At 37.7% G+C, this 67,362-nt stretch overlaps 2 protein-coding genes across 3 annotated transcripts; one reads left to right on the top strand and one right to left on the bottom strand.

The window, feature by feature from the left end:
- The first annotated feature begins 25,008 nt into the window (after nt 1–25,008).
- Nucleotides 25,009–27,203, top strand: LOC110641624 (cationic peroxidase 1-like). Its single transcript, XM_021793410.2, has 4 exons — nt 25,009–25,271; nt 25,984–26,178; nt 26,315–26,480; nt 26,575–27,203. Exons 1-4 carry the CDS (start codon nt 25,065–25,067, stop codon nt 26,958–26,960), a joined length of 954 nt encoding a protein of 317 aa, XP_021649102.2. The 5' UTR covers nt 25,009–25,064; the 3' UTR covers nt 26,961–27,203.
- LOC110641623 (biogenesis of lysosome-related organelles complex 1 subunit 1) lies at nt 26,517–28,595 on the bottom strand. Of its 2 annotated transcripts, XM_021793409.2 has the most exons (4): nt 28,286–28,577; nt 28,005–28,210; nt 27,828–27,930; nt 26,517–26,956 (listed from the first exon to the last, which is right to left on the bottom strand). In XM_021793409.2, exons 1-3 carry the CDS (start codon nt 28,437–28,439, stop codon nt 27,844–27,846), a joined length of 447 nt encoding a protein of 148 aa, XP_021649101.2. In that variant the 5' UTR covers nt 28,440–28,577; the 3' UTR covers nt 26,517–26,956; nt 27,828–27,843. The 2 variants fall into 2 exon arrangements, with proteins under 2 accessions (XP_021649101.2, XP_021649100.2); XM_021793408.2 differs by lacking the exon at nt 26,517–26,956 and having other exon boundaries at nt 27,620–27,930; nt 28,286–28,595.
- Between the last annotated feature and the right edge of the window lie 38,767 nt (nt 28,596–67,362).

Here is a 67,362-nt window from a genome sequence, read left to right as displayed (position 1 = left end):
TCATGAGTTTCAAAAAGGATCCTCCTTGCCTCTTTTGCATCCACGCACCTCAATAATTTTCCATTGGAGTTCCTTTTGTACAAAATTTCACCACTAGGGAAGTAGCCTAGTGCTAATCTCCTGATCGTTCTTCTTTCATTTCTGCTTGCCCCAGGAGGGTATTCCCTGGTTTTGATATAGACCTGGATGTCATGATACTAGGGTTTACTATCTGTTTCTTCTTCGATCATGAAGCAGTATGCCAACTCACTTCTTGCTTTGATTTGTAACACCTGTGTTATCTGTCCCTCTTTCATCTGAGTCATGACAGCTAGAGTGGCTAAGGAATCAGTGAATTGGTTCTTGTCACGGTTGAGGTGAGTGAAGGAAATCTCTTCAAATTTCTTGATCAATTCTAGGAGATACTTTTGATAGGGGATCAGTTTCGGGTCTTTAGTTTGCCATTCCCCTTTGGCTTGGTAAATGATCAAGGCCGAATCTTCGTACACCTCTAATTTCTTGATCTTCATTTCGATGGCAGCTTGTAAACCCATCACACAGGCTTCATACTCTGCAACGTTGTGGGTGCAGTCGAACCTTAACTTGATAGCTATTGGGAAGTGTTTTCCATTTGGGGATATCAAAATTGCCCCAATCCCATTACCGGACAAATTGACTGCTCCGTCGAAATACATTTCCCATACGTCATTTTGTTCTTTGTTATCACTGCTGACATTTGGCATACGTCATTCGAAATACATTTCCCATACGTCATTCGAAATCTAGGGCTTCATAATCCTGGATTGGGTTTTCTGCTAGGAGATCAGCAATCACGCTTCTTTTCACTGCCTTTCTGGTTATATAGACAATGTCATATTGAGAAAGTATGACCTGCCATTTTGCTATCCTCCCTGGCACGAACGGGCTTTCAAATACATACTTGATTGGGTCCATTCTGGAGATGAGCCACGTTTTATGATTCAACATGTAGTGCTTGAGTCGATTTACTATCCATGCCAATGCGCAACAAGTTTTCTCTAGGAATGAGTATCTCGACTCGCATTCATTGAATTTTTTGCTTAAATAGTAAATGGCTCTTTCCTTTCTCCTCGTGTCATCGTGCTGTCCCAGAACACAACCCATCGAGCTCTGTTGAACTACCATGTACAAAATCAACGACCTTCCTGTCACTGGAGGAACTAATATTGGTGGATTTGATAGGTACTATTTAATCTTTTCAAAAGCCTCTTGACAAACTTCATCCCATTGGGCGGTGTTATTCTTCTTGAGTAGTTTAAAAATGGGCTCAGCTTTAGTAGTGAGATTAGAGATGAATCTCGAAATTTAGTTCAGTTTTCCTAGGAAACTACGTCCTCCCTTTTTGTCTTTGGGGATGGCATTTCTTGAATGGCTCGAACTTTGTCTGGATCCACTTCTATTCCCTTCTCGCTTACTATGAATCCTAATAGCTTACCAGACCTAGCCCCAAAAACACACTTAGTCGGGTTCAGCTTCAGTTGATACTTCCTGAGCCTTTCGAACACCTTTCTCAACACATGTACATGACTTTCTGCCCCTCTGGATTTGATGATCATATCATCTACATATACTTCTACTTCCTTATGCATCATGTCGTGGAATAATGTGACCATGGCGCATTGGTAGGTAGCTCCTGCATTCTTTAATCCAAAAGGCATCACTCGATAGCAAAATACCCTCCACTGGGTAATAAAAGCAATTTTGTCTTTGTCCTCCTCATCCATGGGGATTTGGTTATACCTCGATGCCCCGTCAATACATGAATATCTTCCCAGCCCTGCAGCATTGTCTACCAGCACATCTATGCGTGGGAGAGGAAAATCATCCTTCAAGCTTGCCTTATTAAGATCCCTGTAATCAACACATACCCTTACTCTTCCATCCTTCTTCATTACAGGGACAACATTAGCTATCCACTGGGGGTATTTCACCACTTCTAGGAATTCAGCATCATACTGCTTTTTGACTTCATCCCTAACTTTGAGCAGTGTGTCAGGGTTCATTCTTTTCAACTTCTGTTTCACTGGAATCATCCAACACATACCCTTACTTTTCCATCCTTCTTCATTACAGGGACAACATTAGCTATCCACTGGGGGTATTTCACCACTTCTAGGAATTCAGCATCATACTGCTTTTTGACTTCATCCCTAACTTTGAGTAGTGTGTCGGGGTTCATTCTTCTCAACTTCTATTTCACTGGAATCATCCTAGGAATCAGAGGGATTTTATGAGTTACTATCTGAGGATCCAATCCTGTCATGTCATCATAGCTCCACGAGAATACATCAATGAATTTCTTGAGCAAATTGACCATACTCTCTAATTCTCCATTATTCACGACCTTAAGTTCCCTCTTCATTTCCTCAGTCTCTAGATTTATGGTGTGCATTTCATCCCTACAAGGCACCAGGGAAGGTTCATCTCTTTCGCCCTGCTCTTCTACAGACTCTTCTTCGAAAACACTCGAACCAATGGCAGTTATGGGAGTTTCAAAGTTAACATATGGAATTTCAGAGTCAATTGAATTATTAGGTCTAGATTGGTCAATGGTCCTGGAGAAATGAAAGTGGGGTATATTAAAAAAAATGGATTTTAATGGTGAAGGAAAAGAGAATTGGACACAAAATGCGCTACTAATTTATTAATACTTCTATCATAAAAAAGGGTCCATTTACAGCATTAAACTTGTCACTATGGACAGAATGATCAAGTGTTGATAACAAAATGTACTTTACTTGAGATTAAGCACAGGGATATCTTCTGCTTCCCAATTATCAAGCTCTTGCCCTTCAGCGATTGGTGAAATCAGCGCCTCGGACATAGAGTCTAGCTGTATGACATCAATGGATGGTTCTAAAGGAGACTCTTCAATTTCTTCTGGATTCTCGATAATTGGTTTGGTGAAAACATTTGTGATTTTCGGGACAACTTTCACTTTCCCAAATGTTCTGTCAAACCTTTGATTCTGGAGCATATTCCTCATCCAGAATCTTCCATCCACTAAAGCATCTTCTTCATATCCCAAGCCGAAGTGATCGATCTTCTGAATAGTTGGTACATGTTTGATAATCCCCTGTAACGCGGCGCCCAATCCCTTACCTTTTTCATAGCCACTCTTCAACATCACCTTTGCAACCATTACCACAGCTCCTTCATCCTTCGGAGTAGTTCCTTGTAACTCCAGTGCTTGGAAAGAACTTTCCAAGGATCTTTCAGTTGTTTCTACATAAGGAATCGATGTAGGCTTAGTGACTAGCATGGCTTCCTCCCCTCTTACTGTGATGATTTTGCCACTCATGATGTTTTTGATCCCCTGATGCAAAGTTGAAGGTACCACATTTGCCAAATGGATCCAGGGTCTCCCCAACAACATGGTGTGTGCTGGCTTAATATCCATTACTTGGAACATGATGTTAAAAGTGCATGCCCAGATCTGAAGTGGCAAATCGATGTCCCCTAGCACATCTCTCTTTGTATTGTCAAAGGCTCTTACTACCATGGCACTTTGGCGTACGGCTGATGGATCAATAGGTAGTTTGACTAAGGTGGCATTAGGTAAGACATTGAGGGCAGATCCATTATCAATCAGAACTTTAGCAACTATGCATCCCTTACACTTGACTGTCACATGCAGAGCTTTGGTATGCTTCAAGCCAGCTGGGTCTACTTCATCTTCTGAGAAAGTGACAAAATAGATGCTTGAATTTGCCCAACTATTTTCTCAAATTGCCTGGTGTGATATCGGGGGTCACAAAGGCCTGGTCCAGAACTTTTTGTAAGGCATGGAGATGCACTTCCGAGCTTAAAATCAATGACAGCAAGGAAATTCAAGCAGGTGTCTTTCTTAATTGCTCGATGATGTCATATTCACTTTGTTTCATGATCTGTAGTAGCAGTTCCTCTCTTCTTTCTTTTCACTACGTTCCCCTTTTTGAACCTTTACAGCCCCTTCCTCCATATTTTCTTATGGCTCTCCCATTTTTACTTTCCCCTTTTTTTTTTTTTTTTTTTTTTTTTCTGCTTCATCATTTTCGTAAAATCTCCCACTCCTAGTTATAAATTCTATTTCCTGATCTTGTAGGAGCGAGTTACTGGTTGTAATAGGTTTTGGGTTTGGTTGGGGAGTAGTATTGTTGGAGGGTCCTATATAGGTCATCTTGAAATGTTCGTATGGGGCGAAGCATGGCTTAGGAGAGGTGATGGGTTGAGTGTAGGTACAGTTGAGGGTAGGAATTAAAGTGCTGCTGGATGCGCTCTGAGTAAATACTTGGAGGTTGTAATTCCAAGGTACTGCATGGGTATTAGTGACTGAGAGTTGAGGCGAAGTTCGGATGATCGTTATTAATGGTACTGGTGGTGTTGGTGTGTTGAGAGCAGAAAAGACTATTCTTGGATTGGGAGTAGAGGCATCTCGGCCAAAACTAGCTGTGTTCACTTCATCCTCTATCCTCGACCTCTGCTAACATCTCAAAATTCTGAGTGATAGCATTTTCTGAACTTCCTGCCTAAATTCATCACAGTTGTGCAACTCATGATCGGTTGCTCCTCTGTGGTAGGGGCATCCTAAATTATACTGATCACTTCCCGACTCGGATCCCTGAGGGCATAGATATCCCTCTCTTACTGCAATTGCAAAAATCTCCTTGAAATGTTAAATCAGCTGATTTACCTCCAAGATTGATCTTTCATCTCAAGGTTCTATCACATTCACACCATTGCCTGTACCATGATTAGGTAATGGGTTTGAAGAGACGTTGGGAAGAGAGCCATTTTCCTCAATTTTTAACCATCTATTTCTAATCAGAGCCTGTACTTTACCTCGAAGAGCTCCACAAGTATCGGTTGAATGCCCCACTGCCCCACCATGATATACGCATCGGGCATTAGCATCATACCACTTAGGATATGGTGGCTAAACTAGGTCAAGGGGGATGGGCACTATCTAATTTATACCTAATAGGTATTGGTAAATTTCACTGAGTGGAAGGGGAAGAGGCGGATCAGGATTTCTTGGTGGTCTTGGGTTGGTTTGAGGAGCAGGTGGTCTTAACTGAATAGGTTGAGCAAGCGGTTTGGGGTGGTAAGCAGCTTAAGGTGGATATTATGGGCGAGGGTGAGGATAATTTGGAAAAGGTGGCAGAACATTTGCTATTATTGGACCCTAAATTGGAGGGTATGGTTGAAAGTTATTTTGAGGGAGTGGTGGTTGAGCTTGTCCAGTGATAGAGTGTACATCACCTTCCTTCTTTTTCTTGAAAGTAGCAGTTTTCTTTGCAGAGTTTTCTCTAGTTAACTCCGACAACCTTCCTAACCTGAGGTTAGCTTCAATTCTTTCACTGGCCTGGATAATGTCGGAAAAGCTATTGGACGTATTTTCGATCATTAAATTGAAATACAGGGCCTTCAGGGTTTTGATGAATAGAAAGCAAAGCTCATTATCAGTAATTGGAGGATATACCTCAGCTGCCTTCTCTCTTCGTCTCTGTGCATATTCCTTAAAACTCTCTTTCTCCTTCTGCACCATATTTTGAAGGTCTCTTCCTGTCGGGGTGACAACGCAATTGAATTTGCACTACTTGAGGAAAGCATCAACCAAATCTTTCCAGGAGTATAGTTTACTCCTATCCAGCTGTATGCACCATCGCAAGGCTGCCCCGGAGAGGCTTTCATGAAAGAAATGTACTAGAAGTCTGTCATTTTCCATGAGGGCGGACATTTTGGCTATGTAAGTGGCCAAATGGATGCAGGGATCTGAATTTCCAGTATGCTTGTCAAAATTTGAGACTTTAAACTTAGGTGGTACCACTACATCCGGTACCAATCTAGTGAAGATACATCAACTGAGCCATACATGTTCAGACCTTCTATAGCTCTTAGTTTTTCCTCTAGAGTAGACAACTTCTCATTTTCTTTTTCTTTATTTTCACCCCCTGCTACATAAGCCATGCCTTTGGTTGGGAAATTAGTTACAGGGTAAATTGAAGGGATTGGTATAGAAGGGTGAAATTTGGCATTTGAGACAGTCGGATGATAAGAAATGGGTAAGTCATTATTTGGGAATGTTGGATTGACAGTGATTGTCGGATCGGGAATAGGAGGATGGAAGGTGAAAGAGGTTGAAGCTTGATGGGAATCAACTATTGTTGCGAGTGGGGGAAGTACTGGTAGACTTGGTTCTGGTGTTGGTCGAATGGTTTCTTTACTCTGGGACATTTCCTTCATCAGTTTCATCAACTCTGAGACTTGGTCTCTTAATTTCGAAACTTGTACTTATAGGTTCTGCACTTGTTCCTGGTCTTCCATTATCTTCTTTGCTCGGGACCTTATTAAGTACACTCTTTTTGGTTGAACTGCTTGCTCGATCGGGTTTACTTTGTTTGGAGTAATGTTGATTCCCTGTGAAAAGCTTTTTATTAGTTTTAAATTCTATTAGAGTTAAAGATCCTAACTAGACAAAGGATTAGGTGGCAGATGACCACCAAAATAGAGTCTGCAGAAGGCAAATTGTGTCAATTTTATCATGGCATCACTTGATAGTCCAACAGTGAATGATGGGATCATATGCGTGTCTATGATACTTGTCCATATGATGCATTCGTCTTTTTGTATAACCCTAACGAGGATAGTTCCCACAGGAGTTACACTATTCATTCATATTTTGCTAAACATGGTTCAAACAATTCATGAACAATTTGTTCATACATAGCATTCTTTGCTATTGCCTAGGTTCAGGAAGACTCTTTAAAATACAATGACATCTTTTGAGGTACTCATAGACTCTTTCTTCTTGTCTGGAAGGATTGAATGTCTTCAAGGCGTACTCAGATTCTGGCAGCAGTTTTTGTTTCCCTTGTGCTATCATTCTTTCTAACTGGTCAACATTTTCTCTCAGCTCTTGATGAAGGGTTGCTTGCCTTTCTTTGGCACATTCTTTCAAAATGTCATTAATAAGTTGTGCCTGCTCCTTCAATTCAAGCTTCTTCTTTTTGCTTTCCTATTTATATTCTTCCATAAGTATTTCCTGATATTCCAGTTTCTCCTGTAATTTGCCATTCTAGACTCTTGCCTCTCTTACTGCACTTTGAAGCAAGGTCTTTTCTTTCTCCCATTGTATTTCCTGTCCCTCAAATTTTGCTTTTCCTGCTATCACTTCTTCTTTGAGCCTTTTTACCACCTTTTTTAGAATTTACTGTTGGTCTTTTAACTGTCTCATACGTTCTTGCAATTGCTGGTTCTCGGCGCTCAAATTCTGTAGAGAGCTAACCAACTTAGCACTAACTTCTTCTGAAAGAACTTCTCGATGAGGCATGCTTCCCTTAGGCTCTACTAGTTCAGAAACTTGATATCCCTGGTCTCTACTTGTTCTCCATCTGAGATAATCTTCCATGGTGCTTGGCCCTTTAGGTGACTGTTCAATCATGGTGACCTTTTCCAAGGATTTGAGAAATGCTTTCAGTTCTTCCTCTCTGTCGGGTTCATGATAGAAATGAGCTTGATGAAACCCTTCAACATTGGGCGTGAACTGGATTGAACCGAATTGCATTATTACTAAAGCTGGGATGTAACTTGTGCACCCGGTCAGTCCTATCAAAAGTACCAAGTGATTATCCCCTGTACTGAACAAAATGGGCTGGCCCATAGTCCATAACTTCCTCTAGCAATAGTTGTGACTGTTGAAGCTTAGAATCTGCTCTCACCATTGTAGTTTATTCTTTGGAATTATTGCCAATTTAGCCATCTTTTCGATGAGAGGCTGGTCGGGATACCAGGTTAATCCCTTAGTTTCCAAAGGACAGATGTGGCTGAGGATCCAAAGATGTAGCAATTGGGAACAACACTTGATGGTTCCCTTATCCTGTCATCGGTAATACGTTAGAGTTAAAAAGGTCTCCATAAGGATGGCAGGTATTGGGTTGACATTTTGCTTCTCTACCGCCCAAAACATTTCCGTGACACTGTAAGTTATAACTCTCAAAGGCCCGGGAAACAAGATCAGGCCATAAATTCCCAAAGCTAGTGCCAACGAAGCCTGTTCCCATTGCTTGCTTTGAATATGCAGATCCAAATGTTTTTTGATGTAAGTCCAATACCACCTATGTGTGCTTCCCTTAACGGTTTCCTTTGCCTTTGCTTCTTCTGCAGAGATTCCAAGTATATGCGCGAACCGTTTCTAGGTTTGCTTATGCTCGAGGTGTAGATAAATCCGATTCTGCTCCACATAAGAAATTTCTAGTAGTGCCTGATATTCCTTTATAGTGGGAATTGTATCAATATCGTTAAAGGAGAACACCCTATACCTGGGATTCTAAGTTGATAGCATGGCTTTTAATGCAGGAACTTATACTTTGACCCGTATCAAAGTTGCAATTGTCCCATACTTTTTCTCAAACTTTACTTTGACATAATCGGGAAGTTATTTCCAACTGCTGGATAAATCCTCAAGACCAGTCATTCTAACCTCAACCTTACTTGGATCCAATGGAGGTAATGGGCCAATGTTTGCCCCTATGTCATCAATTTGTAGGGACTTTGAATAATGAATTAGTTTGGACCATTGTTTAGAATTCTGTTCTTGCCTTGAAACTCCTTCAATTGACTGACTCAAGGATGCCATTTTAAAGTTTATGTTTACCCTTTACAGACTCCAGTTTACAATACCTGTAGAAAGTAGGTCAGTAGAATAAATTTAGGTAATTTTGAATTAAGGTGATGATATCTTTACACCTATCAAGGTAGGAAGGTGTACAGATTATCTTATCAACATAATTCAAAGTTATCTTTAAATTACATAAGAAAATTAAAAAGTAAATGAGGGAGTAGAGTAAGAGCAATTATGTCCCTTTTGTCCTACAAATAGGGAGAGTCCTAATACTGGGTAAGTATTATCTAATTGGATAGTTCTATCTTACGAGGTAGTTTGCTATGGCTTTCAGCTAATGTGATAGTTTAGCTTGAGTTCTAAAGGCTCAAAAGTTCCCAAATAGTCCCTACTATATACAGCAAGGCCTCATTCCTTCACCATGATACTAACGGGAGAATTCCACGGGTATCACAGTAGATGGAACAAGTTCCAATTTGAGCAGAAGCCTTCACAGATACTAACGGGGTAAAACCCACGGGTACCGCTACATAACTCCCTCCTATTTCCTAAAAGGGTAAGAAAGCCCGGGTATATGGCTGAAGTGTGTGGGGACATTGTGTAAGTAATCAGTGTGTGAAGGGACATATTTACCTCTTCCCTGTACGGGGGAAGTTTTAGACAGAGATTGCTGTAATAAATAAGATAATCAAAATAAGCAAAATGGTTAGAGAGAATAACAATAATCAATATATTAAGACTTTCGAATTTTGTAAGTTAAGCCCTCTAATTACGGTTTTACATGAACATAAAATTAAATATGCTTTTGGACCTCTAAACCAGGGTTAAAGTGATAAGTCCCCAGTGGATTCGCCAAGCTGTTGCAAGGCTTTTGCTGTCGCCAGACGAATTCTCACCAAAGTGGGAAAAGTGAGGAGTCGCCACTTTAATTTTGAGGGAAATTAAAGAAAATCATTTGTAAAAATTAAAATCCACTTTGAAAACAAAGATTCTAGGTTCGGGGTCCGTATACGGGTGGGGAAGGTGTTAGGCACCCCACCTCGTCCCTCAATGAGGGTAAGTAGATTTAATGTTGTGCTCTTTATAAATTGATAATTTAGGGGTTAGAATGATGATGTTAATCCTTTGTACGGATAAAAGGAATATTTGATATTTCACTATTTTGGGTTACCCAAGAATACGAGTAGATGAGATGACCCTTCAGTGAATAGGTGTTATGTAATAGATTTTTAGGGGGTTAATATGAATGCCAAAGTTGTGATATTCTTGGGGAAATTTTTGTCCTATAAATGTGAGTGCCTTAAGGAGGACTCTCCATCAGGCCTCAACCTAATATTCAGGATACTTTGGGAAGAACTCTCCCGCTGATCCCTTAGTGTATTAAGCATTTAATTCGAGAGCTCGGGTAAGAACTCTCCCCCAATCTCTTAGTATATTTTAGTTTGAATTTAAGCTAAGAGAATTCGGGTAAGAACTCTCTCCCGATCTCTTAATGTATTCTGTTAAAATTTAAGTGGAGGATTTCGGGTAAGAACTCTCGCCCGATCTCCATATATTTCATTAAGATTTTAGCCAAGAATTCGGGTAAGAACTCTCCTCCGATCTCTATATACTTTATTAAGATTTTGGCTGAGAATTCGGGTAAGGACTCTCCCCTGATCTCTTAATATATTGCGTTAAAAATTAAGCTGAGTTCGGGTAAAAACTCTCTCCCGATCTCTTAATATACTGCGTTAAAAAAAATTAGGCTGAGTTCGGGTAAGAACTCTCCCCCGATCTCTTAATATACTACATTAAAAAAAATTAGGCTGAGTTCGAGTAAGAACTCTCCCTCGATCTCTTAATATGTTGTGTTAAAAATTAGGCTGAGTTCGGGTAAGATCTCTCCCCCGATCTCTTAATATGTTGTGTTAAAACTTAGGCTGAGTTCGGGTAAGAACTCTCCCCCGATCTCTTAATATATTGCGTTAAAAAAATTAGGTTGAGTTCGGGTAAGAACTCTCCCCTGATCTTTTAATATATTGTGTTAAAAAATTAGGCTAAGTTCGGGTAAGAACTCTCCCCCGATCTTTTAATATATTACATTAAAAAAATTAGGCTAAGTTCGAGTAAGAACTCTCCCCTGATCTCTCTTAATATATTAATAAGAATGGTGTTTTATAAGAACTTCAAACTAGGGATTTAGGTAAAGGGTCTTTCTTGGTCCCCTTTATATGGGAATGAAGTATCGAAGACACAGGAAACCCCTGTGTAAAGCTTTTCCTAGCCCATGGGACCTTATAACTAGATGGCGGACGATAGGCCGAACTCCTTGTCGATCTTCCGCATGATCACTTTATCAGAACTCTTTGATTTGCGACATCCAATCTTTTTTTAGCCACTCACCCGAGATCCAAACTTGCCTTGATTCCCGATCTATTGTCTTATTGTCTGGGCTCATTCCAAGGCCCGATCTCATAACTTATTTGTTTGACCTAATCTTGTTTCCAACCTATTCGACCTTTGCTACACCTATCTTTCTTTATCATTTTTCATTTATTCAAGCCAAAAACTCTCATGTTAAAGTACTCCTGACTATATTCTTTAGAGTATTTATGAGTCACCAATGACTCAAACATCTAGTCTCTTAAGGAATGAAAACTAGGTGACGATAAATGGAGTTTACGAATGAATAAGAAAAAGACACAGGAAATAACTACGGGCCTAGATAACCTATTCTGAGATTTAGTGTGACTGGATATAAAGAAACTTTAAAAGAAAACTGGAGAAAACAAACCAAAGATATTCAACAAAATGATAGTTTAGATGCTTACCTGTGGAAAGTTGAGGAGACAGGCAAGCTGACTCCGGTATCCACAAATCTTGGAGAGGTGAAAGCTGATGGCCGAAGGACTTGAGCTTACCCGAGGTAATGGGAATAGATCAGAATGAAGTTGAGCTCCCAGGTTAATGCACAGATACTAGGGTGGTGGGAATGAGGCGGAGTGAAGATGGTTTCACAGGGTAGTGCACAGGTACTGAAAATGAAAATCTAAGGATTTAGAGCTCCTTTTGATGAAATACTTCAGAAAACTAGTTTTTAAAGTTTCTCAACACTTTGAAAGCTCCGAATGACTAGTAGTAAGACTGAATCAAAGTCTAGAGTCTTTCCATGATAATCACCACCTTCTTCCCTCTACAGTGTTGCATACAGGTATTTATAGGGAATGGGTATCCAAAATGAAGGGTCAAGATCTTATCAGGGGGAGACAGAAGGCTTAGATTCAAAAGGACATAATCTGATGTCTAAGAATTAAAGAGAATCAAATTGGAAGGTCGGGATTCCATTCAGAATATCTGTCCTTTCTTCCCTTAGTCCAACGATTAAGGGTCTCACCTTACGAAATGGGTCCAAAGGCTGGGAATAAAAGGTGCTAAATCTGTCATCTGCTTTTGATCTGAGGGCTCCAGATCCATCCTTATAATTATAATGAACAGTGTAGATCGGGATGTACAGGGCTGCTTTAACCGTTTTGGCGTCTGATGGCTAGGAAAGTGTCCTTGCGAATGAGATGTGTGGGAGGATCGAATCATGCCTGCAATGCTTTAACTAACTCGGATCTAACGATTGGAGAAGTTAATTAAAGGCCATGATTGGTCGTTGTTCAACTCCTTGAGTTCTCCGATCTTACGGGTCGTTCTTTGCTTTTTCGATCTTCCCATTATGACCGTCCCCTTTTAGGGTCATTATTCTGATCTCTATCTCTTGCACTGGGTCCCTTCTTATTTCCCGATCTCTCTCATTCCTGATCTTTCCTCTCTATCTAACTTGTATTGGTCAAAGTAATAAATTCTTCAGTTACCGATGCATCCGCTTTGGGTTCTGTATGCCATAAATGCCAGGGCCCTATATATATGCCAAGGGATTTTTCTTTGCATATTCACAACTTTCTCTGGTGAGCCTTCAATGTTTCACTCTTTAGTTCCTAGCTTTTCCGGCAAGAATACTTCCCATGACAACCACTTTAATCTTTTTCTGAATGCTTTCTTTGTTCATTTCCCGAAAATAAGCAACTCCGGTGATCAGAGGTTCATGAGGGTGTCATCCGATGATGGTGAGGGAACTGGACTAATAAACCAATCAAGGTCGAAACTAACAACCGCACTGATCTCGGGTCAGCCCATCAACATGGCTCGTAGACCGATCTCTGACAAGAGGACCACTAATTTCAATCTTAATATCGGTGACCGCCTCTTGAAGTTCACTTGGTTCCTTACCATCTCAAGGGTCCCGATTGCAGCTCAGTTCTGGTCGATGATATCAACAATGACGCTGCTCAATATCATGAGAGTCATAGTCACCCCACCTAAGCTGTACATCTGCCCAGTATTTATTGCTGGCTTTCTGATCAAACACATCCTTTGATTCAGCCATAAGACTAGGCTTTGACATAGGCTAGCATTCTGGGCTTTGGAGTAGTCTTAAGCTAGGTAGAATGTAGTACTAATTTTGAGAGATCGCCCAAATAATGTAATCTGATCTTTTGAGATCGCCCAACTAATGTAATCAGATCTTTTAAGATCGCCCAAATGATGTAATCTGATCTTTTGGAAATGAAATGAAATTTTTACTTGAATATTTTTGTTTTGTTATTGCATTGATTATTTTTCTGATCTCCGATAAGTGTACTCAATCTGATCCCTAGACGAATCGCCCTTCGCCTATCCGTGGGTTTGGAAATTTGTTCAATCCGATGACCTTAGTTGACCGATCTCATTTATTCAATTTTTTTACTATTTTTTTGGAACTTTTTTGTGACGTGTCAAGGATGCAGCCCGGTCCCGCCAACCGATGCGTCACTTGGGACTTCGTGAGCATTTAATACTCAGACGGGTATAAATAGGGGAAAGGTTAGTCATTTGTTTCCTTATGTCATTTTTAGACCTTTCCCTAGCGATTTCAACACTTCCTCTCGCTTTCTAAAGTTTTCAGGCACCGATTCACACTCTGGTAAGGATTTTGATCTTTTCTCAGTTAATTTTCCTTTTTATTTTGTGAAAATGAGTGGTACCGAGGGTCGGAGAGCTGCGAGCCTGCCTTCTGTCCATATTTCATGGACCTCGGAAGAAGGCGACGCGATTAGACCAAGCGGACTATCCAGCACAGCCATCATTCTGGTTACTGGTTCGGCTACCAAACTAAAGCGAGGAATGTCTTCAAGAAAGGAGAACCTGCCAGTTGATGAACTGCAGTCAGTCCTTAGAGAAACTGATCTCCAATCCATAAGTCAAGAATACAATCTGTGGATTGACTCTTTTAAACTGATCAGATGCCATGGCGATCTTCGGGCCAATCACTTCTTTAAAGAAGGTGATCTCATCATAGTGTACGAGAAGCAGCTGAAGTCCAGCCTCCGTTTTCTCTTGGATGGATTTTATAAGGCTGTCCTAAAATTCCACCATGTCTCGGAAGCTCAAGTGCATCCGAACTCCTGGTGGACTTTAGTAGCCTTCAGAGGTCTCTGCTGAGCCAAGAGACTAGAGCCCATGGTTAGGGTCTTTGCCGAGCTGCATAGGCTTGCCTGAAGAAAGGATGACGAATTCTGGTTCTTTCAAGGAAAGCCGAACTGCGGCCTTTTCACCGATCTCCCTTCTTCGCTGAAGAATTGGAAGGATCGGTTTTTCATCCTTAGGAGCAAAGATCGAAATGGCTTTGAGGGGATCCCACGTAATTGGAATTATTTAGTCCCCCAAGTCCCTAAGAAGCTTACTTTAAATAAAGACGAAGACGCCATGGTGAAAGAACTAAAAACTCAGGCGACCAACCATAAATATTCATGCTTAGATGCGGTCATGGCCAAACTGAAATGGTGGATGATGTGGCTGATCTCCCATGACGATTATGAGCTTCAGCTTTCTGACCTCAGTCCTGCTACCGGTATAATCCAGATCTCTAGTCTCTCAATCTTAGCGAACTCACTGACTTCTTCTTTGTGCAAGTATGGCGGGTGGTGACACTTCCAAAGAAAGCCGCAAGCGAAAGAGGGAGGTCTCTCGAAAGGTACGAGTGATGAAAGAGACTACTGCCACCGCTGCTCAGACACCTCGACGAGACTTGGTAGAAGTACTGAGCTCCCCTCTTCGACCTCAGGAACAGCCAGCCTAGAAGTAGAGGTCATCTTCTCTCCACCTCAGCATATTGAATGTCTACCTCCTCCGATCTCTTCCAATGTAGAAGGGGAGTCTTCTGGCCCTACTGTTAGAACGCTCTCCGGAGGAGCTCAACTCCTTATCCAATTGTTAGAAAGAAATCGCTCCACCCGAGGGAATCCTGGTTTAGCCAAGGTCATGGGCACTTCCTTTTGCTTCCAAGAAGATCGAAACCGGTTGGCTGAGGAGAGTATTAACGATATTCTAACTCAGACAATGAGTTTGGGCTTGGAGGCTATTGGAAACCAACACATGATCAGAGAAAAAGCCCACGTTTTAAGGAAGGAGATTTTTAAGGCGGTCCAGGATGCATCAACTACAAAGGCTCAGCTCTCCACTGCCAATGATTACATTGTCAAACTGGAAGATCAGGTGAAGTATTGCGAAGAGAGGATAACTAGAGTGGAGCGAGAACTTGAAGTCTCCCGGGCTGGTCAATCAGCCGATCTCGCTCGTTTTTTTGAGGTACTTCAGGCAAAGGAGGAGGAGCTCCAAGCAAACAAGGAGGAGAGCACTATAAAAGAGGCTGGGGCTTATGTGAACGCCCATAACGACCTCCTATCCGAACTAAAGAATCGTTATCCTAAGGAGGACTTTTCCTGGATGGATAAGCTCATCCCAACAGCCGAAAAGGACAGCAATGAGGAGCACGAGGGTGAGGAGGGAGAGAGGAATGTAACTAGGGCGCAGGGCGGAGAAGACCCCCCTTGCTAATTGACTTGTATATATTTTTTATTTTTTAAATGAATTGAAGTCTTTTATGTTCAATTTCTTGATGAGATCGGAAAGCATCCAAACCAAATTGTATAAGTACTTAATTGATTGAATGCAGTTGAACATTAAACCTGAGAGCGACTATTAATCAAAAGATATCAAATTACTCCAAGAGATCAAAAAAACGTTACACGCGAACATGAGATCAGACGGAGCCATGACCAAATATTGAATGGAAATTTAGAATATTAGAATTGCAAAGATTTGACACTGACTTGAACTTTTAAGGTCGGAACCATTATTAGATCGGATAAAAATCTTAACTTCATTTTGAGGAATATCTGGGCAATTCGAGCGAGAAGCCCGATCACAACATTAGTCAAATGGAAATGATATTTGTACATAGAGAGATCGGAGAACAACAGCAGGCTAGATTGGATGGTGCGGAGATCCAATAGTGACTCGAACTCATCTGATAAAGACCAAGGGATCGGAAAGCAATCTAACTTGAGCGTAAGATCGATTTGTTCCAGAGACGAGCCATTGGTGAGTTTGGAAAAGCTACCTATGATCGGGACATCGGTCGAGAACGGATAATAAAGTTTCGATTTTCAAAAAATCTTGTCTTCGAAGGTCGACCAAAATATGGTGTCTACAACTATTAAAAGATAAAGAAATTCTGTGAATGAAGTATAACATATTGAACATATATAATAAAATTAAACTTAAAAGATAATAATATCCTATAATTGGGTGTTACGATATATTTAATTTTGATTGAAATTTAAACTTAAAATGTTATAATTATAGAATGGACTTTGATATTAATAAAAAGCTATCTTTGAACTACTACAGTTATTGAGTTCAAATGATTGAAATGGAAAATTTCAATACGATACTCTATTTGCATGATAAAACTGTCAATTCAAATTCAATGATTACATGTCAGCATTACACTTCATCTGATATGGGTCGTCGAGCAGCATTCAATTGGACTTTTGGATAGTTGAGTGTGTGTATACATTAAATCAATTATTTTATTTAGTAGGTTAGGCTAAAAAGAGAAGTCATCTTTATAGCTTCTGCTTGTATAAACATATATTCTCTGTTAGATATATTTTATTTTATTTTTATTATATATATTTAAAAAAAAAATTAAAAGAATAGAGATTTAAACCTAAATCTACCAGATGAGAAAGTGCCTTCAGCCATTCAACCAAAGTATAGTTATATTTTTATATCTGGTTGAAAATTATATGAAACATATTATTCTATATTACTTTGGGATAAAATATTTATATTATATACAAGATTTGAGTAAACCTCCTCCTCTTATATTAGTTAATTTTTAGGGTTCAATTAGATCCAATCTATTTTCTATACATCATATCAGATCTTACATAAGCTTTTAATATTAAGCAAAATAACAATATTAAAAAAAACAGTGATTGATCTTGATAGACATTAATTAACTAGTTGAAACTATAATTACTGTACATTTATTGGGACAGTAAATTAGAATAGAATTCTCTGTGATTATATTTTATTCTTTTCATTCATAATGAAAATTTTCACTCGTATCTTCTCTGTCAAAGTAAACTTTAAACCCAAACCACATGTAAATTTTGTATCAAATTTTCTTTTTTCCTCTTTATACTATGATTGTGAATGTCTCTTTATGTATACAATACAAATTAATGATAAACTCAGCCATCTATATGATTGATAAAAATAAAAAAATAAGTCAATTTTTCCTGAAAAAACAATAATATTTTTATCCAAACCAATTTTGTATAATGACCAAATAATTTAATGGATAATCTGAATAAACTCACGATCTAAAATGATCTAACTCAATTTATCCAAATAAAAAATAAGCAATAATCTAAAATAACTCAAACTTTGAATTAATTGACTTAACCCAATTCATTTGCAACTTTGACTCCTTTAATTTCATTGTAGTTCTATTCCGAGCCTATTTGATATTATTGTTAAACTGCTGTTGAGAAAAATATATTTTTTAAATATATTAATTTGAGAGTATTAAAATTTAATTTAAAATTAAATTTAATAAGTTTTAATTATTAGAACATTAAAATAATAAAAAAAATAATTATTTTTTTCAATAATATCTAAAATAATATTTTTTTATCCCAAAAAAATAGTCTTAACCTTGAAACCTTAATCAAGCAAACACTAATTAAACTAACCCTTAAAGTCAACAATGAAATATATGATGGAATAAGTATTATAACATGGCATTTTCTTGTGGTGAACTTGGAGGCAAAGTCATATAAAAGAAAAAAAATGTTGAAATGGATCTTCAAAAAAGTTTATGATGATTCACACATCTTTTAACAAATTCTTCCATCCCACTAACTTAGAGTACTTGGAAATTTTGCTTTATAATCAAATTTCAACTCTTTTCCACTGATTTATAATTTATAAAAGGTCAACTACCAAGAGGTAGTGTTTTTGGTTTAGGGTTTTAACACGAGTCATAATCAGCCAAAATTACTTCAAAATAATAATTCAATGTCAACATAATCATTAAACGTGATAAATCCTAACCCATGATATGCTAATTTGACATGAATCCATTTAATTTAAAGCCATTTATTATTTTTTTTAATATACATAAAAATTAAAATAATTTGAATATATATTATATGTAAAATTGAATTAATTAGTATGACTCGATTCAAAACTGACTCGTTTGAATTGATCCTATTAATCAGAAAATGAAATGAAAAAATAAATTTTATGAAAATAAAATTAACACTTTGATTTGAAATGATTCACAATCAATAAGTTGGTCTGAATTTCTTTTGACCCAGTAAAATATGAACTATCCGATTCAACTAGTAACTCAAAATGACCCAATCTGACCATGCTTAACAATAGTGTAATCGATAAGATTCGCAAACCAAAACAATCAAACTCATCAGATCAGACCGATTTTTCACTTCCAAATAATAATTGAGCTATTTTGGCAACTATACACTTTGGGAAGAAAGCAAAGGAAACCATTGCGTTTATTTTGGAGTATGTGATAATAGCAAATGGATTAATTGCATTGACCAAGAAGGAAACCATTTGATGTCCTTGAAGAACCTGTGGGTACGTACACATTAATTGTTTTTGTTTATTTTTCACATGAAGATGGCTGCCAATACGAGTTTCTATATAAGTTGAATGAATATATACAAACGATTGGTATATAATATATACTTTGGTTAATTAAGTTATGTAGAAAAATAATATTAACCAATACGAATTTCTAAAAAAAAAAAAAAGCTCTAATATGAATTTCTTAAAAAATAAAATACTAATTAAATCAATGGTTGATTCTCTAGCCAAGCAACAATATTTTGATTTTTTGTAGTTTCAGTTGCAAGCTTTCATCTGTTATTTATGGATTTGTTGGCTTTTGCTTTGTTTTTGTTTCTGTAATTTTCATTTCATTGTCTGTACTTTATTTTTGTGCTTTTTTTTTTTTTAGGTTTTTTTATCAGCATTGCAAATTAGTTAATAGGTGGATGTCTGGGGTAGGATCTGTTGATCTTGGGCTCTGCTTTGCTGGTTTTTCCCCACCTGTTATCTTCTTCCATTTCCATTAATAAAATTTCTATGCTTATCAAAAAAATTAAATAGTTTTAGTATTTTATATTTAAATAATTATAATTATAAAAAATATTTAACATTTTTATAAAATATATGTTAGATTTATGATACAAAATATCAGTGAGATTTGGGGAGAGTTTCTTAATTTGAAAATAGAAATATTCCTCCAAATTATTGAGGATTATTTCCTATATTACGCAAAATTTTTATTTTAATATTATTTTTAAATTGAGTTAAATTTCTAATTAATTAGAATAAGATTGAGGGCAAACATTATGAATAGAAGTATCATAAAGAAGTTTTTTGTTTCTTAGTCAATTAAGAGTGGCTTTCCCCTATTATAGAGAGTGGCTTTCGCACATTGTAAAAAGGGACTCTTGCCTTGTGACGGTAACACATAAAGTATTCGTAAAAGTTATCCTATCGAAAGCCGAGTCTAATTAGTATCAACACTATCTGAACCCAATTAAATTTTATCATCAACTAATCGAATCCAACCCAAACTCGATTATTATTACCCGAATAATACCCAAACTCATCTAATTTTATATATTTTAATTAATAATTTATATTTTAAAAATTTAATAACTTTACAAAATATTTAAATTTTATTTATTTAAAATATAATTTATATTAAAATAGATAAATATTATTATAGAAGATATATTTTTATTTGGTTAATTATTTATAAAAATGGGTTAGGATAATGGGTATTAACATGCAAAATTTGAATCTGACTCGAACCCATCATGGTTATTATTTCTCAAACTCCAATATGTTCCAAATCCAATTATAGACTACTCAAACCTTCTTATTAGGGTTTGATCAGGTTAGATACCGGCAAATACCCGACTAGTTGCCATTCCTACTCTTGCCTATCATAGTTCCATGAAGGAAGGGGCAATGAGGCTTCAACTTATGGTGAAAAAGGGATATAAAATTCAACAGGAATGTACTCTTATCTATTGATGAGTGGGGGGCTATTGTTCATATAGTTGAAAAACACTCTTTGTAGTGTATAATATATTTAAAAAAGCAAATCTATTGAATTATGTCTAAAAGATAATGAGGAAAACTAACTAATATATATTTACGATGAGTATTTTGATATGAGAGTTCTCTTAAATATAATTAAGTTGCGGATAGATTGATTGAACGTGTAATATTTGATTATATTATTGATAATAGTGGAAGATAGAATGCTTGTGTACGTAACATTATGTTAAGATGATTAACCACATAAATATTATCATCGTGATTGTTTGCTTTATTTTTTTTTTTATAGCTTTACATTCCGCAATAGACAAAAATTTATAATTATTTAAATTTAAAATAAATAATTACTTAAAATAAAATTTAGATATAGATGTTGGTCATCTGGGGCTAGTAATCGATCTTTGAGTCCAATACCATATAAGGATGAGTAACTTATTGAGAAGCTATCGCTACAAAATATTTTGCTAATGAATAAAATTTCAGATGTTAAATTGTTTCAAATTAAAGGGATGTTAATGGAGTCTATTTAGACAATAAAAATTAAAGTGTTAATTGTTAGAAGAAAGAATACAAGTAATGAAGGAAAGGATTGTATATTTGTCTGTGTCTCATTTACAGAGATATTACATCTATTTATACATGAGAATATGAACTAATTTGGACAAGAATAATAATTACTATAATTATGCTACACAAATCTCCTATAATCATGCTAATTGCTGTAATTATGCTACACAAATCTCCTATAATCATGCTAATTGCTGTAATTATGCTAACACCCCCCCTCAAACTCAAGGTGGTAGCACAGGTGCCAACTTGAGTTTGCTTAAGAGATCCTGAAAGCGAGCGGGAGGATGCGTTTTGGTGAATATATCGGTTTGGTGACGGAGAGCGAGAATCAAACATATGGTGCCATGAGCAACATGATGACGTACAAAATGACAATCAATTTCGATGTGTTTGGTACGCTCATGAAATACATCATTATGAGAAATCTGTATGGCACTTCTATTATCGCAATGAAGCATTGTGGCAGAAGAGTGAGTGACACCCAAATCAGTTAATAACCACCGTAACCAAAGTAATTCAGATGTAGCATCAGCAAGAGCACGATATTCAGATTCTGTGCTAGAACGTGCAACAACAGTTTGCTTTTTGCTACGCCAAGAGATAAGAGAATTACCCAAGAAGAAACAATAACCAGTTGTAGAGCGACGATCTGTCAGATCACCAGCCCAATCAGCATCAGAGTAGCCAGATAATACTAGGGAGGAGGTAGCGGAAAAGTGCAAACCATGAAAAAGAGTGCCTTTGATATTTGATTCCAAATAGGTTGGACCTGAGCAAGAAAATCATTCACAGATTGACCTGCTTCTTGTTTCAGATTATGAAGAGTAGTCCACAACTGATAATAGTGGGCAAGTCCAGTGGTCTGATATCGATTAGCCAAAAAATCCCAGATTTCTTTTGCAGAGTCATAATTAGCAAACTGGATGTGGATGGACGAGACAGAGGTATTGCGAAACCAGGTGATGATCTGATGATTTTTACTATCCCAATCCTCAAGACGGTCAGCAAATTTTGCATCAGTTTCATCGTTCTCTCTTGTCGGCGTAGTGATATCTCCGGTAACAATACGCCAAAGCTTGCGACCTATCAAAAAACTTTTCATTCCTTGAACCCAAAGATTATAGTTGGAACCAAATCATGCAATAGGTTTTGAAATATCAGATTTCTCCATTGATAACAAGATGAGGAGAAAAAAAATGGTATAATAATAGGTATGAAAGAATGAACCAGAACAGGTTGTAGAGAGAGCAGAGAGACCCCCAAAAACTAAAAATAAAAGCTTTATGGCTCTGATACCACGTTAGAAGAAAGAATACAAGTAATGAAGGAAAGGATTGTGTATTTGTCTGTGTCTCATTTACAGAGATATTATATCTATTTATACATGAGAATATGAACTAATTTGGACAAGAATAATAATTGCTATAATTATGCTACACAAATCTCCTATAATCATGCTAATTGCTGTAATTATGCTACACAAATCTCCTATAATCATGCTAATTGCTGTAATTATGCTAACATTAATAAATTAAATCTTAAAGATTAAATGGCTTAAAAAAGAAGGACTGGCATATAATTAACCCTTATATTAAAAAGTTCTTTGCACTAAATAATTTGGAAGTTATTAATGTGCTAATAAGGTGAGAATTATGAGAGACTCAATCAATCTATCCAGACTCAATCAATCGTATATTCAAAATAAAAACATGTGATATCTATATATTTAATATGTTAATTTCACTATTCTTAAATACATGATAAATTGGATTTAGATAAAAAAAAGTATGTATCTTAAAATTTATTTAGCTTTTTTTTAAAGAAACTGAATCAGTCACATTGGATGAATTTGAAATTACTTATTAATTCAAACGAATCATTAAATCATTATAAAAAATTTATATCAATCTATGGTTACAATGTCGTTACAAATCAAAATATTAATGTTTTAAAAATATTAATATTATTCATTTAGTTTTCTTATCAAAATTTAGATTGATGAAATCAACTTAAATAGGTTCGATTTAGATTTTTAAAATTGAACTATTGGGTGATAAATGACTTTGTATCAAACAGGTTCTAAGTTAGAAATTACCAACTTTGAATAAGATATAGGCTTATACAATAGAAGAAACTCTCTCTCTCTCCTCCTCCTCCTACTATTATTATTATTATTATTATTATTATTATTATTATTATTATTATTATTATGGGGCGGAGAGAGAGGGGGACTGGGGGAGAAAAAATTAATTTATTTTAAACAAAATTATTTTATTTTAATTATTAGCCTCCCAAAAAAATAATTATATTATTTTATTAAGATATAAGTAAAGTATTTGAATTATTTATTTTTCATTATATATTTAAAAATTTTCTAAAGTATTAACACCACTAAAAAAATTTTATAACTTAATTATACTCTATTATGATATTTTGAATTTACAATATAAGCCCTTTCAAAATATACAGTGAATAAGAAATATATAAAGAATAAATGTAATTAAATAATGTATTAAATCGATAATGTTAGCCTTTTCGAAAATAATTTTCTGACTCCATCCCTGATTATTATTATTATTATTAGAAAGCACTATACAAAACTGGTGTTATAATTATATTTTACAAAATTTAAAAGTGTTAGAAAATAGTCCACTTCTCCACGTTTGTCCAAGTTCAATCTAACGGAGGTAATATGAAGCTTTAAGACTTAATTAGGTCATTCTTCATTAATCCAAACACCTATAATTTTTTTTTTAAATTAAACAAAGATAAATGTATAGATAAACTTATCATAAATTATAAAAATATTGCATCTTTCACACCTACACACATCTTAAAAAATTTCTATCGCATCTATATCAAAGCCGAAGTTTATGATACTTTCGCAAATTTAATTGGACATAAATATGCAATCACACCAAGAAGTCAATGGCGAAATTTGAACCTGATACTTCACAAGCTGAGTAAAGATCTTATCCCCTAAATCAGCTCCTTAGATTTTTAAATTTTTTTTTAATTCTGCACATTTGCATAAATCATCAGGTTGGAAGATTCTAAAGTTTGGGGGATTTGCAAAATGTCTTCAATTATCATCGAGGTTAAAAAAAAGGGGGAAGAGGCACCATAGTTTAGTTGACTTTGATATAGATTCTCATGGGATATTTGTTCATACTACGTACCCTTAAAATTTTCAAGTCAGATAAGGCAATGCCTTTGACAAACGTAAGTTGTCCATCTCCATACCAGAATGAACTTAAGTGATACACAGGTTAAACTACACTTTCCTTTTTATTATTAATATTTTAATTAAATTCTGGTAAACTATAATCTTTTAATTCATTTTTTATATATAGAATTAGATAAAAAAAAACAATCTGTAAAAAAAATTAATTTATAGCGTGATTTGAGAATTAAATATTAATAACTATTTATATATTAGTTTTAAGCATGTGCATATATATGGATTAAATTGAAAATTTTAATATTAATTTAATTAATATTGAGAAAATCAATACTCATTGAAAGATTAATTATAGCTTAATAAAAATGTTTTATGTAATTTAATATTTAAATTATTATTTTTAATGCTCAATTAAATATATATTAATTATAATTCAATATCAATAATTGATGGTGTCCAATAGATTTTAAATTATAAAAATTACGGTAAAAATTAAATATTTATATTTTAACAATATTAAACATTTATAATTAAGAATAAAAATTTGTTATTTTAAAACTTTTTTTTTTTAGACTTATCTCTTTTATGATTAATTAAATTTATTAATATTTAAATGATATCAAGAGTTTGAGTTTGACTTAAACAAAATTGATGATTATAAAACAAGACAAGTTTCTTCGTTGAAGGCACTAAAACCTATTTTTTGACCTAACCTAAAAGTTAAAATCAATAAGTTCTAAATTAAGTGATTTGATTATATGATTTAGTATTTTGTACTTATGGTTAATGATATTTTTGAGTAGGTTGATTTATAAAGTTTTTGATTTAGTATTTTGTATTAAATAAAGTTTTTCTTTTTTATAATTAATTCTGATTATGACTCGAACACAAAATCTTACAGTTTTATAGACAATTTAGACTAAATCTCACTAGTAATAAATAAATTATGTAAAATGAAAGTGCTTTACAACTGTAAGAATACTTTTCCTTCCACTTCATAGTAATTATGGCTTTGAACCATGAGTAAAATTTTAGACAATTCTAAACTAAAGTCCATAGGACTTCTATATATAGAGAGAGAGCATCATTCATTGATTCATGACAAAAGCCAAGAGATAATACTTCATTTAACGTACCCTTTCTGTTTAAGCACCTTTTTCATTTGATATTATGGCATTTTCCTCGCAAATATATGGATTGTATTTCTTTATGCTTTTGTTTGGTTTATCCTATGCACAATTATCTTCCAATTACTATGCTACAACATGCCCAAAAGCTCTTTATACCATCAAAACTGCTGTGCTTAATGCTGTTGCGAAGGAGCATCGCATGGGAGCATCTTTGCTTCGTATGCATTTCCATGACTGCTTTGTTAATGTACTCTTTCTCTCTCTCTCTCTCTCTCTCTCTCCACACACATTCCATTTGCATAAATGCTTGCATGCCTGAATATGTATATCACCACATGATAAAACCTTGGGAAAGTCCCAATATACTATCCTTTAAGAGATTCACATGCCTAGCTAGCTGGTGGTAGATGCATATATATAACCTTGGAAAAGTCCCTAGTATCTTTTAAGAGATTCATCAATTTAACAACAAATTGATTCAATGATAAGCGATCCAAGAATATTCTCAAAAGATAAGAGATAGTCCTGATTATTAGGATGATCTGAGCGAGAAAAAAAATTATCTAGATCAGATTTATTATGAAATTAAAATATAAATATATGAATTTCTATCTATTATTTTTTCTGAATTTTACTATATATGTTGTGTCTTATATCCATAATGAATTAAGTTTAAGCAAAAATTTATCTGTGCATGACTAATGATATATGCACATGCAAGTGGTTAAAGTTAGAGATTTCTGGTAACAGTACCCATTTATTCGAGTTCCTTTAGGATTGAGTTAAGGGGAAGGAAGCTAACCTCTTATTTTCTAGCTCATTAGATGAAGGAAGAAAGAAAGATTATGCACTAATGCGTCGTTAATCATTATTATGGTTTTCTTATAGATTAACATAATCATTGCAAGAAATGATGATGCATGTTATTGATAAAGTTGGACGTGCATTGGCTGAAACAGGGATGTGATGCGTCTGTTTTATTAGATGATGTCTCCCCAAGTTTCACTGGAGAGAAGACCGCAAGCCCAAACGCAAATTCCCTAAGAGGTTTCGAAGTGATCGATTCAATTAAATCTCAAGTGGAGTCCATTTGCCCTGGCGTTGTTTCTTGTGCTGATATCCTTGCTGTTGCAGCTCGTGATTCAGTTGCTTCAGTAAGTAATTATAAGGGAATTCTCCGTTTTATTTATATATTTATTTATTCTTTTAAAAAGGCAATTTTTATCACAAAAAGTATAAACATTTCAACTCACTTAATAGGTGTTAACAAAGTGCTATTTTTTTATCCAGTTGGGTGGCCCTTCATGGCAAGTTGAGCTGGGCAGAAGAGACTCCACGACTGCAAGTTATAGTGCTGCAAACACTGATCTTCCATCCCCACTAATGGATCTCAGTGATCTTATATCTTCCTTCTCAAATAGAGGCTTCACTGCTAAAGAAATGGTTGCTCTTGCAGGCAAGATAACCATAATAATTCTTGCAAACTATAATATTGTCACTTCAGATTTTGGTTTCTTCAAACTAATTTCTATCATTTTCATGATTAACAGGAGCTCACACAACAGGCCAAGCCAGATGCTTGATGTTTCGAAGCCGAGTCTACAATGAGACCAATATAGATTCAACACTGGCAACATCATTAAAATCAAGCTGTCCAAGCACAGGCAACGACACCAATCTCTCTCCACTAGATGCCACTAGCCCTGTGATATTTGATAATGCCTATTTCACCAATTTGGTTAACAACAAAGGCCTTCTGCACTCAGATCAGCAGCTTTTTAGCGGTGGCTCCACCGATTCGCAGGTAAAAACCTACAGCACCAATCCTGTTACTTTCTACACAGATTTTGCTAATGCCATGCTCAAGATGGGGAAACTCAGCCCGCTTACAGGAACTGATGGACAGATTCGCACCAACTGCCGGAAAGTTAACTGATCACCATAGTTATACTGAATAAAGTTAGTCACTTGTTGGGTTTATTGCTACTCATCTATTCAATTGTCTATTAATGCAAACAATAAAAGCTAGAAGCATGTTTATGTAGATGACATGTCTTGTTAGGTTTGTATTTTCCAGTTTCTGATTTTCATGTATGACAAGTGTTTCAGAATGTTCAGTTGTGTATGCAAATTGTAAAACAAAAATTGTGAAATGTTTTACTACTACATGGTTTTCCAACTAGCCAAATATTCCTAATCCTAGTGTGTGCCTCTCTCTCTCTCTCTCTCTCTCTCTCTCTCTCTCTCTCTCGCTATCTATCTATCTATCTATATATATATATATATATATATATATATATATATATATATATATATTCATCTTTAACACAATTATGAAATATTGATCATAATACCACTTAACTGCAATTAAAAAAAAAAACAAGTCTTTGATTAAGCAAACAACTCCAATTGTTTATTCAAACAATGCATTCACAATTAGCAGGGCTAGTTAACTCCTTTTGCAACTAATTATGATCTCTCAATTGGTTCCAGTGAGAGACTAATATCAAATCACATAAAAAGGGAACATTCAAAAACTGCAAATTCCAAGCACTGTTATGTTTCAACAGAAGAAGTATGTATTCAATCAATGCATAGCAAAGCAAAAAGATTATGTATTCAATCAATGCAAAGAAAAGCAAAAAGATGGCTCCATCAAATAATACTGTCCACTAAAATGAGAAAAGGCAAATCAAGCACTATGAAATTTACAGGAAAACACAAGTATAAGAGGCAGTGAATTCCTCAATGATAAAAAAATCTATCTATGAAAACCAATTAGATAATGGAGTAACAAGCATACTCTTTGCATATTTGCATTATTGATGAATGTTGCGAATTGCTGCATTTATGCTTTTACAATCAAATTCCATGGTCTTCATCCAGTTCTCAAAGTCTCCAATTTCCTATACACACAAAACCCAATCAAAAAATGAACCCAAAATTGAAATTCAAAAAGAAGAAAAATTCAGAAATTAACCTTAATTGCAGTGTTAATGGCATGAGTGGCAGTAAGCCACTGATCAGTTTGTCTCATGAATCTGGAAATCGTTGCAGCTAAAGCTCGAATCTCGAGTTCAATTCGTTTCTCGTTGATGAAAGATTCTTGAACTCCCCCATTCACTGCGTCCATCAATAGATCTGATACCCTCACGGCCTTCTTAATTGCATCTTTCTTCGCTTTCTCTGTGTCAGAAATTACATTAACCAAAAATTTTGAAAATTGATAGGAATTGGAATCAGAATTAGAATCAAACTAACCGGTAAGTTCGCGGAGACGGAGAGACTTGTGGTGGTGATCGTGCAGAAGTTGGAGGAGAGAAGCTTCAAGGCCTCCTGGCTCTGGCTGCGGCTTCTCTGTCTCCCATGGCGAAGCCACGCGCGTACGCGCCAACGGAAGCTGTGGTGAATACATCCAGCGAGTGAGGTTCTCTTTTCGGTCGATGCAAGTGTTTTCTGCTCTTGATAGAAGCTTCACTCAGCCTTTGAGATCCGGATCCAGTTATGGATCCCGACTTTGAATCCGCTACTATCATACGGGCTGTTTTTACCCTTTGATTGAATAGAGGGAGATTGAGTTTCGGGAGGGGAAAAAAAATTCTCTCATTTCTCTCGTTTAAAGGATAAATTTTAAAATTTATTTCTGAATTTATATAGTTTTAATATTATAATCTTTTAATTTTAAAATATAATATAAAATCTCTTAAATTTTTATATTTTACGCAATAAAATCTCATTAACTTTCAATTATTAATTTTTTAGTTAGAGACTGATATGAATAGCTCCCACATGGCTCTTAGTCAACATTTCTCTCTCTTCTTTTACGCAAAGTGTAAAATTATTCTCTTTATGTATGAAAAATTATTCTGTCTATAGAGAGAAAAATGATTCAATTTACATATGACTTGAGAGAGAAAAGAGAAATACTGACTAAACTTCATGCTGGAACTGTCCAGATCAGCGTATAACTGAAAAACTGATAATCGGAGGTTACAGGGATTTAACTATGTAAAATTTAAAAGTTGATGAGATTTTATGTTACATTTTTAAGTTAAGAGACTATAATATCACAACTAGATAAGTTCAGGGATAGTGTCAAAATTTATCCCTCGTTTAAACATAAAAATGGAGATAATAGAGAAAAAAAATATTTTTCAAAATTTTGTAATTGATCCAAAACATTTTTTTTCTAATTTGAAGTGAAATGTTGAAAATATGAGAATTAAAGTATTATTTATATTAATATTACTTAAATATACTTATATAATATGATAGGAAAATGAGAGTATAATAATTATTTTTCTTCTTTTAGGAGGGATGGTAGGGGCTATCGCACCCCTTCTCCAACAACCACCTTCGACATTTCCTTTAGTATATATGGACATTCACTTCATATTACCCCCAACCCAAATTTTTTATAACAATTTATAACCAAAACATTATACATATAACTTAAAAGGTTTTTTCTATCTAGCTTATTAAACTTATAACTTAAAAGCTAACATTAGACCTATAGAATTGTTAAAATATCTGGCCTATTATCTCCTAAAACTTAAAAGCTAAGTTAGTGAACCCACCCTTCCAACTCTTGTTTTTCACCATTCACAATTACAAGTAATTATTCTCTACCTTTCCCTCTTGATTTTATATTTTATTCCATAATTGATAATTCTATTTATAGTTATATTGAAATTTGGCATAGATCGGTGAAAAAATGATGACATTTTTTATTAATAATTTTTTATTAATTTTTTATTACTTGTTTATGTTTTATTTTTATAATTATATTATTATTCTCTATCTTTCCCCTTTGATTTTATATTATAGTCTATAATTGATAACTCTATTTATAGGCCTTTATTGAGATTTGAAATTTAACATGGATAGATCATATATGAAAAAATTGATGAAATCTTTTGTTGTTTTTTGCTAGCTAAATTATTAATTGTACTTTGTTCTTATGATTATATGTGTGTGGAATTGTAAACTTACAAATTTTTTAATGAAATTTGATGCTATTACTTTTGTAACTATATAAATGTGTGAATTGTGAATTATTATTTAAAAAAAAAAAAACTTTGACAATCTAACATCATTGGCAAGAAAAAAACGGTTGATGCATATTTTATGAAACATAATATATAGAAAAACAAGATATAACATAGATAATTGGGCTTCTTAGATATCTTTTTGAATGTTCCTTTATTTCCTTTTGTTAACACATATGGTTGTCCCCTTCTTTTGTTATGCAATATTGTCTTGTAACTTTTTCCAAATTTTTTCACTTAGATACCACAGCTAGGATGGAAATTAAAGGGAAGTCTACTGGCTGGGTTTAGTTTTGGTGTGTCAATGTTAAGTTTTTCCTGGCTTAATAATCAATGATAGAAAAAATAATTACAAGATCTTTGCCCATATAACTTAAATTTCTAGTTCTACCATTGAATCCAAACGAAAGGTTAATTTTTCTCTAGATCGAATTTGAGGCGTGAATTATTTGGTTCTAAGGATGAGCAAATATTGATTTTAATCCAAAAATTAAATCAAATCATTATAGTTTGTTTTTTCAATTGATTTGATTGCCTTTTTAATAAATTTTTGATTTTAGGCTTAATTATTTTCACTAAAAAACAAAAAGAAGCCTGGATTTACATATGTGATAAAGTCTTTCTCTAACCCAATCCAGAAGTCCAAATCAAAGAAATCTTGCCTAATCCATTTCTTTCCATATAAAAGGTTTGAGAAACTCCAAATCCTATTTCTTTTTTCTCTCCTCTAACTTAATGGTGGAAGTACCTTACCGGTGATAGAGATATTCCTTATCTTTGTTTGTACCAATCTTCTATTACTTTGTTTCATATGTTAATCTTATCTAATGAGGAGCTGGTTGCACCATTGCTGCACTAAGATCTAATTACAAGGTCCATGGAAAAGAAGCTTCAAGGCATGGTGTCCAAACATATTAAAAAGCTCAACATGATGGAAGAATTTAGTTCAAAAGAGGGAGCACTCAAGGACACCAATTTCTTGGTTGTTGGTATGCTAGCTGAACCATTGGTGCACCATGGAGAGGAATCGGCTTAACCATCTGGGACCAAGGTCTAGGCTGCCCATTCATACACTATTTCACACTCCACATGCTCCAAATGTGTGTTTTAATCTGCCTCAAAGCTATTCCATTGCTGGAGAAAAGTTTGTCCATCTACATGCCAAATAAGGAAAAAGCAACAACTCCATTTTTGGGATACACCAGCAACCTAAACTTGACACCTATTTTATACACTTTTTAAGGCTGAATTATGTCAATCAAGGCCTTTTCAATCTGATTATATCTGATTGTACCCATACTATTTATGTTTGAACTTATTTTCCATTTTTGCTTAAGAAAAGTGTAATATCCAAGCGTGGGAAAACACATTGGTCATTACCATGCTTGCTGGACTACCTCTTTAAAAGGAGATTTCTCCTTCATTTTGAGCAGATTTTGGAAGATTAGAATACAATTTTCTCTCATTAGAGGGCTTTGCAAATGTTCTTGCAATCTTAGTTCTTCTTAGAACTTAATCCAACTCTTAGCAAATTCAACCTAGTTTGTTAAGTTTTATTACATGTTCAAGGTTGTGCTTCCATCTTGAAATTTCGGTCTTGTTCTTAGCTATTCCCCTTATTTGCTTTTGGTTCTTCTTGGCTTCCATTGAAGGGTTGAAGCTGCTTAGGTTTGGTTTTTTGCTTTGAAGATGGTTAGGACAAACCTCCTCTTGGTGTGTCTTGGTCTATTTTAGAGGAATCACAACATTTGGTATCAGAGCCTCACTCTGTATGGGTCAGTGGGCTATGTACAAAGGTCCTTGACGTTCTTTCAGAGAGGTCAGGATGAATAAGTCATGACCTCGGTTGCTTCATGAGGACATTCAATCTAAAGGGGTTGAGAATGATGCGTCTCACATCGATTCTGCATGAAGGTCTTGGGTGTTAAATAAATGGGTTTGCAAACCTCCCCTTGTGAGCTAACTTTTGAGGTAGAGTTAGTTAGGTTTATATCTTTGGTATTAAAGCTTTGGTGCTCTCCAAAACAGGTCTATTGTGTCTCTTTTAATGTATTTTTTTGTTTTAAAATTTCTGTTCTACTTCTTTTTCCAACTTGAAGATCCTTTTTCAAAGCTTTGTGTTTCTCCTTGTGTTTTTATTGAATATGTTTTGTATTGCTTTTGTGCTTCCATCTTGTAATTTTCTTTTCTTTTTTCAAACATGTTTATTTGCCTTTAGAAAACCTTGTTTTGTGAAGTGTTGTGGCTGTTGTGTGGTTCATTCTTCTACATCTTATTGTTACAAGTTAAAAAAATTCTATATTAGTACAAGTTGTTGTTCTTATGAAAGAAGTCTGTATTTGGTGTTGAGATAAAAAAAAGGAACATATCCAGAAGCAAAAGAAAAAGAATTAAAAAGGAAAGAAAAAGAAAGAAAAAAAAAAGTAAAGGAAATTGTTTGAACATTATTGAGTTGAAACTTATTGTTTTAGGGGTTGTACTAAAACACCTAGTACTAAATTTGCCAAAAAATTCTCAAATTTTTTATGGATGTTTTGCATACCAAATTAGGCTTGGATATTAAATTTGGTGCCCAAATTCCACCGTTTGCTTGGTGAACCTGGTTTTGCATCTATTAGGCTGATTTGGAGTCCAAAACTCGAAACTAATTTTTAGAACTTTTGGACCCATTTTTCCTTATTAAAATAGTGTCATTTGGTTGCCTTTAACACAGTTTTATGGATTTTCTTCATTTGCATATACTTGACTCTTATTTAGTTTCTTTCAATTCTTTAGCCTCTAGAGTCACATTCACTTTTATTATACTCGTTTTGCTCCTGTTTTATTCTTGAACAAGTGCTAAAACTTGATTAAACCTGTTGGCTTTGTGAAGAGTTAACATAGTTCAAAGAAAAACTTTAAAGGTAAAAATTGAGTGAAAAAAGGCTAGAGTGGCGAGCACATTAAGAGGGCTGTCGCAAGGATTTTTGCGATCGCCTGGATGAGTTCTCACCAAAGTGGGAAAAGTGAGGAGTCGCCACTTTAATTTTAAGGGAAATTAAAGAAAACCATTTGTAATGGTAAATTAAAAAGAAACCACTTCGAAAATAGAGATTCAAGGTTTGGGGTCCGTATATGGGTGGGGAAGGTATTAGGCACCCCACCTTGTCCCTCAACAAGGGTAAGCAGATTTAACTTTATGCTCTTCATAAAAAAAAATGGTAATTGGGGGAATTGGAGTGACGATGTTAGTCCTTCGTATGGATAAAAGGAATATTTGATATTTCACTATTCAGGGCTGCCCAAGAACACTAATACTTGAGATGACCCTTAGTGAGTAAGAGTTGTGTAGCATATTTTTATTTAGGGATTACTTTGTATATTGAAGTTGTGATATTTTAATTTGGATTTTAGTTAAGAGAATTCGGGTAAGAAATTTCTCCTGATCATTTGATGTATTTTGTTAAGAATTTGAGCGGGAGATTTTAGATAAGAACTCTCCTCCGATCTCCACATATTTTATTAAGATTTTTGACTGAGAATTGGGTAAGAACTCTCCCCTGATCTCTTAAAGTATTCTATTTAAAGTTTGAGTGAAGGATCTCAAATAAGAACTCTCCTCCGATTTCCACATATTTTATTAAGATTTTGGTTGAGAATCGGGTAAGAACTCTCCCCCGATCTCTTAAAGTATTCGGTTTAAAGTTTTAAGTGAAGTGTCACACCCTACCCCTCTGTAAGGCATAACATGATCCCGTAGTATACCTAATGAATTACCAACTTCGTCTACTGATAACCCATTAAATACACTACAAGGGATTTTAAAACTTTTCTTACTTCCTTTTATAGTGGTGAGCACTATTTATAGGTGTTAAAAACCTTTTTGAACTGAAGTGAAACAGCTAACACACTTGGACTATTAATAATTTCTGTAAAAATTTTGGTAGAGTGCCATCTGTATTTTGGATAAAACAGTTCTTCAAAAACCTGTAAAAAGCACTTTAATATTTTTCTCAATCTCAAACTCCAACATAATTCAACACAATATGTTTTTCAACTCAAATCTAAAATAATTTTTCAAAGACTGAGATAAAAGAAATATTTACAAACCAAAATAATTTACAAATTTAGTTTACAAATTTAATGTACAATTTTAATTTACAACTGCTCAAAACCAAGAACACTATATACATACAGTGAACATACATTACAATATAAAATGCAGAATATGGTATATTCAATATACCCGATGATCTCTCAGTGTAGTACTAGCAGCCTAGTCTGCTGCCCTGTCAGTCTGTCTACCTGCGACAGCAATAAAAAGCTATCGCTGAGTAAAATTTACTCAGTAGTGCACAATAACAATTTGAAATGCGATACATAAATCTTTTATTGACAATTCACAAATCAAATAGTTCACAATTCCATTTCACAATTTACAAAGTTCAAATAACATAAATTTGATCAAATAACTGAGTAACACAGTTTTTCCAATCCGTAACACAATTTGATCAAATAACTGAATAACACGGTTTTGCCAATCCATAACACAATTTGATCAAATAACTGAATAACACGGTTTTGCCAATCCATAACACAATTTGATCAAATAACTGAATAATACAATTTTGCCAATCAATAACACCAGTTAATAAAGTAACTGAAGAATACAGTGTTGCCGATCAATATCACAATTTAGGCCATGACACAATTTTTCCACACATGCCGTGTTGTACACCACGATAAGACACACTCACCCCAATAATCGAAATCAATGAGGGAGGAAGCTAGCTATATAATGAGTACTCATCCACACTCACCTCAGACTGGCAAGTCAAAGAGCGAGGAACATAATCACACTCACCCCAGACTGATAAGTCAAGGAGGGAGGAATATATCACACTCACCCCATAAATGGAGGAGGAACATAGTAACAGTGTCATGCCAATTGTGAATCAAAACAATTCCAAATCACAATATTTCATACAAACCATAATTCACATTTTATCTCAAAATTTCCATTTGCAAAGTTGGCAACACAATAATTTCCAAATAATATTCCCAAAACCAAAGCAATAAAAAATTATTCATAACTCATTTCTCCAAATAAATTTGCTAGTAAAAGCAGTGAATATAAAAGTATTGTGCACGGACACAATTTAAAACTATAATGTTCAATTAAATTTTTAAGTAGAAAATGAGAAGTCAAAATTATTGTGCATAAGCATAATTTAAAACAATGACATACAAATAATCATAATTTATTTCAATTGAAAAATTCAAAAGAAATTGCTATTGTGCACAAACCTCTGATAACTGTCTCTTGGCTCTGACTCAGTGTTTCCTTCCCTTCCTTGAGTCTTTGCTAACACTTTGGAAATTCTTCAAAACCTCTCTAAAACTTGGTCTTCTTGCTGCCAATCTACTGCCCAAGGTGTATGGACATCTTTTAGTGAAGAAAGGTGCCAAGAACGAAGCTTAAATCAAGCTTGCATGAAGCTTTCAAGTGGACAATAATGGTGGATCTTCTTTTCACCATTTTCGGCTGAATTTGGGAGCTTGAAGATGTAGTTCAATCTGCTGTCCAAAGGGTGAGTTAGTGGTCCACTTAAATGACTTAGTGGAGCACTATGTCAAAATTAACTATTATTTTAATCTTAACTTTCATTTTTCCACATTTAACTCTCCATTTTTACTATTTACATTAGGTACCACTAATTTAATTTTTCATTATATTTTCCAAGTGTAATATCATGTATTTTTAATGGACATTTAGGTCAAAAGACAACTTGAGATGTCAAATGACCACAATGCCCTTGTTCGGGTTGCATTCCCGATTTTTCGGTAACACCGGATTTTGTCCATTTTTCGATTTCTCACTTTTCTTTGTACTAATTAATTAATTTTTCTTTAATTTTTCTAATGGCATTTATACTTCAATAGGGTCTATTTCAGTCCTAAATATATTTTCTAGGGTTCCCCGCGGTCCAGGGCTAGTCAACGGTCCACACCGTGACTTCCCGGTGCGGTCACCCATCGCTAGGGTTCTCGGCTCGTTTAACTTGGTTACATTTCTTTGCTATTATTTTTCCTTTGTTTTTCTTGTATTTTCTTTTCTTATATTTCATTATTTTATATCTCCTCACTCATATCGAAGTGTAGTTCTAGGCATCCTAGCTGTCCGGACAACACTGGTCACCGGAACAGTAGAACGCACTACCGAACATAGGGGTGTTGCATGAAGGATCTTGGATAAGAACTCTCCTCCGATCTCCACATACTTTATTAAGATTTTGGTTGAGAATCGGTTAAGAACTCTTCCCCGATCTCTTAAAGTATTGGTTTAAAGTTTTAAGTGAAGGAACTCGGATAAGAACTCTCCTTCGATCTCAGCATATTTTATTAAGATTTTGGTTGAGAATCGGGTAAGAACTCTTCCCCAATATCTTAAAGTGTTCAGTTTAAAGCTTTAGTGAAGGATCTCGAATAAGAACTCTCGTCCGATCTCCATAGTTTATTAAAATTTTGGATGAGAATCGGGTAAGAACTCTCCCCCGATCTCTTAAAGTATTCTGTTTAAAGTTTGAGTGAAGGATCTCGGATAACAACTCTCCTCCGATCTCCACATATTTTATTAAGATTTTGATTGAGAATCGGGTAAGAACTTTCCCCCGATCTCTTAAATTATTCATTAGAATTGCATATCGTAAGAACTTTGAACTAATGATTCTAGTGACCGAGGGCGCAAGAAACCCGTGCAAAGCTTTTTCTAACCCACTGAACCTTATAACTAGAGGGTGGAGGCAAGACCGAACTTCTCACCGATCCCTTATGTGATTGCCTTATCAGAATTCTTTGATTGGCGAAATCCTATCTCTTTTAATCACTAGTCTGGGATCCGATTCTGTCTCGATTCTCGCTTTATTATATTATCACCTGGGCTCGTTTCATAGCCCGACCTCATAACTTATTTGTTTGACCTACTATTCGACCTTTTGTTACACCTATCCTTTTATCATTTTTATTTGATTGAAAACTCTCATATCAAAATACTCCTGCCTACGTCCTTTTGAGTATTTACAAGTTGCCTGTGAATTGAACGTCTACTCTTGAAGGAAATGAAAACAAAATTAAATTTGTAAATGAAATAAATGAAGACACAGGAAATAACTATTGACCTGACAATTTATTTTGAGATTTTAGTGCAACTGGATATAGAAGAAATTTCAAAAGAAAGCTGGAGAAATAAATAAGGGCATTCGACAAAATAATAGTTTAGACTTTTACCTGTGGGAAGTTGAGGAGACGGCTGGAATGACTCCAAAATCCACAAATCTTGCAGAGGTGAAAGCTGACAACTGAAAGACTAGTGCTTAATCAAAGTAATGGGAAACAAGTCGGAATGAAGTTGAGCTTGGAGAGTAATGTACTGATATTAAGGTGGTGAGGATGAAACTGAACGAAAATGGTCTTACAGAGTAATGAACAGGCACTGAAAATGAAAATTTCAGGGTTCAGAACTCCTTTGATGAAGATACTTAAGAAAACTGGTTTCTAAAGTTTCTTAACACTATGAAAGCTCAGAATGGCAAAATAGCAAGACTGAATCAAGTTTCAGAGTCTTTCCACTATAATCACCACCACCTTTTTGGTTCATCCCGTCTACAGTATTGCATACAGGTATTTATAGGAAACGGGTGCCTATGATGAAGGGTCAGGATCTCACCAGGGGAGACGGAGGGTTCAGATTCAAAAGGACATAATCTGATGTCTGGGAATTAAAGAGAATCAAGATGGGGGGCTGGGATCCCATTCTGAATATCCATCCTTTCTTCTTTTGATCCAACGGCTCAAGGTCTTGCCTTACAAGATGGATCCGAAGGCTGGGAATAAAAAGCGCCGAACCTGTCATCTGCTTTTTGATCCAAGGGCTCTGGGTCCATCCTTACAACTATGATCAATGGTGGAGATCGAGATGTACAGGACTGCGGTAACTATTTTTGCGTTGATAAGTGCAGCATTTATTAATTTTACACCCATCACATTTAGTGTTTTTAATGTGTTTTTATGTGTAATTTAGTTTGTTAAGTATAGTTATCTATTAGGCATATGTTTAGAGAGTTGTTGAAATAATTGTGTTAAATGGAGAAATTTGACTCTTGCTATATTTTTCAGGGTTTTGGTGAAGTTCCAGAGCAATATAGTGTGGAAGGAAGCTTGGAAAGATAGAAGGATTGAGAAGCATTGTTGAAACGAAGTACACTGGCAGTGTAACTTGACCCATGTAAATCTTGGAGACCTGTGTAACATTTTGCCAGAAGAAATCCAGAGGACCGAGGAAGAAACAAAGTACATGGGTCGTGTAACTTGACCCATGTAAATCTTGGAGACCCGTGTAACTTTCTGTGCCCATGCGAAACATGCCCATTCAGCTCCAGTAAGTTACATAGCCCTGGGCCGTGTAGTGATACACGGGCCGTGTATCCGTCGACAGACAGATTCCTAATTTTGCTCCAGTTGTAGTTTTTGACAGAGACTCTAAAAAACCTAACCCTAGACCATTTATTATAAATAGAAGAGATAGCAGCCAACTGAAGAGGATTCAGACGCCTCCAAAATCATTCAACAGCCTCTCCATTCGTCTTTTAGAATTCTTCTTTAGATTTCTTTATTTTATTTTTCCGTATGCCATGAACATGAGTGGCTATGTTTTTTTTATTCAGTTCAAGGGATTCAAGTTCTTATGTGTGATTTGTGAGACCAGGTTCTTAATTTAATTTATGTCTTTTTGAATATCTATTATTTTCTGATTTAATTGTTTTTGATCTATTGAATGATTTACTAAAAAGGCCTATTAGTTAATTGTTTGATTTGATCAATTGCTAGTTCATCTTCATAATCCGTAATTATTGTGTAAGATTGAACATGAGTAGCAATTAGGTTTTATTGATTATGATTCAAGTTTTCGATAATAACCTAAGGAAACAATAGGGTGGACTAAATGATTTATGCTTCATAAATTATTGTTCAGCTTAACTACTTCCTTTTCTTAAAGCAGTTATTAATTTGATAAGGATTTCTTAATACCAACTTAGTTAATAATTAGAGTCAATAAGAGTGCTGGGCTCGAATTGATGAGTATAGGGAAGTCAGGGTTTACCTCACCGTTTGGTAAATCTATGTTAAATATTCAATAAGATATAATTGTATTTCTTTTGTCTATGATCAAATCAATGCATTGGAATGCGAATTACCTTGGACTGAAGTTAGTTTAAATTGAAAATTTCATATTTAAGTTCTTGAATTTCTGATTTCTTCTGATTTTATTTTACAAAACCCCCCCAATCTTTGTCTCTTCTGTTTTCCATTACACAAGTGCACGAAATTTAATAATTTAATCTCTAGGGTTCGACCTGGATTTACCATTTACTATAAAAAATATTTCATAATTGGTGATTTCAATTAATTTAATTTCTAGTGGATTCGACACTCATCAGGCGTCTGTCAGCTAGGTGGGCATTTCTGCAGATGAGGCGTGTGGTGAGGATCTGATCACGTCTGCAATGCTTTAACTAACTTTGCTCTAATGATGAAGAGAGTGATTGAAAGTTATTTAATCTTTCTATGCTTTTTGACCTCTATTTTTTCTGATCTCCCTATTATGATCCTCTCCTTCTCCGATCTCTCTCTTGTATCGGGTCCCCTCTCATTTTTTGATCTCTCCCATTCTAGATCTTTCCTCTTTATCTGACTTGCCTTGGTCAAAGCAATTAATTCTTCAGTTACCGATGCATCCACTTTGGTTTCTGTATGCAATAAATGCCCAGGCCCTATATATATGCAGTTACGGGAAATCCCCTTCACACTTCAATTTTCCTCCTCCAGTTTTTTTTCAATGCTCTATTCTCTAATTCTAGGTTCTCTGGTAACAATTCTGATTATGTTGGCTACTTTTGATCTTTTGCCGATTGTTTCCTTCGCTCTTCGCCTAAAAATTTATGACCACGGTGATCAGAAAACCATAAGGACATCATCTGATGACAGTGAGAGAACTGAACAAATTTACCAAGCAAGATCGAAAGTGACGATCGTGTCGATCTCGAATTGGTCTACCGGTATAATCGGTGGATCAATTTCGAGCAAGAGGACTGCTAATTTCAATCTCAATGTTGGTGACCGCCTTTTGAAGTTTATTTGGCCCCCAACCACATTGGGCGTCTCGACTGCAGCTCCGTTCTAGTCGATGACATCGGCGATGACTTTGCTCACTTCCATGAGAGTCATAGTCACCCTATCTTAGCTGCACATCTATCCAACACTTGTGGCTGGCTTTCTGATCAAACACATCTTTTGATTTAGCCATAAGACTAGGCTTTGACATAGGCCATTATCCGGAGTAGTCCTAAACTAGGTAAAATGTAGTGCTGATCTTTAGAGATCACCCAAATGATGTAATCCAGTCTTTAAAGATTCCCCCAATGATGTAATTCGATCTCTTAAGATCGCCCAAATGATGTAATCCGATCTTTTGGAAATGAAATGAAATTTTATTTAAAGGTTTTTATTTTATTATTGCATTAGTTATTTTCCAATCTCTGATATGCATGTTCGATCTGATCCCTAAACCAATCACCCTTAGCCGATACGTGGTTTCGAAAGTTTGCTCAATCTGAAGACCTCGACTACCTGATCTCATTTATTCCATTTTTATTATGTTTTCTAGAACCTTTTTGCGACGTGTCAAGGAGGCGTGCCGGTTCCTCTAACTGATGCATCGCTTGGGACTTTGCGAGCATTTAATGCTTATACAGGTATAAATAGGGGAGAGGCACGTCAGTCATTTCCTTATGTCATTTCCAGAACCTCTCTAGCAAATCCAGCATTTTCTCTCGTTTTTTTTCAAGTTTTTCAGGCACCGATCACATTCTGGTAAGGATTTTGATTCGTTTCTTGGTTAATTTCTTTTGTTTTCCTGAAAATGAGTGGCGCCGAGGTCAGAGAGCTGCGAGCCTACCTTCCATCCATATTTCATGGACCTCGGAAGAAGGCGACGCGACAGGGCTAAGTGAACGCCCCAGTACAGCCATCGTTCCAATTACTGGTTCGGCTGCTAGACCGAGGTGAGGAGCGTCTTCCAAAAGAGAAAACCTGCAAGTCGATGAATTGCCTTCTTTCCTAAGAGAGACCGATCTTCAATCTATAAGCCAAGAGTACAATCTGTGGATCGACTCTTTTGAGCTGATCAAGTGCCATGGCAACCTTCGAGCCGATCACTTCTTTGATGAAGGGGATCTCCTTATAGTATACGAAGAATAGCTAAAGGCCAGACTCCATTTTCCTTTGGATGAGTTTTACAAGGCCGTCCTAAAGTTCCACCATTTTTCGGTAGCTCAAGTGCATCTGAACTCCTGGCAGACTTTAATAGCTTTCCAGGGCCTCTGCCAAGCTAAGGGATTGGAACCCATGGCTAAAGTCTTTATAGAGCTATATAGGCTTGCTCGAAGGAAGGATGATGAGTTCTGGTTTTTTCAGGCTAAGTCGAATTGCTCACTCTTTACCGATCTCCCTTCTTAATTGAAGAATTGGAAGGACCATTTTTTTATATTGAGGAGCAAGATTCTGAACGGCTTTGAGGGTATCCCATGGAGTTGGCAACACCTGGTCACTTCGATTCCAAAGAAGATCACCTTAAATAAGAACGCAGACGCCATAGTGAGAGAGTTAAAATCTCAGGCGTCCACCCATAAATTCTCATGCTTAAACACAGTTATGGCCGAACTGAAGTATTGGATGATGCGGCTGATCACCGACGAAGACTATGTGCTTCAGCTCTCTGACCTCGACCCTGGTACAATCCATATCTCTGGCCTCTGAATCTTAGCAAACTCACTGACTTCTTTTTTGTGCAGGTATGGCGGGTGGCGACACTTCTAAGGAGAGCCACAAGTGAAAGAGGGAGGTCTCTCAAAAGGTGCGAGTGATGAAGGAGGCCGCCATTACTGCTGCTCAGACTCCTCAGCGTGAATTGGTAGAGGTGCCGAGCTCTCCTCCCTGACCTCAGGAGTAGGCGATCTCAGAAGTAGAGGTCGTCATTCCTCCTCCTCAGCGGATCGAACTTCCACCTCCCTTGCCTCCTCTGATCTCTTCCAATGTGGAAGGGGAGTTTTCTGGTCCTACTGCTAGAACGCTTTCTCAGGGCGCTCAACTCCTGATCCAATCACTAGAAAGGAATCATTCCACCCGAGAGAACCTCGAGTTAGCCAAAGTCATGGGCACCTCTATCTGCTTTCAAGAAGATTAGAACAGATTGGCAGAGGAGAGCATCGATGATATTCTAACTCAGACAATGAGCTTGGGCTTAGAGCTTATTGCCAATCAACATGTGATCCAAGAGAAAGCCCACGCCTTAAGGAGAGAGATTCTTAAGACAGTCCAAGATGTCTCAGCTGCACAAGCTCAACTCTCCTTTGCTAATGACTACATCGCTAAAATGGAAGATCGGATGTAGCATTACGAAGAGAGGATAGCGGAGGTGGAGCAGGAACTTAAAGACTCCCGGGCTGGTCGATCTACCGTTCTCACTCATTTCGATGAGGAACTTCGGGAAAAGGAGGAGGAGCTCTGAGCGAAGGATGAGGAGCTCCAGGCCAAGGAAGAAGAAAGCACAACGAAAGAGGCTATGGCATATGTGAATGCCCATAATGATCTCTTGGCTGAACTGAGAAAGTGTTATCCTGAGGAGGACTTCTCCTGGATGAATCAGCTCATTCCAGAGGCCGAAGAGGAGAGCGACAAGGAGCCAGAGAGAGAGAGAGAGAGAGAGAAAGAATCAGAGAGCGGATGATGTGCCTAGAGAGCAAGTTGGGGGTGATCCACCTGCTGAATGACTTGTATATGTTTTACTTTGAAATGAATGGAAATCCCTTTTTGTTCAATTTCTTGGATGAGATCGGAAAGCGTCCAAATTGTCTGAGTACTTAATTGACTGAACGTATTTGAACATTAAACTTGAAAGAAACCATTAATTAGAGTATAAGAGGTCGAAAAAACATTACAAGTAAGCATAAGATCAAACTAAGCCATGACCCAAATACCAGGCAAAACTTTAGAACATTAGAATTGCAAAGACTTGACATTAACTTGAACTCTTAAGATCGGAAACGTCCTTAGACCGGATAGTAACCTTAACTTTGTTTTAAGGAAAATCTGGGGCATACAGGTGAGAAGCCCAATCATAACATTAGCTAAATGAAGTTCCGCAATAGTTGTACAGAGAGATCGGAGAATATCAGTAAGCAAGATCGGATGGTTCGGTGACCGGATATTGTTTCGAACTCATCCGACAAAGTCCAAGAGGTCGGAGAACAATCTAATTTAAACTTGAGGTCGGTTTGTTCCTAGGACGAGCTATCGGTGAGTTCGGAAAAGCTATTCGTGATTGGGGACATCAATTGAGAGCGGATAAGAAAGTTAAAAGTTTAAAAGTTCCTTGGCTTCAGAGGTCGGCCAAAATATGGTGTCTACAAGGGCAAAAGCCATTGATTGAGTGAAACACTTTGAGTGGTCTTATAATTGAGTGCCAAGTGAGAAAATTAGTGAGGAGAATTCTATTTTATATTAACCTTTTATGCAGGTATTAAATTTGTCTCAAGAAGTAGAAGGTAAGAGGAGTGAAAGAGGGGTTTAGAATCCTTTCTACTAACAAGCCTTGAGTCAGCATTTGAAAAGGGTTTCAATGACTTCATTGGCAAACAAAATTGAGAGGCTTGAACATAATAGTAGGAATGGAGGAGTTAGAAAGGTGAATGGGAATGGAGGTCATAGGCCGAATGTGGCTGGATCTAGTAAGGGTCCTAAGGCAGCACTTCCCCCCCTATGGATGATTGGGATGATGACCACAAAGAAGACTAACAGTTTAATGATGAGTAGTAATCCTATGCCTATCATGATACATATAAACTGAGGGGTGTGAGAGGTAGAGGAGGTAAAGGAGTTAGAGGAGTTACGATAAATATAATGAAGGATGAAAGAGGGAGAGCTGGTGTAGATAACAATGTCAATGGCATCAAAATATTCCTCTATTTCAAGGGAAGGAGGATCCAGATGCTTACTTAGAGTGGAAGAGAAGAGTAGAGCTAGTGTTTGATTACCATAATTATAATCAGGATAAAAAGGTGAAGTTAGTTGTTGTGAAATTCATAGATTATGCCATTACTTAGTGGGATCAACTAATAGCTAAGAGGAGAAGAAGTGGCATGAGGGAAGTAAAAAATTAGGAGGAAATGAAACAAGAGATGAGGGACAGATTTGTACCTCAATACCACCATAGGGAATTGCATCAAATATTGTAGGAGTTGGTGCAAAGAAATAGGAGTGTGGAAGAGTACTTTAAAGAGATGGAAATGGCTATGTTAAGAGCCAGTGTTGAGGAGGATAGGGAAGCCACTATGGCTCAGTTCTTGAAGGGATTGAATGTGGATATTGTTAACATAATGGAGTTACAACACTATGTTGAGTTGGATGACATGCTAAACATGGCTAAAAAAATTGAGAAACAGTTGAAGAAGAAGAAAGCAATGAAGTTTGGAGTGGGGATGAATGTGGCAACCACTTCTCTATGGAAGTCGAATTAGAGTAAGGGAGTTACCAAGGATGAGAAAGCAGTCTCTAAGCAAAAGGAAGCGGAGACTAAGGTGAGTGAGAAGCCACAAGTTGTTGACAGGGGCAAAGGGCCTTGCACTTCTAATGGGAAAACTAGAGACATCAAGTGGTTTAGGTTTTTAGGAAATGGTCATTATGCATCACAATGCCCTAACAAAAGGGACATGATAATGAGGCCGAATGGGGACATTGTGTCTAAAGATGATGATGTAGGTGATGATAATGTGAGTGAGAGTATGCCATACTTGGAGGAGGATAGTGATGTAGAGCATGTCATGGGTGGTAATGTGCTTATGGTGAGACGTGCTTTAAATGCATAAGTGAAAGAGGATGGAGGTGAACTCTAAAGAGAGAACATCTTTCATACTAGGTGCTTGGTGAATGAGAAAGCATGTAGTGTAATCATAGATAGTAGGAGTTGTGTGAATGTGGCAAGCACATTCATTGCCTACTATAAGGCATCCTAGGCTATACAAAACTTCAATGGTTACATGAGTGTGGTGAAATCAAGGTGAATTGGAAACTTCTAATTTCTTTCTCTATTGGTAAGTATAAGAATGAGGTACTTGTGATGTTATACCTATGCATGTGTGTCATATTCTGCTTGGAAGGCTATGGCAATATGATAGGAAGGTGGTACATGATGGTTTCAAGAAAAGGTACTCTTTTAAGCATAAAGGCCTAAAGGTGACACTTGCACATTTAACACCAATGCAAGCTTTTGAAGACCAAATGAGGATCAAACAGTCCATGGATGAGAGAATTCAAAGTGAGGCCGAGCAAAAAGAGAGAGAGAAAAGAAAGAGGGAAGAATGAGAGGGAAAAGGAGAGGAGAGAAAATTGAAAAGAAGTGAAAGCAAAAGGAAAGGGCTTGAGGCAAAAGGACAATTATGAGAAGAGTGGAGAGAAGAAAATTAGTCTGCTAGCAAGAGGAAAAGATATGAGGTATGCCCATTTCTCTAATAGGCCGATTCTCATGCTAGTGTGTAAGGGAGCTTATATTAATTTTTCTAACATTGACCCTCTCATGCCTAGTAGTGTTATGTCTTTATTATAGGAATTTGAGGATGTTTTCCCTGAAGAGCTTCCTAGTGGTCTGCCTCCCATTAGAGGCATTGAACATCAAATTGATTTTGTGCCTAGAGCAGCGATCCCAAACCGACCAGCTTATAGGACAAATCCTGAAGAGTCAATAGAGTTGCAAAGGCAAGTTGAAGAGCTTCTTGCAAAGGGATATGTGAGGGAGAGCATGAGTCCATGTGTCATTCTAGTGGTGTTTGTGCTAAAGAAGGATGGGACTATACAGATGTGTGTGGATTGTAGAGCTATCAATAGGATCACTGTAATCACTGTAAAGTATAGATATCACATACCTAGACTTGATGTGTTTGGCTTATCAAATGCACTTAGTACATTTATGAGGTTGATGAATTATGTCTTGCGTTCTTTTCTTGGTAAATTTATTGCATATTTGGATGACATCCTTGTATATAGCAAAAATTTGGATAAGCATTTGATTTATTTGAGGTTTGTTTTTGATGTGCTAAGAAAGGAACAATTGTATACCAATCTTAAGAAATGCACATTTTGCACGGATAAGGTGATCTTTCTAGGATTTGTGATTAGTGGCAAGGGTATTGAAGTAGATGAGGACAAGGTGAAAGCCAATGGAAAGTGGCCTACTCTAAAATCTATGAGTGAGGTTAGGAGTTTCCATGGAACCCCAGGTTAGCCAAAGTCATGGGTGCCTCTATCTGCTTCCAAGAAGATCGGAATAGATTGGCAAAGGAGAGCATCGACGATATTCTAACTCAGACAATGAGCTCGGGCTTGGAGGCTATTGCCAATCAACATATGATCCAAGAGAAAGCCCACACCTTAAGGAGGGAGATTCTTAAGGCGATCCAGGATGCCTTAGCTGCACAAGCTCAACTCTCCATTTGCTAATGACTACATCGCCAGAATGGAAGATCGGATGAAGCATTGTGAAGAGAGGATAGCGGAGGTAGAGCGGGAACTTAAAGACTCCCGGGCTGGTCGATCTGCCGATCTCGCTCATTTCGATGAGGAACTTCGGGCAAAGGAAGAGGAGCTCCGAGCGAAGGATGAGGAGCTCCGAGTGAAGGATGAGGAGCTCCGAGCCAAGGATGAGGAGCTCCAGGCCAAGGAAGAAGAAAGCACAATGAAAGAGGCTGAGGCATATGTGAACCCCAAAAATGATCTCCTGGCTGAGCTGAGGAAGCGTTATCCTGAGGAGGACTTCTCCTGAATGAATCAGCTCATTCCAAAGGCTGAAGAAGAGAGTGATGAGGAGCCGAAGAGAGAGAGAGAGAGAGAGAGAGAGAGAGAGAGAGAGAGAGAGAGAGAGAGAGAGAGTGGATGATGTACTTGGAGAGCAGGCTGGGGGTGATCCACCTGCTGAATGACTTGTATATGTTTTACTTTGAAATGAATGGAAATCCCTTTTTGTTCAATTTCTTTGATGAGATTAGAAAGTGTCTAAATTGTCTAAGTACTTAATTGATTGAACGTATTTGAACATTAAACTTGAAAGCAACCATTAATCAGAGTATAAGAGGTCCGAAAAACATTACAAGTAAGCATAAGATCGGACTAAGCCATGACCCAAATACCAGGCAAAACTTTAGAACATTAGAATTGAAAAGACTTGACATTGACTTGAACTCTTAAGATCAGAAACGTCCTTAGACAGGATAGCAACCTTAACTTTGTTTTAAGGAAAATCTGGGGCATTCAAGTGAGAAGCCCGATCATAACATTAGCCAAATTAAGTTCCACAATAGTTGTACAGAGAGATCGGAGAATATCAGTAAGCGAGATTAGATGGTCCGGAGACTGGATATTGTTTCGAAATCATCCGACAAAGACCAAGAGGTCGGAGAACAATCTAATTTAAACTTGAGGTCGGTTTGCTCCTGGGACGAGCTATCGGTGAGTTCGGAAAAGCTATTCGTGATTAGGGACATCGGTTGAGAGCGGATAAGAAAGTTAAAAGTTTAAAATTTCCTTGGCTTCAGAGGTCAGCCAAAATATGGTGTCTACAGCTGCCCTCTTTACATAATTTCTATTAAAGGGAATGAAATTCTCTTGTATAGGAATTATGTAAAGATTCGGACCCATATTTTGGGCAGCTGGGACATTGAAAATTAAAATGCAGAAAATTAAAATCAACTTGGATCAATGAACCAGAGGTTGATAACTAGAAATTAAAATGCTGAAAATTAAAATCAACTTGGATCAAGGAACCAGAGGTTGATGCTGGAAATTAAAATCAACTTGGATCAAGGAACCAGAGGTTGATAACTGGAAATTAAAATGCTAGAAATTAAAATCAACTTGGATCAAGGAACTAGAGGTTGATAACTGGAAATTAAAATGCTAAAAATTAAAATCAACTTGGATCAAGGAACCAGAGGTTGATAACTTGAAATTAAAATGCTGGAAATTAAAATCAACTTGGATCAAGGAACCAGAGGTTGATAACTAGAAATTAAAATGCTAGAAATTAAAATCAACTTGGATCAAGGAACTAGAGGTTGATGACAAGGAATTAAGTGCTAAAAATTAAAATCAACTTGGATCGAGGAACCAGAGGTTGATAGCAGAAAATTAAAATGCTGGAAATTAAAATTAACTTGGATCGAGGAACCAGAGGTTGATAGCAGAAAATTAAAATGCTGAAAATTAAAATCAACTTGGATTGAGGAACCAGAGGTTGATGATAGGAAATTAAAATGCTGGAAATTAAAATCAACTTGGATCGAGGAACCAGAGGTTGATGATAGAAAATTAAAAATGCTAGAAATTATAATCAACTTGGATCTAGGAACCAGAGGTTGATGGCAGGAAATTAAAATGTCCTCACAAAGCAGACCTTACACAAGATGTTCCTCCAATCAAAGTGTACTCAACAAAGTCTCGAAGATAGATGATTAATGGAGAGAGTCAGAACGAGTCCCAAGGCTTGGTTTACAACTTCCTCTTTTTACTCACTTCTTCATGGTGTCCCTCTAGGTTTTGGCTCCTTACTTATTTTGCAGAAAGCGCCCTTACAGATTTTTGCTCTTCTTTAAACATCTTGCTAGGAGCGCCCTTTCGGATTTTCACTCCTACATTTTTTTTTATTTTTTATTTTATCTCCTGGCCATCATTCGTCCCATGCAAATCTCATAGCACAGTACATGAAGTTATCAACATTCAAATCCTGATTTTATAATAAAGTTTTAACGAATTAATAGTGCATAAATGAAGGGTAGATAAGAAAAATAGAGTGAAGGAGCAATTTTATTATGGCTTGAGAACAAATGTACTGTTTCAAAGGAAAAGGGTATGAGGATAAATCTCACAAATTCCTTGTAGCTAACTTTGAACTCACTTAACTGCCCTTATTTCAAGTAATCTTTCAATGAACGTTCGTGCCGTGGTGACTTATTTCCTTTCCTGGTCCCGTGCTCTTTTCCTTATTTCTCCATTTTTTGGTTCTAGGGGCACCCTTTTGGGTTTTCACCCCTAGATTTTTGTTTTTTATTTTTATCATTATTTTTTTTCTCTCACTTTTTCAGGATGCCTTTTCAGGTTTTCACCCTTTACTCATTTTGCAGAAAGCGCCCTTGCGGGTTTTCGCCCTTTTTCGTACATTTTGCTAGGAGCGCCCTTTCGGGTTTTCACTCCTACATTTTTTTTTCAGGCATAATACCTTTTGACAGCATCTGCATTTATGGGTCTTGGAAATTCTTCGCCATCCATATGAGTCAAGATCAGGCACCGCAGAAGAATGCCTTTTTAACCACATAGGGTCCTTTATAGGTTAGTGACCATTTGTGGGATCATTTTAATTTGGGAGGATCTTTTTCAAAACCAGATCTCCTGGTTGGAATTCGCACAGGCAAACACCTTTGTTGAATGCCCTAGCCATTGTCCTTTGGTACAATTGCCCATGACATGCTACTACTAGTCTTTTCTCATCTAGTAAATTCAGCTGGTCCAACCTCTATTGAATCCATTCTGACTCGTCAATTCCCAACTCTTTCAGAATTCTCAGGGAAGGAATCTCCACCTCTATAGGTAAAACAACTTCCATTCCGTAGACCAATGAATATGCAGTTGCTCCAATTGATGTCCTTATGGAGGTCCGATAAGCATGAAGGGCGAAGGGAAGCATATCATGCCAATCTCTATACGTGACGGTCATTTTCCTGATTATCCTCTTGAGGTTTTTATTAGCGGCTTCCACTGCTCCGTTCATTTGGGGATGATATGGTGAAGAATTGAGATGCTGAATTTTGTACTGGTCACATAAACTTCGGATCTTTGGACCATTCAAATTCTTAGCATTATCGGTGACAATTTCGCTGGGGAGGCCGTGTCAGCAGATGACATTATTCTTAAGAAATTTGAGGAATGTGTTCTACGTGATATGTGCATATGACGTCGCCTCAACCCATTTGGAAAAGTAGTCAATAGCCACCAAGATAAACCTGTGCCCATTAGATGCCTTGGGATTAATGGGACCGATTACGTCAATGCCCCACATTGCGAAAGGCCAAGGTGAGACAAGATTAAACAATTGATGAGGCAGGACATTTATCGGATCCGTATAGATTTGACATTTATGACACTTCTGAAAGTACTCGATGCAGTCCTTTTTCATAGTAGTCCAGAAGTATCCCCATCTCATGATTTGCTTGGCCATCATATGCCCATTAGCGTGAGTTGGCAATTCCCCTCATGAGTCTCAAAAAGGATCCTCCTTGCTTCTTTTGCATCCACGCGCCTCAATAATTTGCCATTGGAGCTCTTTTTGTATAAAATTTCATCGCTGGGAAAGTATCCCAGTGCTAATCTCCTGATCATTCTCCTTTCATTTCTGCTTGCCCCTGGAGGGTATTCTCTGGTTTTGATGTAGACCTGGGTATCATGATACCAAGGTTTGCCATATGTTTCTTCTTTGATCATGAAGTAGTATGCCGGCTCACTCCTTGCTTTGATTTACAACTCCTGTGTTATCTGCCCCTCTTCCATCTGAGTCATGACAGCTAGAGTAGCTAAGGCATCAGCAAATTGGTTCTTGTTGTGATTGAGGTGAGTGAAGGAAATCTCTTCGAATTTCTTAATCAATTCCAAGAGGTACTTTTGATATGGGATCGGTTTCTGGTCTTTAGTTTGCCATTCCCCTTTGACCTGATAAATGATCAAGGTCGAATCTCCGTACACCCCCAACTTTCTGACCTTCATTTCGATGGCAGCTTGTAAACCCATCACACAGGCTTCATACTCTGTAACATTATTGGTGCAGTCGAACCTTTGCTTGATGGCTATTGGGAAGTGTTTTCCATCAGGGGATATCAAAACCGTGCCAATCCCATTATTGGACAAGTTGACCACTTCGTCGAAATACATTTCCCATACGTTAGTCGATTCTTTGTCCTCGCTGCTGACCTCATTAACATACTTATCGGGGAATTCAAAATCCAGGGCTTCATAATCTTGAATTGGGTTCTTTGCCAGGAGATCAGCAATAACGCTCCCCTTTACTGTCTTTCTTGTCATGTAGACAATGTCATATTGAGAGAGTATAACCTGCCATTTTGCTATCCTCCCAGGCACGACCAGGCTTTCAAATACATATTTGATCGGGTCCATTCTAGAAATGAGCCATGTTTTGTGATTCAACATGTAATGCTTGAGTCGATTTGCCGTCCACGCCAAAGTGCAACAAGTTTTCTCTAGGAATGAGTGTTTCGACTCACAATCATTGAATTTCTTGCTTAAATAGTAAATGGCTCTTTCTTTTTGCCCCATGTCATCATGCTACCCCAGAATGCACCCCATTGAACTCTGCTAAACTGTCATGTACAAAATCAATGGCCTTCCCGCCACTGGAGGAACCAATACTGGCGGATTCAACAAATACTATTTAATCTTTTCAAAAGCCTCTTGACAAACTTGATCCCACCGAGCGGTGTTATTCTTCTCGAGTAGCTTAAAAATGGGCTTAGCTTTAGCAGCGAGATTGGAAATGAATATCGAGATATAGTTCAATTTTCCTAGGAAACTGCGCACCTCCCTTTCTGTCTTTAGGGATGGCATTTCTTGAATGGCTCAAACTTTATTTGGATCCACTTTTATTCCCTTTTCACTTACTATGAATCCCAATAGCTTACCAGATCTGGCCCTAAACACACACTTAGCTGGGTTTAGTTTTAGTTGGTACTTCCTGAGCCTTTCGAATACCTTTCTCAAATACTTGTACATGACTTTCTCCCTCTCTAGACTTGATAATCATGTCATCCACATACACCTCCACTTCCTTATGCATCATGTCATGGAATAATGTGACCATGGTGCATTGATAGGTAGCTTCAGCATTTTTTAATCCAAATGGCATGACTCGATAATAGAATACCCCCCACTGGGTGATAAAAGCAGTCTTATCTTTGTCTTCTTCATCCATAGGGATTTGGTTATACCCAGATGCCTCATTAATGCATGAACATCTACCCAATCCTGCAGCGTTATCTACTAGCACATCTATGTGAGGGAGAGGGAAATCATCCTTCAAGCTCTCCTTGTTGAGATCCCTATAATCAATACACACCCTGACTCCTTCGTCCTTCTTCATTACTGGGACAACGTTAGCTATCCACTGAGGGTATTTAACCACTTTCAGGAATCCAGCATTATACTGCTTTTTGACCTCATCCCTAACTTTGAGTAATGTGTCGGGATTCATTCTTCTCAACTTCTGCTTCACTGGAGTTGTCCCAGGAATCAGAGGGATCTTGTGAGTTACTATGTGAGGATCCAACCCAGGCATATCATCATAGCTCCATGAGAATATATCCAAGAATTCCTTGAGCAAGCTGACCATACTCTCTAACTCTCCACTTTCTACAACATTAAATTCCCTCTTCATTTCTTCAGTGCCTAGATTTATGGTGTGCGTTTCATCCCTGCAAGGCACTAGGGAAGGCTCATCTTTGTCACCCCTTTTTCCTACAAGTTCTTATTCAGAATCATTTAAAGTAATGTCAGTTACGGGAGTTTCAAAATTAATATAAGGAACTTCTGAGTTAATTAAATTATTAGGCGTGAATTGGTCAATGGTCCTGAAGAAATGAAAGTGGAGTATATTAAAAGAATGGATTTTAAAGGAAAAGAGAATTGGATGCAAAATGCGCTATGAATTCATTAATTCATTAATCATAAAAAAGGGTCCATTTACAGCATTACAGTTGTCACCATGGATATAGTGATCAAGTGTTGATAATAAAATGTACTTTACTCGAGATTAAGCATAAGAATGTTTTCTGCTTCCCAATTATCCAGTTCTCGCCCCTCAACAATTGGTGAGATCAGTGCCTCAGACAGGCAGTCCAGTTGTATGACATTAATGGATGGTTCTTCTGGAGATTCTTCACTTTCTTCCGGATTCTTGTTGACCGGTTTGGTGAAGACATCCGTGATTTTGGGGACAACTTTCATTTTTTTGGCCTTTCAGTCAAACCGTTGATCCTGGAGCATGTTCCTCATCCAGAATCTCCCATCCATGAGAGCGTCTTCCTCGTATCCCAGTCCGAAGTGGCCGATCTTCTGAATTGCCGGTACGGGTTCAACAATTCCTTGTAACGCGGCGCCTAATCCCTTACCTTTCTCACAGCCACTTTTAAACATCACCTTTGCAACCATAGCTGCAGCTCCTTCATCCTTCGTGGGAGTTCCTTGTAATTCGAGTGCTTGGAAGGAGCTTTCCAAGGACCTTTCAGTTGTTTCCACATAGGGAACCGATTGAGGGTTGGTGACTAGCATGGCTTCTTCCCCTCTTACCATGACAATTTTTCCGCCCATAATGTACTTGACCTTTTGGTGCAAAGTTGAAGGCACTGCATTTGCTGAGTGGATCCAAGGTCTCCCCAACAGCATGGTGTATGCAGGCTCGATATCCATCACTTAGAAAGTGACGTTGAAGGTGCATGCCTAGATCTGCAGCGGCAAATCAATGTCCCCAAGCACCTCTCTCTTGGTACCATCAAAGGCTCTTACCACCATGGCACTTTGGCGGATGGCTGATGGGTCAACGGGTAGTCTTGCCAAGGTGACATTAGGCAAGACATTGAGAGCAGATCCGTTGTCAATCAGAACCTTGGCAACTATGCATCCTTTGCATTTAACCGTTACATGTAGGGCTTTGGTGTGCTTCAAGCCAGCCAGATCTATCTTGTCTTCCGAGAAAGTAACAAAACTAGACACCTGAATTTGTCCAACTATTTTCTCAAATTGCCCCGGTGTGATATCAGGGTTCACAAAGGCCTGGTCTAGAATCTTCTGCAAGGCTTGGCGATGCACTTTCGAGCTCAAGATTAGTGACAGTAATGAAATCCGAGCAGGCGTCTTTCTCAGTTGCTCAATGACGTCATACTCACTCTGCTTCATTATTTGTAGCAGCAATTCTTCCTCTTCTTTTTGTTCAGCAGGCTCCTCTTTCTCAACCCTCACAGTCTTCTCCTCCATACTTTCTTGTGGCTCTCCCATTTTTACTTTCCCCTTCTTCTTTCCAGCCTTATTATTCTCATAACATCTCCCACTTCTGGTTATAAATTCTAATTCTTGATCTGGTGGAGAGGAGTTACTGGTTGGGTTTGGTTGGGGAGAAGTATCGTTGGAGGGTCCAATGTAGGTCATTTTAAAATGCTCGTGAGGAGCAAAGCATGGTTTGGGAGGAGTGATGGGTTGAGCGTGGGTATGGTTGAGGCTAGGAGTTGAAGTGCTGCTGGATACCTCCTGAGTAAAGACTTGGAGATTGTAGTTCCAAGGCACTGCATTCGTGTTTGTGACTGGGAGTTGAGGAGGGGTTTGAATGACTATTATTGGTGGTGTTGGGAGTAGAGAAGATTAATCTTGGATTAGGGGTGGAAACATCTCGGTCGAACCTGGCTGTATTTACTTCGCCCTCCATCTTCGACCTCCGTTGACATCTCAAAACTTTGAGGGACAGCATTCTCTGAACTTCTTGCCAAAATCCCTCACAGTTGCGCAGCTCATGATCAGTTGCTCCTCCATGGTAGGGGCATCCCGTATCTCTTTTCGACCCTGATGTCTGAGGGCAGAGGTAACCCTCTCTCACTGCCATTGCAAAAATCCTCTCAAAATGAGGAATTAGCTGATCTACCTCCATAATCGACCTTTCGTCCGAAGGCTCTATCATATTTACACCATTGCCTGTTCCATGATTGGGCAATGGGTTTGAAGTGACATTGGGAAGAGAGCCATTTCCTTCAATCTTTAGCCATCCGTTTCTGATGAGGGCCTGTACTCTTCCCCTGAGAACTCCACAATTGTCAGTTTAGTGCCTAAGTGCCCTGCCATGATATTCACATCGGGCACTAGCGTCATACCACCTAAGATATGGTGGCTGAATCGGGTTTAGGAGGATAGGAACTATCTAATTTATATCGAATAGGTACTAGTATATTTCATTGAGTGGAAAGGAGAAAGGTGGATCAGGGTTTCTCTGTGGTCTCGGATTGTTTTGGGGAGGAGGTGGTCTTGGTTGAGCAGGCGGTCTGGGGTGGTAAGCTGCTTGTGGTGTATATTGTGGGCGAGGGTGAGGATAATTTGGGAAAGGGGGCAGAATGTTTGCTATTGTTAGGCCTTGAGTAAGAGGGTATAGTCAAAAGTTATTTTGTGGTTGGGCTTGCCCGGTGATGGAGTGTACATTACCTTTCTTCTTCTTTCCAAAATTAAGATTTTTCTTTGCAGAATTCTCAGTCAACTCCTACAATCATCCTAGCCTTAGGTTAGCTTTAATTTTTTTGCCAGCTTGGATGATATCTAAAAAGCTATTGGAGGTATTTCCAATCATCAGATTGAAATACAGAGCTTTCAATGTCTCAATGAACAAATAGCAGAGTTCATTATCAGTAACTGGAGGATATACCTCCGCTACTTTTTCTCTCCATCTCTAAGCATACTCCTTAAAGCTTTCCCTTTCTCTTTGCACCAGATTTTGGAGGTCTCTCCTTGTGGGGTCGACGTTAGAGTTGAACTTGTACTGTTTTAGGAAAGCATCGGCCAAATCTTTCCAAGAGTTCAGTTTGCTCCTATCTAGTTGAATGCACCATCACAGGGCTACTTCGGAGAGACTCTCGTGGAAGAAGTGGACCAGGAGTCTATCATCTTCCGTAAGGGCTGACATCTTAGCGATGTAAGTGGCCAAGTGAATGTGGGGGTCTGAATTTTCGGTGTATTTGTCAAAGTCTGAAACTTTGAACTTGGGTGGTACCACTAGATCTGGTACCAATCTCAGTGACGACACATCTACTGAGCCATACATATTCAGTCCCTCTATTGCCCTTAATCTTTCTTCTAGAGCAGTAAACTTCTCATTTTCTTTTGCTCGACTTTCTCCTACTGTATGAGCCATTCCCCCAGTTGGGAAATAAGTTGTAGGGTGAACAGGAGGGATTGGTATGGAAGGGTGTAACTCGGCATTTGAGACAGTCGGATGATAAGGGAAAGGTAAGCCATTATTTGTGAGGGTTAGATTGACAATGATCGTAGGATCAGGATAGGAGGTTGAAAAGTGAAAGAGGTTGAAACTTGATGGGAATCAACCATTATAGGGAGTGGAGGAGGTAGTGGCAAATTTGGTTCTGATGCCGGTCTATTTTTGGATATCTCCTTCATCAGTTTCATGAGCTCTGAGACTTGGTTTCTTAATTCAAAAACTTGTCCCTGTAGGTTCTAGACTTGTTCCTAGTCTTCCATTATCTTCTTTGTTCGAGACCTTGTTAAGTACACTCGTCTTGGTTGAACTGCTTGCTTGGTCAGGCTTTCTTTGCTTGGAGAAATGTTTATTTCCTGTGGGAAATAATTTTAAATTATTTTGAAATTCTATTAGAGTTAGGGATCCTAACTAGACAAAGAATACGGTGGCCTATAATCACCAAAAATGGAGTCTGCAAAAAGATAATCATGTCAACTTTATCATGGCATTGATAGTCCGACAGTGAATGACTAGATTGAATGCATGTCTATGATACTTGTCCATATGGCACATTCGTCTTTTCGTACAACCCTAGCAAGGATAGTTCCTACGGGAGTTATACTATTCATTCATATTTTGCTAAACAATGGTCCAAAGTGATTCATTAATCAAACAGTTCATACATAGCATTCTTTACAATTGCCTAGGCTTAGGGAGACTCTTTAAAATACAATGACATTTTTTGAGATACTTATAGAGTCTTTCTTTTTGTTTGGCGGGGTTGAATGTCCTCAAGGCATATTCAGATTCTGGCAAGAGCACTTGTTTCCCTTGTGCTATCATTCTTTCTAGCTGGTCAACATTTTCTCTTAGCTATTGATGAAGGGTTGCTTGCCTTTCTTTTTCTTTTCTTTCTTTAGCACACTCTTTTAAAATATCATTGATAAGCTATGCCTGCTTCTTTAGTTCAAGCTTCTTTTTTTTTGCTTTCTTGTTTATACTCCTCCATGAGTATCTCCTGGTATTCCATTTTCTCTTGCAACTTGCCATTCCGAACTCCTGCCTCTCTTATTGCACCTTGAAGGGAGATCTTTTCTTTTTCCCACCGTGTTTCTTATTCCTCAAATTTCGCCTTTTCTGTAGTCGCTTCTTCCCTGAGCCTTTTCACCTCCTTTTTCTGGATTTGCTATCGGTCTTCCAACTGCTTTATCCGTTCTTGTAGTCGCTGGTTCTTGGCATTCAAACTTTGTAGAGAGCTGACCAACTCAACATTAACTTCTTTTAAAAGCACTTCCCGACAGGGCGTGTTTCACTTTGGCTCTACTGGTTTAGAAACTGGGTATCACTGATCTCTGCTTGCCTTCCATCTGAGGTAATCTTCCGTGGTACTTAGCCCTTTAGGTGACCATTCAATCATGGTGACCTTTTCCTAGGACTTGCAAAATGATTTCAGTTCTTCCTCTCTGCCGGGTTTATGATAGAAATGAGCTTGATGAAGTACTTTAACATTGGGCGCAAGCTGGGTTGAATCGAATTGCCTCATTACCAAAGCTGGAATGTAACTAATATATCCGGTTAATCCGATCAAAGGTACCAAATGATTGTCCCCTGCACTGGATAAAATAGGCTGACCCACAGACTATAACTTCCTCTAGCAGTAGTTGTGACTGTTAAAGCTTAGAATCTAATCTTGCCATTGCAGTTCATTCTTTGGACTTACTGTCAATCTAGCCATTTTTTCAATGAGCGGCTGGTTAGGATACCAAGTTAATCCCTTAGTTTCCAAAGGACAGATGTGGCTGAGGATCCAAAGATGTAGTAATTGGAAACAACACTTGATGATTCCCTTACCTTGTTGTCGGTAATAGGTTACGGTCAAAAGGGTCTCTCCAAGGATTGCAGCTATTGGGTTGATGTTTTGCTTCTCTACTGCCCAAAACATCTCTATGACGCTATGAGTTATGACTCCCAAAGGTCAGGGAAACAAGATCAGGACATAAATTCCCAAAGCTAGTGTCAACGAAACCTGTTCCCATTGCCTGTTTTGAATGTACAGATCCAAATATTTCTTAATGTAAGTCCAATACCACCCATGTGTGCTTCCCTTGATGGTTTCTTTCGCTTTTGCTTCCTCCACAGGAATTCCAAGCATATGCACGAACCGTTTTCAAGTTTGTCTATGCTCGAGGTGTAGGTAGATCCAATTCTGCGCCACATAAGGGATTTCCAGCAGTGCCTGATATTCTTCTATAGTGGGAGTTATATCTATGTCGTTAAAGGAGAACACCCCATACTTGGCATTACAAGTTGATAGCATGGCTTTTAACACTGAAACTTATATTCTAACTCATATCAAAGTTGCAATCCTTCCATACTTTTCCTCAAACTTTGCCTTGATATGATTGGGAAGTGATTTCCAACTGCTGGATAGATCCTCAAGACCGGTCATTCTAACCTCAAACTTGCTTGGATTAAATGGAGGTAATGGGCCGATGTCTGCCCCTATGTTATCAATCTGTGGGGATTTTAAACTATGAAGCTGTTTGGACCATTGTCTAGCATTCTGTTCCTGCCTTGGAACTCCTTCTGTTGACTGACTCGAGGATGCCATATTAAAGTTTTCGTTTTACCCTTTGAAGATTCCAATTCACAACTTCTATGGAGAAAATTTGTTAGCAGAATAAATTTAGGTAATTTTGAATTATACTGCTGGTGTGGTAATATCCATACACTTATCAAAGTAGGAAGGTGTTTAGATCATTCTAACAGTATGATTCAAAATTACCCTTTATAAAAAAAAAATTAAAAAATACAAATAGAGTAAGGTAAAAGCAAGTATGTCCCTTTTGACCTAAAATAGGGAGAGCCCTAGTGCCTGGTAAGTCCTATCTAATTAAATAGTTCTATCTTACAAGGTAGTTCACTACGGCTTCCAGCTACTGTGATAGTTTAGCTCAAGGTTTAATTTTTTAAAAGCCACAGGTTCCCAAATTATCCCTACTATAAACAATAGAGCCCCATTCCACCACCACAATACTTACGGGAAAATTCCACGGGTATCATAGTAGATGAAACAAGTTCCAATCTGAACAGAAGCCTTTACGGATACTAATGGAGTAAAACCTATGGGTACCGTTACATGACTCCCTCCTATTTCCTAAAAGGGTAAGAAAGCCCGGGTATAGGGCTGAAGTGTGTGAGGACGTTGTGTAAGTGATCTGTGTGTGAAGGGACATATTTACCTCTTCCCTGTACTGGGGGAGTTTTAGACGAAAATTGCTGTGGGAAATAAGACAATCAAAGTAAGCAAAATGGTTAGAAAGAATAATAATAATTAATATATCAAGACTTTCAAATTTTGCAAGTTAAAACCACTAATTACAGTTTTAATTTATATGAGGATAAAATTAAATCTGTTTTCGGACCTCTAAACCAGGGTTAAAAACAAATTCCCTAGTAGAGTCGCCAAGCCGTCGCAAGGGTTTTTGTGGTCGCCTGGACGAGTTCTCATCGAAGTGGGAAAAGTGAAGAGTCGCCACTTTGATTTTGAGGGAAATTAAAAAAAAACCTTTTGTAAAGGTAAATTAAAAAGAAACCACTTCGAAAACAGAGATTCAAGGTTCGGGGTCCGTATATGGATAGGAAAAGTATTAGGCACCCCACCTCGTCCCTCAACGAGGGTAAGCAGATTTAACTTTATGCTCTTCATAAATTAAAATTGGTAATTGGGGGGATTAGAGTGACGATGTTAGTCCTTCGTATGGATAAAAGATATATTTGATATTTCACTATTCAGGGCTGCACAAGAACACTAGTACTTGAGATGACCCTTAGTGAGTAGGAGTCGTGTAGCATAATTTTATTTAGGGATTACTTTGTATATTGAAGTTGTGATATTTTAATTTGGATTTTAGTTAAGAGAATCCGAATAAGAAATTTCTCCCGATCCTTTGATGTATTTTGTTAAGAATTTGAGCGGGAGATTTCAGATAAGAACTCTCCTCCGATCTCCACATATTTTATTAAGATTTTGGTTAAGAATCGGGTAAGAACTCTCCCCCGATCTCTTAAAGTATTTGGTTTAAAGTTTTAAGTGAAGGACCTCGGATAAGAACTCTCCTCCGATCTCCACATATTTTATTAAGATTTTGGTTGAGAATCGGGTAAGAACTCTCCCCCGATCTCTTAAAGTATTCGGTTTAAATTTTTAAGTGAAGGATCTCGGATAAGAACTCTTCTCCGATCTCCACATATTTTATTAAGATTTTGGTTGAGAATCGGGTAAGAACTCTCCCCTGATCTCTTAAAGTGTTCAGTTTAAAGCTTAAGTGAAGGATCTCGAATAAGAAATCTCCTCCGATCTCTATATTTTATTAAAATTTTGGATGAGAATTGGGTAAGAACTCTCCCCCAATCTCTTAAAGTATTCTATTTAAAGTTTGAGTGAAGGATCTCGGATAAGAACTCTCCTCTGACCTCCACATATTTTATTAAGATTTTGGTTGGGAATCGAGTAAGAACTCTCCCCCGATCTCTTAAAGTATTCATTAGAATTGCGTATCGTAAGAACTTTGAACCTAGGATTCTGGTGACCAAGGGCGTAAGAAACCCGTGCAAAGCTTTTTCTAACCCACTGAGCCTTATAAGAAAAGGGTGGAGGAAAGACCGAACTTCTCACCGATCCCCTATGTGATCGCCTTATCAGAATTCTTTGATTGGCAAAATCTGATCTCTTTTAATCACTAGTCTGGGATCTGATTCTGTCTCGATTCTCGCTCTATTATATTATCACCTGGGCTCGTTTCGTAGCTCGACCTCATAACTTATTTGTTTGACCTACTATCGACCATTGGTTACACCTATCCTTTTGTCATTTTTATTTGATTGGAAACTCTCATATCAAAATACTCCTGCCTACGTCCTTTTGTGTATTTACAAGTTACCTGTGAATTGAACGTCTACTCTTGAAGGAAATGAAAACTAATGAAATTTGCAAATTAAATAAACGAAGACACAGGAAATAACTATTGGCCTGACAATCTATTTTGAGATATTAGTGCAACTAGATATAGAAGAAATTTCAAAAGAAAGCTGGAGAAAATAAACAAGGGCATTTGACAAAATAATAGTTTAGACGTTTACCTGCGGGAAGTTGAGGAGACGGCTGGAATAACTCCGGAATCCACAAATCTTGCAAAGGTGAAAGTTGATGACCGAAAGACCAGTACTTACTTGATGTAACGGGAACCAAATCAGAATGAAGTTGAGCTTGGAGAGTAATGTACTAATATTAAGGCGGTGAGGATGAAATTGAACGAAAATGGTCTTACAGAGTAATGAACCGGCACTGAAAATGAAAATTTCACGGTTCAGGACTCCTTTGATGAAGATACTTAAGAAAACTAGTTTCTGAAGTTTCTCAACACTACGAAAGCTCAGAATGGCAAAGTAGCAAGACTAAATCAAATTTCAGAGTCTTTCCACTATAATCACCACCACCTTTTTTGTCTTTCCCGTCTACAGTATTGCACGCAGGTATTTATAGGGAACGGGTGCCTATGATAAAGGGTCAAGATCTCAACAGGGGAAACAGAGGGTTCAGATTCAAAAGGACATAATCTGATGTCTGGGAATTAAAGAGAATCAAGATGGAGGGCTGGGATCCCATTTAGAATTTCCGTCCTTTCTTCTTTTAATCCAACGGCTCAGGGTCTTACTTTACAAGATGGATCCAAAGGCTTGGAATAAAAAGCGCTGAACCTATCGTCTGCTTTTTGATACAAGGGCTCCAGATCCATCCTTACGATTATGATCAATGATGGGGATCGAGATGTACAGGACGACCGTAACTATTTTGGCGTCTATCAGCTAGGTGGGCATTTTTGCAGATAAGGCATGTGGTGAGGATTTGATCATGTCTGCAACGCTTTAACTAACTTGGCTCTAATGATGAAGAGAGTTGATTGAAAGTTATTTAATCTTTTTATGCTTTCTGACCTCTATTTCTTATGATCTCCCTATTATGATCCTCTTCTTCTCTGATCTCTCTCTTGTATCGGGTCCCCTCTCATTTTCCAATCTCTCCCATTCCAGATCTTTCCTCTTTATTTGACTTTCCTTGGTCAAAGCAATTAATTCTTCAGTTACCGATGCATCCGCTTCGGTTTCTATATGCAATAAATGCCCAGGCCCTATATATATGCACCTACGGGAAATCCCCTTCACACTTCAATTTTCCTCCTCCAGTTTTTTTCAATGCTCCATTTCTCCACTTCTAGCTTCTCTGGTAACAATTCTGATTATGTTGGCTGCTTTTGATCTTTTCCCGACTATTTCCTTGGCTCTTCGCCTGAAAATTTATGATAGTGAGGGAACCGGACTAATTTACAGATCAAGATCGAAAGTGACGATCGTGTTGATCTCAAATCGGTCTACCGATATAATCAGTGGATCGATTTCGGGCAAGAGGACTGTTAATTTCAATCTTAAAGTTGGTGACCACCTCTTGAAGTTCATTTGGCCCCCAACCACATCGGGCGTCCTGATTGCAGCTCAGTTCTGGTTGATGACATCGGTGATGACTCCGCTCACTTCCATGAGAGTCATAGTCACCCTATTTGAGCTGCACATCTATCCAACACTTGTGGCTGGCTTTCTGATCAAACACATCTTTTGATTCAGCCATAAGACTAGGCTTTGACATAGGCCATTATCCGGAGTAGTCCTAAACTAGGTAAAATGTAGTGCTTATCTTTAGAGATCACCTAAATGATGTAATCCGGTCTTTAAAGATTCCCCCAATGATGTAATTTGATCTCTTGAGATCGCCCAAATGATGTAATCCGATCTTTTGAAAATGAAATGAAATTTTATTTAAAGGTTTTTATTTTATTATTGCATTAGTTATTTTTCGATCTCTGATATGTATGTCCGATCTGATCCCTAAACGAATCGTCCTTAGCTGATCCATGGTTTTGGAAGTTTGTTCAATCCGAAGACCTCAGCTAGCCGATCTCATTTATTCCATTTTTATTATGTTTTTTAGAACCTTCTTACAACGTGTCAAGGAGGCATGCCAGTTCTGCTAACCGATGTGTCGCTTGGGACTTTGTGAACATTTAATGCTCATACGGGTATAAATAGGGGAGAGGCGCGTCAGTTATTTCCTTATGTCATTTTCAGAACCTCTCTAGCAAATCCAGCATTTTCTCTTATTTTTTTCAAGTTTTTGAGGCACCGATCACATTCCGGTAAGGATTTTGATTCATTTCCTGGTTAATTTCTTTTGTTTTCCTAAAAATGTGCGGCGCTGAGGGTCAGAGAGCTGTGAGCCCACCTTCCGTCCATATTTTATGGACCTCGAAAGATGGTGATGCGACAGGGCTAAGCAGACACCCCAGTACAGCCATCATTTCAATTACTGGTTTGGCTACCAGACCTAAGCGAGGAGCATCTTCCAGAAGAGAAAACCTGCTAGTCGATGAATTACCTTCAGTCTTGAGAGAGACCAATCTTCAATCTATAAGCCAAGAGTACAATCTGCGGATCGACTCTTTTGAGCTGATCAAGTGCTATGGCAACCTTCGAGCCGATCACTTCTTTGATGAAGGCGATCTCCTCATAGTATATGAAGAACAGCTGAAGGCCGAACTCCGTTTTCCGTTGGATGAGTTTTACAAGGCCGTCCTAAAGTTCCACCATGTCTCGATAGCTCAAGTGCATCCGAACTCCTGGTGGAATTTAATAGCTTTCCAGGGCCTCTGTTGAGCTAAGGGATTGGAACCCAAGGGTAAAGTCTTTGCCGAGCTACATAGGCTTGCCCGAAGGAAGGATGACAAGTTCTGGTTCTTCTAGGGTAAGCCGAATTACTCACTTTTTACCGATCTCCCCTCTTCATTGAAGAATTGGAAGGACCATTTTTTTATATTGAGGAGCAAGATTCTAAACTGCTTTATGGGTATCCCACAGAGTTGGCAACATCTGGTCGCTCCGATTTCAAAGAAGATCACCTTAAATAAGGACGAAGACGCCATGGTGAGAGAGTTAAAATCTCAGGCGTCTACCTAGAAATTCTAGTGCTTAGACGCGGTTATGGCCGAACTGAAGTATTGGATGATGCGGCTGATCACCAACGAAGACTATGAGCTTTAGCTCTCTGACCTCGACCTTGTTACAATCCATATCTCTGACCTCTGAATCTTAGTGAACTCATTGACTTCTTTTTTGTGCAGGTATGGTTGGTGGCGACACTTCTAAGGAGAGCTGCAAGTGAAAGAGGGAGGTCTCTCGAAAGGTGTGGGCGATGAAGGAGGCCACCATTACTGCTACTCAGACTCATTAGCGTAAATTGGTAGAGGTGCCGAGCTCTCCTCCTCGACCCTTGGAGCAGGCGATCCCAAAAGTAGAGTTCGTCGTTCCTCCTTCTTAGCAGATCGAACTTTCACCTCTCTCACCTCCTCTGATCTCTTCCAATGTGGAAGGGGAGTCTTCTGGTCCTACTGTCAAGACTCTTTCTTAGGGCGCTCAACTCCTAATCCAATCACTAGAAAGGAATCATTCCACCCGAGGGAACCCCGGGTTATCCAAAGTCATGGGCGCCTCTGTCTACTTCAAAGAAGATAAGAACAGATTGGCAGAGGAGAGCATTGACAATATTCTAATTTAGACAATGAGCTTGGGCTTAGAGGCTATTGCCAATCAACATGTGATCTGAGAGAAAACCCACGCCTTAATGAGGGAGATTCTTAAGGCGGTCTAGGATGCCTTAGCTGCATAAGCTCTGCTCTCCTCTGCTAATGACTACATCGCCAGAATGGAAGATCGGATGAAGCATTATGAAGAGAGGATAGCAGAGGTGGAGTTGAAACTTGAAGACTCTCGGGCTGGTCGATCTGTCGATCTCGCTCATTTCGATGAGGAACTTCGGGCAAAGGAGGAGGAGCTCCGAGTGAAGGATGAGGAGCTCCGAGCCAAGGATGAGAAGCTCTAGGCCAAGGAAGAAGAAAGCACAATGAAAGAGGCTAGGGCATATGTGATCGCCCATAATGATCTCCTGGCTGAGATGAGGAAGCGTTATCCTAAGGAGGACTTCTCCTGAATGAATCAACTCATTCTAGAGGCCGAAGAGGAGAGCGACAAGGAGTTGGAGAGAGAGAGAGAATCAGAGAGCTGATGATGTACCTGGAGAGTAGGCTGGGGGTGATCCACCTGCTGAATGACTTGTATATGTTTTACTTTAAAATGAATGGAAATCCCTTTTTGTTTAATTTCTTTGATGAGATCGAAAAGCGTCCAAATTGTCTGAGTACTTAATTGATTGAACGTATTTGAGCATTAAACTTGAAAGCAACCATTAATCAGAGTATAAGGGGTCGAAAAAACATTACAAGTAAGCATAAGATCAGACTAAGCCATGACCCAAATACCAGGCAAAACTTTAAAACATTAGAATTGCAAAGACTTGACATTGACTTGAACTCTTAAAATCGGAAACGTCCTTAAACCGGATAGCAACCTTAACTTTGTTTCAAGGAAAATCTAGGGCATTCAAGTAAGAAGCCCGATCATAACATTAGCTAAATGAAGTTCCACAATAGTTGTATAGAAAGATCGGAGAATATCAGTAAGCAAGATCGGATGGTCTGGAGACCGGATATTGTTTCGAACTCATCCGACAAAGACCAAAAGGTTGGAGAACAATCTAATTTAAACTTGAGGTTGGTTTGTTCCTGGGACAAGCTATCGGTGAGTTCGAAAAAGCTATTCGTGATTGGGGACATCGGTTAAGAGCGGATAAGAAAGTTAAAAGTTTAAAAGTTCCTTGGCTTTAGAGGCCAGCCAAAATATGGTGTCTACAAGGGCAAAAGCCATTGATTGAGTGAGACACTTCGAGTGGTCTTAAAATTGAGTGCTAAGTGAGAAAATTAGTGAGGAGAATTCTATTTTATATTAACCTTTTATGCAGGTATTAAATACGTCTCAAGAAGTAGAAGGTAAGAGGAATGAAAGAGGGGTTCAGAATCCTTTCTACTAATAAGCCTTGAGTCAGCATTTGAAAAGGGTTTCAATGACCTTAGCTTCATTGGCAGACAAAATTGAGAGGCTTGAATAGAATAGTAGGAATGGAGGAGTTAAAAAGGTGAATGGGAATGGAGGTCATAAGCCGAATGTGGCTGGATCTAGTAGGGGTCCTAAGGCAGCACCTACCCACATATAGATGATTGGGATGATGACTACAAGGAAGAATAACAGTTTAATGATGAGTAGCAATCCTATGCCTATCATGAAACATATAAACTGAGGGGTGTGAGAGGTAGAGGAGGTAAAGGACTTAGGATAAATATGATGGAGGATGAAAGAGGGAGAGCTAGTGAAGATAACAATGTCAATGGCATCAAAATATTCCTCCATTTCAAGGGAAGGAGGATCCAGATGCTTACTTGGAGTGGAAGAGAAGAGTAAAGCTAGTGTTTGATTACCATAATTATAATAAGGATAAGAAGGTGAAGTTAGTTATTGTGAAATTCATAGATTATGCCATTACTTAGTGGGATCAACTAATAGCTAAGAGGAGAAGAAGTGGCATGAGGGGAGTAAAAAATTAGGAGGAAATGAAATAAGAGATGAGGGACAGATTTGTACCTCAATACTACCATAGCGAATTTCATCAAAGATTGTAGGAGTTGGTGCAAAGAAATAGGAATGTGGAAGAGTACTTTAAAGAGATGGAAATGGCTATGTTAAGAGCCAGTGTTGAGGAGGATAGGGAAGCCACTATGGCTTAGTTCTTGAAGGGATTGAATGTGGATATTGTTAACATAGTGGAGTTATAACACTATGTTTAGTTGGATGACATGCTAAACATGGCTATAAAAATTGAGAAACAGTTGAAGAAGAAGAAAGCAATGAAGTTCGGAGTGGGGATGAATGTGGCAACCACTTCTCTATGGAAGTTGAATTGGAGTAAAGGAGTTACCAAGGATGAGAAACTAGTCTCTAAGCAAAAGGAAGCGGAGACTAAGGTGAGTGAGAAGCCACAAGTTGTTGACAGGGGTAAAGGACCTTGCACTTCTAATGGGAAAACTAGAGACATCAAGTGGTTTAGGTTTTTAGGAAATGGTCATTATGCATCACAATGCCCTAAC

Source organism: Hevea brasiliensis, chromosome 12, assembly GCF_030052815.1.
Source record: "Hevea brasiliensis isolate MT/VB/25A 57/8 chromosome 12, ASM3005281v1, whole genome shotgun sequence".
NCBI lineage: Eukaryota > Viridiplantae > Streptophyta > Magnoliopsida > Malpighiales > Euphorbiaceae > Hevea > Hevea brasiliensis.
Note: the sequence above shows the minus strand (reverse complement) of the source record. Positions and strands in the feature narration are given on the sequence as shown.

What these genes read in the sequence shown, in the direction of transcription:
- LOC110641623 (XM_021793408.2), bottom strand. Translation starts at nt 28,439, where the DNA reads ATGTATTCACCACAGCTTCCGTTGGCGCGTACGCGCGTGGCTTCGCCA. An exon ending in CCGTCTCCGCGAACTTACCG is followed by an intron (nt 28,211 to 28,285) that starts GTTAGTTTGATT and finishes TTTCTGACACAG; the next exon opens with AGAAAGCGAAGAAAGATGCA. An exon ending in CCATTAACACTGCAATTAAG is followed by an intron (nt 27,931 to 28,004) that starts GTTAATTTCTGA and finishes TTGTGTGTATAG; the next exon opens with GAAATTGGAGACTTTGAGAA.
- LOC110641624 (XM_021793410.2), top strand. Translation starts at nt 25,065, where the DNA reads ATGGCATTTTCCTCGCAAATATATGGATTGTATTTCTTTATGCTTTTG. An exon ending in TCCATGACTGCTTTGTTAAT is followed by an intron (nt 25,272 to 25,983) that starts GTACTCTTTCTC and finishes TGGCTGAAACAG; the next exon opens with GGATGTGATGCGTCTGTTTT. An exon ending in CTCGTGATTCAGTTGCTTCA is followed by an intron (nt 26,179 to 26,314) that starts GTAAGTAATTAT and finishes TTTTTTATCCAG; the next exon opens with TTGGGTGGCCCTTCATGGCA.